This window comes from Schistocerca gregaria, chromosome X, assembly GCF_023897955.1.
Source record: "Schistocerca gregaria isolate iqSchGreg1 chromosome X, iqSchGreg1.2, whole genome shotgun sequence".
Taxonomy (NCBI): Eukaryota; Metazoa; Arthropoda; class Insecta; order Orthoptera; family Acrididae; genus Schistocerca; species Schistocerca gregaria.
The window spans coordinates 206,745,200-206,817,288 of record NC_064931.1 but is presented as its reverse complement, the minus strand read 5'-3'; the positions used below and the strand labels follow the sequence as shown (position 1 = coordinate 206,817,288).

The window sequence follows — 72,089 nt, the reverse complement described above, 5'->3', positions numbered from 1 at the left end:
TACTAGATTCCTATTCACATGTCGCTAAACTCTCACAAATTGCGGGACGGTATTTTTGTGGACACGCGGCTGGCGCCCAATATGTATTCTAGTCAGTACAGATGAGGGCACATGAGTTCACAATCATGCTCCACAAATCTCGAAGTATGATTCTGGCCTTGTCTCGCGGAGAGTTATCTTGATGGGAGACGTCATCACCATCGGAGAACACTGCAAACATGAAGGGATGCAGGTGGTCCACAGTAATGTTGACGTAGTTCACTGCTCAAATGGTGTCTTCGAGTAATATCACAGGTTCCATAGAATCCCAGCTCAATGTACCCCATAACATAATTCTACTCTCACCAGCCTGCATCTGTGACGCGTTGCACATTTCAAGCAGCCATTCGCCTAGATGACGGCCTGTAAGGACCCAACCATCGAAATCCGATTCATTCGGCAGGCGATACGTTTCTATTGATCCACGGAGAAAACGCATTGATGCTGTGCCCACTGCAATCATAACTGACGATGTCGTCAGGCCAACATAGGATCAAGTAGCGGTCATGTGATGTGGAGCTCTCTGTTCAACAATAGCTTTTGAACGGTGTGCTCGGAAACAGTTTTGCCTACACCAGCACTGTACTCTGACGTCAGATATGCCACAGATCACTGCCTATCCTGGATTACACAGTGGGGGATCCTCAGAGCCGTACGTTTTGTGGTGAGACATGGTCGTCGTATAACATACAGCCTTCTCAGTATTTCACCATCCTTCAACCACTTTCCATAGGTGCTCACTACAGTAGTGCACAAACATCAGACCAGCTTCACCGTTTCAGACATACTCGTTTCCAGATGCCGCGCCACGACAATGTGCGCTTTGACAAAACCACTTATATGAGTGGACTTTCCCATCTGCGGCCCATATCTTTCCTGTAATGACTGACTATTCGTCTCTCTTCCGCTTACATTCATTCCGTACTGTGTCACGTCCCCGCAGCTCCACCGGGAGGCATACAGTGCCGCGGTGGCAGTGGTCATAATGTTTTGGCTGATCTGTGTGTGGAGTGTGGAAGCAGCACCAAGCGGCCACGAAGCTTAACGTCCCCTGACAGACGGATCACAATCAACAAGGCAGATGGCCTCAATTAATGAGAGACTGTGGAAAGGTTTAGTATCGAAGCCGAAACATTGCCACAAAGTCTTGTGGTCAGTAACTTTAGCCCACTACCTCTCCTTCCCCTGCCAGCCAGATAATAGGTGCGAAAATTTTTCCCACCGGGTTACCCTGCGGTGGAGCGCCACCGTGCAAGTTTGCGTTCCCTCAACATCATTTCGTCCGTTATTGTTCGTCGAATTTGGTCTGGGGTATATAGCATGACACCCATACAAGTTCATCATTGATTCCTTCTCTCATTTTTTTTTGTTACAGAAAGCAGCCAGCCAGCCCTTATGACTGAACACGCTGAGCTACCATGCTGGCAACGACATCGGCCATGGAGGTGGAGGGGGGGGGGGGGTGTTCAGATATACGCAGTTAGGGTCACGACGACCTGTACAGCCCGTTTTAACGCAGATTCTCGACGAATCTCAGTACACATATTCGTTAGAAAATTACTTACTTCCCCCAAATCTTGTCAGATGATATTGGAGAACGTATAACCGAGCTACACTGTCTATGGACGAAACTAGTTTGGTATATATCTCGGATACAGACTGTAGTAACATAAAAGGGATTATTGTCTGAACGGAAGTATACATTCACAGTTTTTTAATTTATTTGTAGGATTTCAGAACGTGCCAGTGAAGCCATCTCAAGATTGAAAATGTTGTACTGCAGTTTGTTTTTGGAAATTCAGAGTATACATTACTTTCATTCGTTTCCTGGCAGTAAGTATCACTCTTTGTTCTCTCGCACCATAAGCCAACAGAACATCGGTGGACAAGAATGCGGATAGCAAGCCTTGCCCTGGCCCATGTGCTATAGTGCTCATGAGAACATGATAAGTGCCACCACCCAATTTTCCAGAAACTTCTCTCAGTGGAAGAGTGGTCAAAATAAGTGAACACGAGAGTCGGCTTATCCTTAGATACTCCATCATTTCTGTAATAACGGTAGTAAAAGTTTTTAAAATATTTTGCAGGTACCTTAATGCCTTTTGTTGGAACACTTTTATTACTTTCATTTTTGTTTTTCATTCGTATACCAATTACTACATGAATATTTTCCAATGTATACTGATATAATATTGCCCTTAATTGTCAACTATATTTATGTCAAATGAACGAATTTTTAAAAAATCTGAAAATTACTTGAAATTTTTTTCGGTGAAATCTCTGTAGCGTATCTTGATTCATAATCAACTACAAGCACCACTATTCAGAAAAGTGAGCTGTTACGCATGAATATCTGTGAAATTATTGCCGACACACGAAACATTCTATGGGCATGAGTAGATAAATGAAAACAGTGAAAATAAATTAAAATAAATAAAAACAACCATGGGATTTCGAACATGCGGCGAAAAAATTGTTCAAATGGCTCTGAGCACTATGGGACTTAACTTCTGTGGTCATCAGTCCCGTAGAACTTAGAACTACTTAAACATAACTAACCTAAGGACATCACACACATCCATGCCCGAGGCAGGATTCGAACCTGCGACCGTAGCGGTCACGCGGTTCCAGACTGAAGCGCCTAGAACCGCACGGCCACACCGATCGGCGCGGCGAAAAATTAAAAGGCCGCGATGCTAAGCACTGATCCACCATTGCTGCTGACGATAGTACGCTGTAGAAGAATCTAGAAAATACCTCAAAAACTTTAACCGTCGTTTTCTAAGAAATGGTCGAGTATCCAAGTGTATGCTAAGACACATGTTCGCTTATTTTGACTCCTCTTCTAACGAGCGAAGTCCCTGGGAAAGCGGGAAAGCGGGTGGTGGCATTTGCTGTGTTCTCCCTGTGAGCCATACTGCTCATCCAGCCTACTCTCCCATTCCCCCCCCCCCCCCCCCCCCCCCCCCCCCCGCCATGACCCAAGCTGTCTAGACGGAAAGAGGAGGAAGAGGGGTAGTCGGTGAACACGCCATATTGAAATGGCAATGCAGTCGAACTGCATATGACTTGGTTTCACTTTTGTCAACAACATCGATCAGAAACGAAGCAGATATTCAATATTCCTTAATTATTTTTGGTACGCTGACGACATAATGTAATTTGAATCTGGTAAAAATTGTCGGAATACAGGAGGAGTCAATTTCGCAGATTTTAGCTTACAGGTTCCCACGTAATGTGGCTTATTTAATTTCACAATCGAAAGAAAACCTTTCACACACTTATTCCGATCGAAAAACATTACTGTTTGTGAAAATTGCAACATACAGAAGTAATGGTTGGAAACGCTACAAGACTAGAGTGGGATCATAATAAGTGGAAATGACTGCAGAAAGATTATTTGCACATAGGCCAATCAGTGCCCTCTTTGTGCGTCAGTCGACACACTCATTATATTTTAGCTCATCGGTGTACATATAATATTACAAATATAGTAATGGAGGATACTGTATTTAAATAATAAAAACAGAGCTGCGCTGACGTACTCTGGAAGACTCTAAACAACGAAGAGAAGGTTTCCATTCGTTACGATTATCTCTTGTTGTCCGCCCCACGTAACTGAGTGGTCAGCGTGACAGAATGTCGATCCTAGGGGCCAGGGTTCGATTCCCCGGTGGGTCGGAGATTTTCTCTGCTCAGGGACTGGAAGTTGTGTTGTCCTAATCATCATCATTTCATCCCCATCAACGCGCAAGTCGCTGAAGTGACGTCAAATCGAAAGAAATGCACCCGGCGAACGGTCCACCCGACGGGACGCCCTAGCCACACATCTCCTGTTGATTCCATGTGTTCATTAAATTACCATCGTTCGGTAGCATCATTACTAGCTGCTTAAGTAATGTAGCAGAATGCAAAAATTCACCAGTGTCCTTGTAACCTGATAGTATCAGGCTAATTGACCTATTTATCGGTGCAAAGAGTATGTAAGCTCATGGAACAAAATTGTTAGTAAAACACACAACCCTTTGAGTACCTGTGGTTTCGGTCTAAAACCACCATTATTTATGTATTTGCTTATTTATTTATTTGGAGTACCACTCCCGTTTGTGTGAAACCACCTATGTCATTGTAAGAAAGTAGGGGCAGAGCATCGAGTAACATTATACTGAGTGCACTATCCGAAAATTACCTCGAGCAATTAAACAGAGAACCGACTCGTGGAGATAACATCTTGGACATACTGATAAACAGACCCGAACTTTTCGATTCTGTAAGTGCAGAACAGGGAATCAGTGATCATAAGGCCGTTGCAGCATCCATGAATATGGAAGTTAATAGGAATATAAAAAAAGGGAGGAAGGTTTATATGTTTAGCAAGAGTAATAGAAGGCAGATTTCAGACTACCTAACAGATCAAAACGAAAATTTCTGTTCCGACACTGACAATGTTGAGTGTTTATGGAAAAAGTTTAAGGCAATCGTAAAATGCGTTTTAGACAGGTACGTGCCGAGTAAAACTGTGAGGGACGGGAAAAACCCACCGTGGTTCAACAACAAAGTTATAAAACTACTGCGAAAGCAAAGAGAGCTTCACTCCAAGTTTAAACGCAGCCAAAACTTCTCAGACAAACATAACCTAAACGATGTCAAAGTTAGCGTAAGGAGGGCTATGCGTGAAGCGTTCAGTGAATTCGAAAGTAAAATTCTATGTACCAACTTGACAGAAAATCCTAGGAAGTTCTGGTCTTACGTTAAATCAGTAAGTGGCTCGAAAAAGCATATCCAGACACTCCGGGATGATGATGGCATTGAAACAGAGGATGACTCGCGTAAAGCTGAAATACTAAACACCTTTTTCCAAAGCTGTTTCGCAGAGGAAGACCGCACTGCAGTTCCTTCTCTGAATCCTCGCACAAACGAGAAAATGGCTGACATCGAAATGTGTTCAAGGAATAGAAAAGCAACTGGAATCACTCAACAGAGGAAAGTCCACTGGACCTGACGGGATACCAATTCGATTCTACACAGAGTACGCGAAAGAACTTGCACCCCCTTCTAACAGCCGGGTACCGCAAGTCTCTAGAGGAATGGAAGGTTCCAAATGATTGGAAAAGAGCACAGGTAGTTGCAGTCTTCAAGAAGGGTCGTTGAGCAGATGCGCAAAACTATAGACCTATATCTCTGACGTCGACCTGCTGTAGAGTTTTAGAACATGTTTTTTGCTCGAGTATCGTGTCGTTTTTGGAAACCGAGAATCTACTCAGTAGGAATCAACATGGATTCCGGAAACAGCGATCGTGTGAGACCCAACTCGCTTTGTTTGTTCATGAGATCCAGAAAATATTAGATACAGGCTCCCAGGTAGATGCTATTTTCCTTGATTTCCGGAAGGCGTTCGATACAGTTCCGTACTGTCGCCTGATAAACAAAGTAAGAGCCTACGCAATATCAGACCAGCTGTGTGGCTGGATTGAAGAGTTTTTAGCAAACAGAACACAGCATGTTGTTATCAATGGAGAGACGTCTACAGACGTTAAAGTAACCTCTGGCGTGCCACAGGGGAGTGTTATGGGACCATTGATTTTCACAATATATATAAATCACCTAGTAGATAGTGTCGGAAGTTACAGGTGGCCTTTCGCGGATGATGCTGTAGTATACAGAGAAGTTGCAGCATTAGAAAATTGTAGCGAAATGCAGGAAGATCTGCAGCGGATAGGCACTTGGTGCAGGGAGTGGCAACTGACCCTTAACAGACAAATGTAATGTATTGCGAATACATAGAAAGAAGGATCCTTTATTGTATGATTATATGATAGCGGAACAAACACTGGTAGCAGTTAGTTCTGTAAAATATCTGGGAGTATGCGTGCGGAACGATTTGAAGTGGAATGACCATATAAAATTAATTGTTGGTAAGGCGGGTACCAGGTTGAAATTCATTGGGAGAGTCTTTAGAAAATGTAGTCCATCAACAAAGGACGTGGCTTACAAAACACTCGTTCAACCTATACTTGAGTATTGCTCATCAGTGTGGGATCCGTACCAGATCGGGTTGACGGAGGAGGTAGAGAAGATCCAAAGAAGAGCGGCGCGCTTCCTCACAGGGTTATTTGGTAACCGTGATAGTGTTACGGAGATGTTTAGTAAACTCAAGTGGCAGACTCTGCAAGAGAGGCGCTCTGCATCGCGGTGTAGCTTGCTCGCCAGGTTTCGAGAGGGGGCGTTTCTGGATGAGGTATCAAATATATTGCTTCCCCCTACTTATACCTCCCGAAGAAATCACGGATATAAAATTAGAGAGATTCGAGCGCGCACGGAGGCTTTCAGACAGTCGTTCTTCCCGCGAACCATACGCGACTGGAACAGAAAAGGGAGTTAATGACAGTGGCACGTAAAGTGCCCTCCGCCACACACCATTGGGTGGCTTGCGGAGTAATAATGTAGATGTAGAAAGTGACATCTGGTGGTACACTGAGATATTTGCACGAATGTAGTGCACTGTAGCAGTCAGTGACTTCCTTCGTTGAAAGTGTCGGCTCGGAGACTGTGTTTCGTGATTGCAGAAGATTGTGACACGTGGTGCTTCTTTATATTGATCGTACTTACGAGATCACTGATAGTGAAAGAATGTGTATCTAAAGTTATTGAAACGTAAATTTGAATCTGTACTACTGCTGTAAAGTGTAGATTCAAAATGAAGCCACTTGAGCAGTATCTACTTTTCATATAAATTTATTAAATTTATTAAATTTTGGGCCCATTTGTGCTTGTTATTTAGAATTATCTTGTTTCAAACATTATGAGTTCCTGACAATTTCGAGTTGTGGAATTGTGTCTAGGAAAAACGAGAAATTACATTCACATGTATCTCATAAGTGGATGGGTGGTTGAAAACTGTACATACCAGTGCTTCCAAATTGAAACAACTACTTTAAGGCAGGTAATGGTTCACTTATTGCCAGTTTCTCCCTTTTTTCGTTGCTTATTATGATAAGCGCTCTTAGACTGTTTGCAGATGATGCTGTCAATAGCCGTCTAGTAAGATCATAAAATCAAAACCAATTCCAAAATAATTTAGACCAGATATGAGTATGGTGCAAGAAGTTGGTTGGTTTGTGGTACTAAAGAGACCAGACTGCTACGGTCATCGGTCCCTGTGCAAGAAGTATCAGTTGTCTTAGATAAGAAAAAAGCGTGAGGTCATTCACAAAAGTACGAAAATAAATCCGTTAAATTTCCGTTACACGATAAATCACACAAATTTAAAGGCTGTCTATTCAACTAAATCAGTATTAATCAGAATTAAGAAAAACTTCAAACAGGAAGGTCGCGTAGATAATATTGTAGGGAAGGCCAAGACTGCGTTTTATAAGTAGGACACTTAAAAGATGCAACAGGAAAATACGTCAGGAAAAGTGGGAGATCATTCCCAAAAGTACCGAAACAGATCCGTTATACTTCTATTACATGAGAAGGGTAGGCAAAGAAAGAGTTAGTTTTATTGGCAGAACAACTGACAGATGCAACAGGTCTACAAAAGTGACTGCCTGCACCATATTTGTACTTCGTGCTGGACTATTGCCGCCAGGCATTGGTTTTTTAAGACATTTGAATGATGGAGACATCGAAAAAGTCCAAATAATGGCAGCTCGTTTTGCATTCGCCAAATTGGGGAGAAAATGTCAAGGATATGATTAGCGACATGGGGTGGGGATCGATAAAACAAATGGGTCTTGCGTTGTGGCGAGAACTTTCTACGACATTTCAATCACCAACCGTCTCCTCTAATAAGAAAATATTTTATAATCGCCAGTCTTCCTAGGGAGAAATGATTATCGCAATAACATAAGAGAAACTAGGGCTCGTACAAAAGATCTGAGTATTCGTTTTTCCCAAGCGCCGCTCGAGAGGGGAACTGTAGAGAAATCGTTTGAATCTGTTTCCAAGAGCCATCTGCCAGGCACTTACGTGTAAATTGCTGACTGGTGATGTAGATGTAATGAAGGGTAATACAGTGAAAAATTTTAAAATTATCTTCAAAAGTAGAACCATAACTGATTGTTTACTTTTTGCAAATTTTTCTAGCATTTGTTGCTTGCCATGATGATAAAGTCCAATTTTATGAAAAAAATTAAAATTAATTTTTTTATGTTGATTGGACTCAAATGATTAGCCCTTTCGTGGGCAAAATTATTGAGCAGTTTTTTTAATGAATGGAAAGCACATAATAGTTAACAGATAGGTATATTTATCATACAGAATATCAAATTTGCTCCAACTGTGAAAGTGAGGTCACACAACAAGGTGGGAAGTATTCCTCCCACTGCCCTTCCTTGGAGTCAAATGACAAAAACAACTTTTTCAATATATGTCATATTTATTTCATAAATTTACTTCTCTTGTTACAATGATTGCTCACAATTACTTGCCATGAAATTTTCTGAAACATGGGTCTATGCCAAGTGGTATTTGACAATATGTACAAACACAGCAAGTGCTCTTTTCCGCAGCTTTGGTACTACAATGACGGCACGTTCAGTAGGTTTCTCTTAAAATGGGTTGATGCTCCCCTACAGCCACATGATGAAAATCTTCAGGTACTTTACCTCTTTTTGCCAGAAAGACTGTTTTTGTCCACGCCTTTTTTTGGGATGAGAAGCCAGCGACCAATTGTGTGGCTAGATGGATCCTGTATGGCAGCTGAACAAATGTCCACTTTCTCTTTTACTTATTTTCCACAAGATAAAACTGTTCACGGCAGCAGCGTCCACCAGGAAATTAAATATTCTGTGCCACCATTTTACAGAACGTCTGCCAATAGCAAACCTTTCTCGTAATTGATCAAACTTATCGACACCACCTCTAGTTTTGTTGTATTCTGCCACAACTTCAGGACAAGAGATCTCTGAACTAGCACCATCTTTGTTTTTGTTTTTCCTTTTCACTGTGGCTGTTCCTCATGGGTCATGAATTGAGGACAGGAAAGTGACTGGACGATTATCCATCCATTTTACTGCAGAAATGGCTCCTTTTGTTTTAAGCTGGAATTCTCCTCTTTCCAATTTTACGTTTTTCTTCATAAATTTGGTTAAATACTATAGCATTGAGGAAAAAAAATCACAAAATGTCACGCAAACAGTACTGAAAGGCTCCTCTGCAGAGCAACACTCAGCTATACAATGCCTCTGCGCGAAGGTACAGCAAAAAACGGCGGGAACTTCACATTGGAAGTAGTGCCCTACACTGTTCAGTAGGTGGTAGCACCGTACAGAGGTGGAAACTGTGAATCCGATGGGACTAGGAGCGAGTTCATTGTAGTGGGAAGCACGTTTCCCCACGGCTTATGAAAGCGTTAAAGGAACACATTGATCGCTCGGATGCCTGTACGTTAATTACGGCTGGTAGCATATTGTCATGTGCCCTTCCACCAGAGACGGAAGTCACTGTAGTGAAGCAGTAAGTATGTGTCATTCAGGTAATCAGAGCACTGACATGGATCGACGTGGAAGAGAAAGAGGGTTAGAAACGAGACATCGTGTTTGGACGTGCCCGTGACCTCACCGTTAAGTAAGTTACCAGAACTGCTGTTGCATTAAAGTGGGCTGTCCAGTCTGTTTACAAGGAATGTTGTACAAGTCACAGTCATAAAACACGGCGTAAGAACAGTGGTCCCGAAAAGTCATGAATCGAAAAAAAATGGTGGCGATTTCCACGCCTTGTTAATGTCAATCACTTTCAAACCCTACAGGAATTGCGTATGTCTGTTCTTTAGGACTTCAAAAAATGTCAGAAAGAACAAACACCATTTTAATCCTGCAGCCGTTGTGAAGAAAGATATAAAGGAATTAAAGAAATTAGCTGCCAATGGGAGTTGATTTCAATCAATGGGAAAGTTGAAAATTTGTGCCAAACCAGTATTCGAAACAGAGTTTCTGCTTACTAGGCAGATGTGTTGACCACTGCGCCATCCGGACCCAGTGGTCACTGCAGCTTCATAGACTACCGTAGCACGCTCGCCGTCAGAGCCAATTTTTCAACTTCCCTAATAGACTTAAACCAAAGCACCATCGCAACTACCGTCTTTAATTCTTTTGTGTGCGACATGAATTTCTGATGTCAACGAATGCAGCACCGTCTCAGACAGTTCTCGAGCGAATATTCCCAAGAGAACTATATCTCTTAAGTTTTCTCGACATCTTTGATTGATGGTTAGCTCCAGGGTGACCTGGACTCAAACAGTCTTTTAGCTGTTGTTGGTATCGGATCACTACTTATAGTCAACATTTCTTCTGGCGGAGCTGATCCACCACGGCTGAACAACCGGAGGCACACTATTAATCAAGCACGCTGAGAAAGTCTGCGAGATCACAGGAGGAGAGGTCCAACAACGTACAGAAGTTGGATATTCTCCGCCAGAATAAAGGTGGACTACGAATAACATGGTCTTGCAAGAAATGATCAGCCGCCTTCTATTATTCCTAGTTTTTCACGTCGCTTTCTTTGTTCTGATACTGTGATATACATCTGCGTTTGTGAAAGCTGCAAGGGCATGAGTGACACAAATGAGCAAAATTAACTTTATATTCAAATTATGTGCTCTATAATCTACTCATCAGTGGGTATACAGAACTGCACATCATCCCTGACTTTGAGAAGTCAGCATTGCGTAAATACCCCACATGCTGCACTAGCCTTTAAATGAGGGATGTAGAATCAGAGAGGGCCTAGGCAAGAGCTATTTTTCGGAAATGTCAGTTGGCGACATCTCAGGTGATCATTCAGGCCAGGGAAGCTGGGCTACGCGTCAATTCTCGAAGGAGGTTTACAAAATCAGCACAACATGAGGCTAGTTATTTTCCCGCCAAAACAGGACACGTGAAATTTCCAGAGGGTATATGAACTGAATTTTATGGGGAGGAAATTGAGTTTTTGGACAAATATACAATATAAATGTTTCGAATATTCCCTTTATAATGTTGTCTATAACACGAAGACAAAATGAAGGCAAGTAATCTAAATTGTCTTTGCAAAACAGGATGCCGTGATGTTGCTTATAGCATTTATGAAACAAGAAAGAGTCGTCAAGTACGCAGCCTTAATAGTGAAACTTTTGAGCACAAGAGCTATTGATTGTTGACTGCACTGCAACATGGCTCGCATTGAATTTGCCACCGTTTGAATTGTTTTCTTTATGATGCACGTGTTTCGTACCAGAGTGACATTCGGTGAAGTCTTCGTGTTTTCCTAGGTACAACATGAGTAGACCTCAGAATGTGAAGGTACAGTACATAAAAATCCTGCAAATTGACGCAAGAATGCATGTGGTACACGATACATGTATTTTGTTGTTTGTTGTAGTGTACACGGAAAACGGCGCGAAAAAGTCAGATCCATTGAAAAAATACATACACATAGATAGTACTAGTGAATCAAAGTCTGCCTATAATAATTGTAAACACTGGGCTGCTTCCTTCTTCGTTTCTGACATGGAGCTCTTAATGCAGATACATATAGAATGTATTTTGCAAATGTTAGACTGATTAATGGTGAGAATTTACTCTGCTGTTCTTGATGCTGTGCCATAAGATATGAAAGATACTGGTGAGGAAGCAGTCGTTGAAAGTAATAATAACAGCGACTTGACCGTAGCTTTTGACAGCAGTTGATATGAGATGGGCAACAGGCGTCCATATGGTTATGTAACATTGTGGGCAGCGACAAAGGAGTTATGTGGCTGTACTTACCAACAATTGCAGATGCTAGTGTAGACTATCTAACATATACACTCCTGGAAATGGAAAAAAGAACACATTGACACCGGTGTGTCAGACCCACCATACTTGCTCCGGACACTGCGAGAGGGCTGTACAAGCAATGATCACACGCACGGCACAGCGGACACACCAGGAACCGCGCTGTTGGCCGTCGAATGGCGCTAGCTGCGCAGCATTTGTGCACCGCCACCGTCAGTGTCAGCCAGTTTGCCGTGGCATACGGAGCTCCATCGCAGTCTTTAACACTGGTAGCATGCCGCGACAGCGTGGACGTGAACCGTATGTGCAGTTGCCGAACTTTGAGCGAGGGCGTCTAGTGGGCATGCGGGAGGCTGGGTGGACGTACCGCCGAAGTGCTCAACACGTGGGGCGTGAGGTCTCCACAGTACATCGATGTTGTCGCCAGAAGTCGGCGGAAGGTGCACGTGCCCGTCGACCTGGGACCGGACCGCAGCGACGCACGGATGCACGCCAAGACCGTAGGATCCTACGCAGTGCCGTAGGGGACCGCACCGCCACTTCCCAGCAAATTAGGGACACTGTTGCTCCTGGGGTATCGGCGAGGACCATTCGCAACCGTCTCCATGAAGCTGGGCTACGGTCCCGCACACCGTTAGGCCGTCTTCCGCTCACGCGCCAACATCGTGCAGCCCGCCTCCAGTGGTGTCGCGACAGGCGTGAATGGAGACGTGTCGTCTTCAGCGATGAGAGTCGCTTCTGCCTTGGTGTCAATGATGGTCGTATTCGTGTTTGGCGCCGTGCAGGTGAGCGCCACAATCAGGACTGCATACGACCGAGGCACACAGGGCCAACACCCGTCATCATGGTGTTGGGAGCGATCTCCTACACTGGCCGTACACCTCTGGTGATCGTCGAGGGGACACTGAATAGTGCACGGTACATCCGAACCGTCATCGAACCCATCGTTCTACCATTCCTAGACCGGCAAGGGAACTTGCTGTTCCAACAGGACAATGCACATCCGCATGTATCCCGTGCCACCCAACGTGCTCTAGAAGGTGTAAGTGAACTACCCTGGCCAGCAAGGTCTCCGGATCTGTCCCCCATTGAGCATGTTTGGGACTGGATGAAGCGTCGTCTCACGCGGTCTGCACGTCCAGCACGAACGCTGGTCCAACTGAGGCGCCAGGTGGAAATGGCATGGCAAGCCGTTCCACAGGACTACATCCAGCATCTCTACGATCGTCTCCATGGGAGAATAGCAGCCTGCATTGCTGCGAAAGGTGGATATACACTGTACTAGTGCCGACATTGTGCATGCTCTGTTGCCTGTGTCTATGTGCCTGTGGTTCTGTCAGTGTGATCATGTGATGTATCTGACTCCAGGAATGTGTCAATAAAGTTTCCCCTTCCTGGGACAATGAATTCACGGTGTTCTTATTTGAATTTACAGGAGTGTAGTTTGGAAAAGAAGAGAATAGAAGCTTTCGAAATGTGGTGCTACAGAAGAATGCTGAACATGGGTACCATTCATAGCTTTTAGGAATTAATTGGAGTACTGCACAGTTGCACTATTCGTCGCTAAATAAGAGGCCACCAGCTGATAGACCAATGAATTTGTCTGACGCGTTTCAGACAGAACCCATCTTCAGATTTTCATGAACGAATTTGTGATCAGATACATGAAGATAATATCTAATATACAAAGCTGTCATGGCAGACAGTTTTATGTCTTTAGGTAACAATTACAGGTTATAACGTTTGCGGTTATCACTGAAATACGGACTGTAGTCAATTTAGCCCAAAAGTGCAACATTTAGCGATTATGCGCCAAAAACGATGAAGTTCTAACTGCGGCGGTTATGTCTCTGGGCAAGGGAAGCAGGTGAAATGGTATGCACGCCACACCCATCCCGCAGCAAACCGAATCCAACCATGGGCGCAAGAGGATGCACTGCAGAACTCCAGCGCCGATACAAGTCTGTAACCGGAACTGTAAGGTCCATTGTGCCGGTGGGGACAAGATGAAACGTGTCCCAGGCGACGATATGATGACGGATTACGTGGTTCAACATTCGCACGTCATTGTGAAAGACCATTTGCTGCCCACTGCTTCCGCACATGACCACTGGAATAGTAGCATGCCCTGCCAGAGCGCTAAGAAGAACTACGCAAAACACGCCCTCCAACTGACGACGATGATATAACCATCGTAACCAGTAGTGGATGAAGCAACGAAACTGTGACTGACACAGAATTATACATTTTTCAAACAATATGGAAGATATATGTGGAACTAAAAATAAAAAATCTTGTTGCACACAATAGTGTTACTGACAGTTTCTTCGTCGTTATCGATAACTGCAGTCTTCCTCTCGTTCTTGGTGTAATATCGAACCTAGATCTCAGATTTATGCATTGGTCAGCTAACATCTGAAATGTTACTCATATACTTAGGAAGAGTAGTGCAAACTATTAATAATAAAGTATCTTATCTCCTGCATTCAAACTTCGGAGAAGTTCTCTTTCATCACTTGCGGGACTAACAGTCCTGGAGGAAATGATTTTGCCATGACATCGCTTAGCTACAGCCTAGAGGCTTGTTTCCAGAATAAAACTCAAGGAAGTGAAGTCGTGAGGGTGGGTCGTGAGACGTACATCAACAGTTCAGACTTTGGAGTATTTTCCTGCGAAAGATAAAGGTCCGAAGATCCAGTCCCTATCCAGCACATAGGTTTAATGTGCGAGGAAGTTTCAAATCAGCTTACAGAGTGAAAATTCATTCTGGAAAGACAGTGAATTCACAATTACCTACCGCAACTGTGAAGATATCGATACCAGCAGCTATCACCATGCTATGCACATGGGCTCCATTATCTAAGGAGGTCATAGAAAGCTCCAGTCCCATTGTCTTTAGTACAAAATATATTTATTCTCCCATATAGTGTTCTGCTAATGTATGTGCCAAATGTAATTCAGCCGAAGGTGTGCTCTAAATGCACAGCAAAAATTCTGAAATTACCTAACGGTCCACAAAGAAAGCTTGTGGCTGTCTCTCATTCACATATCTTTACCGTCAGTTTATTACACGGGTCAACTGTCCACTGGATATAGTTTTTATCGACGGTGGTAATGTTTCTTGAAATCACTTGATTTTTCTGTACTGTTGCTTGTGACGAGAAAATTTAGATTAGCTAGCTTATCTCTCAGCATTATAAAAGAATGGTACAAGAAGAAACTCGCCACTTTCATGATTGATGATGAAATGATGAGGACAACACAAACACAGAGTCTTCTCGAGGCAGGTGAAACCCCTGACCCCGCCGGGAATCGAAACCGGGACCTCGTGCTCGGGAAGCGAGAACGCGAGACCACGAGCTGAGGACAGTATTCTGGAGTTTCGCCTGATCGTATGACCAAGATGATATTTATCAATTGAGAGGCCGTCTCCCTAAGCCAGGAGCAAAGGTTGAGATGCTTGTTAATTAAGTGTTTAACCCTGGGACAATGACAGACCAACAAAACGTCAACAACACTACAATACTGAAGAATTTCCAAGCACGATGTCACAGAACATATATGTTGGTCTTAAAATATGCGGTCATTGTAAACGGAACTACAAGGAACAAAAAGATATCGGATTAACCCCACTATTTGATCTACTAGAGTGATGCCATCCTCAGTATTGGTGGTTGTCTAAGACTTCATACGGTTGCATCCCTGTAAGTTATTTGAATAAGAACAACCATTTACAAAAGAAAAACAACAATCTGAAGATTAAAGAAAATCAATAATTACGTTTGTTTATGTTACACTTTATCTACTATAGTACTGATAGGAGCACAAGTCATAGATCTATGTACATGTAGGCGACAGAACTTAGGTACACAAAGACCGGAATTTAAAATTTCCTTACGTTCTGCTAATCTGAGTGTGTTGAAGCTTAGCCACATTATTGAAACAAAGTTCTTAAGCATTTATTTTATGTTTATGTTACTAAAGCTGCCCACTGAGATATGTTGCTAACACACAAAAAAGTACTTTAATTGTGTGAGAATTCGTAAGGGACCAAACTGCTGAGGACATCGCTCCTTAGACTTACATACTACTTACGCTGATTTAAACTAATTTATGCTAGGAGCAACACACACCCACGCAAAATACTGAAACAGTAATTCACAAGACAGATTTCAACACTCCAAATATCACACATACCAGATGTCACAAAGAAAAAGAAACCATTGGAAAGAGTAACATGGGGCATTTCACAGACCTAACAATCCTCCATCAAAATATGCAATCAACAAAAAATAAAACTTAACTATTACAAGTTGAGCGCCAAACCTTGAACTGCACAGTAGTTTGTGTTACTGAGAACTGGTGCAGAGACTCTTAAGTCCTACATGTTGTATTATCATTGTATGAAAGGGAAAACTCTTACTGCAGAACTGCTCCAAGGGGTGGAGGATCATGCATTTGTCAGAAAGTGAACACATTTCAAATCAAGACATGACTTCAGTAAGTGAAGACCAACACTTTGAAATATCAGCTATTGAATTAACTGGGCTTGATATTGCCAAGTAATTGATCAGTGTGTGTGTGTGTGTGTGTGTGTGTGTGTGTGTGTGTGTGTGTGTGTGTGTGTGTGTGTGTGTGTGTGTATCTCCAATGTTTGTCAAATAACAGCAAAATCTTCCCTAAACTATAAGCCTTCAAACGACATCAGAAATGAAAATAGAAGATTTTTCAAAAGAACTAGCAAAACAAAGCTGGGATGAAGTGTATAAGGAAACCAATATAAATATGAAATTCTCCACGTTATTTAGATTTACCTTTGAATAGGCGTTTCCAAAAGTACGCATGTCTGTACCAATATCTCACAAAAACAGATGGATAACAGGAAGGATTAAAATGTCCCCCCAACACTTAAATACCACAGTTACATGGGGCCGACTGGAGTGGCCGTGCGGTTCTAGGCGCTGCAGTCTGAACCTAGCGTCCGATACGGTCTCAGGTTAGTTAGGTTTAAGCAGTTCTAAGTTCTAGGCGACTGATGACCTCAGAAGTTAAGTCGCATAGTGCTCAGAGCAATTTGAACCATTTAGTTACATGACAAACTGTCGCAAAGATCCAGAATTCATAAATTTCTATCATAGATACAAAGAGATACATAGGAAGGTGCTGACTGCTGAAAAAAGTCATTTAATGAAAAAGTAATATATAATGCAGAGAACAAAAGCAAAGCTGTCTAGGATGTTATGTAAAACGAAACAGGAAGAGGCAAACAAACGCAGAAAACATACTGCTAATGGGTGGATAAGGCAATAAATGATCTACAATACTTAGGAACCTATGTGAACGAGCGTTTGTACTAAATTCTATGATGTTTCCTCTAGCCACTGAGAACGAAGTAAACGAAACTGTTCAAAAACTAAAAAAATGAAAAGTCAGTATGCTCAGATGAAGTACCAATGTGTGTAATGAGACAACTCATAGAGATTATACTAGGCCCCTTAACAAATACAATAAATGAATCCTTCATATCAGGGACATTTCCAGAGCTGCTAAAAGAGGCAAAAGTTGTACCTTTGCTTAAGAAAGGTAATGTAGAAGACCGAGAAAATTACAAATGCGTGCACAGGTTAGCATAATTCAAACAGATCTAAACAATTAGAAAAACACTTATCAGAACCAAAATTCCGCAAGGTAGCATATTAGGACCAATACTATTCCTGATATACACCAATGACTTTCCCAGTTGCATCACTAATGGTGCAGAAATTATCTTCGCTAATGACAGAAATTCTACAGTGACTTAGAAAACAAGAGAACTTCTTGAAGAGAAAGCAAATGAAACTCTCAAGGACGTTACGATTTGTCAATAAGCAACAAAGTGACACTGAACATAAAGAACACTAATGCCATGAATTTCCGTTGAAGAGGGAAAATGGCAATGTTATATTAAATGTATCTGGCATCTCTATACTCTGTAACAAATTCCACATTTCTAGGAATGAATATTGACTCTCAGTTGGAGTGGTGTGAACACACGAAGGTACTTGCTAACAGAATGTCATCAGCATGTTATGCCCTAAGAATGCTATCATCAGTGTGTAACATGCAGTGACTTTTAGTTACATACTATTCATATGTACACTCAGTTCTTAGCTATTGCATTCTTTTTTGGGGGTCAAATGCACAAAATATGAACACAGTTTTCAAACTCCAGATAAGACCCATAACATTAATAACCAAAAATAGTAGTCGAGCTCATTGTAAAGATCTGTTCAAAACACTGGGGATTTTAACTGCTCTGTGTGAATACATTTACCAGTCAGTTGTTCACATCAAAAATAACATTGGTAATTACTGCACAAACAGCTCTGGCCATGACCAGGGAACAAGAGTTAGACTCAACTTACATTTACCAAGAAAAAATAAGCATAAATCTGAAAAAAGGAATTTTGTGCCAAAGAATAAAACTTTACAATAAGTTACCAAAACAGATTATAGAAGCTGCAAAAAATACACTTATTTAAAATGGCAGCTAGAAAGTACCTGTAATGCAATACATTTTATACTCTCTAGGATTACGTAGATAAAACAGCAGGTGTTTGGTAAAAAATGTTATACAAGTAAATAATACTAATGTTATTTCACATGGTTATTTCACATGGTTATTGTGAAAATATTTAGTCACTGTAAACTAACTTCTGTAGTTTTGAACACAAAAATATTGTTGTGTAATTGGATGTGCCTGACTCTTCTGAGATCATACGTGTATTCAGACTTGCTATACTATGTAAATGTTGTTTATTTTCGAAGTTTTAAGAGCTGTAACGTAGCCATCTTTCAGATTGGCTCGGTGCATTCCGCATAGCGAGCACCTACCGTCCAGTCTGCCTTCTGGGCTCTTCCCCTTCTCTGGCCACGCTGCACGTCTTCATACCCTGCTGGCTGGTACCAGTCTCCTAAATGGACCGCTTGCGGAATTCACCCGGGCCTGGTGCTGTATAGCTTCACAACCAAATTCGCCTCATAATAATTCAACTTGGCCTATTATCTCGCTTAAGTATGTGTAGCGCACAGGCAGTTATTAAAATGTCTGAATAATGGTTGTATTAGGGTTTTTGGGGTCAGTAATGCATTCCACAGTACAAATTGCAACATTCGTTTGCAAAAATGAACCCAGTGGCTTTCAAGGTACACTGAGTAAGCTGGACATTTCATATTTACGTGAGACTGTACTGTTATGTTGGATGTTCGAAGTTACTTTATGAACATCTTTTGAGTGGTGACCAGTTGCTCGAAGTGTGTTAACGTTTAATAATCAGACTGTTCTGACTGCTATTAAGTATCACCTTCTGTCTCACAGTGAAACCAGAAAGAATGCTTTGTGCTGATCCACCCACTACAATCAACTCTGATAAATATATTAAATTTCCACAAAAAAAAATCAAGAAATAAAATGCAACTTAGAAAAACCTGCAGCTTCACTTCTGAGGAAGGCAGGATACATAGTTAACAACATTGATCAACGAAGTAAAGGAAAAATATACACAAATATTCGAAATTCTTTAGTGGGCATAGTAATCACTGCTGACTGGAAATCATTTTGCTACCCAAATTTTTTACGTCATTTGCTGTATGTTTAATTCCGGGTTAAAGCATTAGGAATTTCGCTTGTTTTGGACATAACAATACACTGACATACAAGATAACTGCTTTGGTAATCCCAAACTAATACAACTGAATAGAAAACTACGATAGACACATAATCAGTTACTGAACTAACCTCATTTGGGCTCCTATTTAAAACATTTGCAGTCCTACGATACAGTTACTTTTTGTTGTAAATAAGAAGTCACTCTGGTAACAATGTTATCCAGTTTAGTACTACGGAACACAATAACTTCCACCCTACCACACGCAAAACGAAATTATGGAAGTATAAGAAATTGCTGCTTCTTGCGATACCATATTGCAGTACCTGTGTTATTCTGAATCACAATGCAAAGTTCCTGTGGACATGCGGGCATATTTGTAATTTCAAACTGCAGACAATATTTACAACGACACTGCTGCTCTGACTTCATGTACATATTAAGGATTAAGTAAAAGACTGAGAACTTCAGGAATGGCTAAGCACAATTTGAAAACATCTAGAAAACTTTCCAGCATATTTACAGGACTTCTTGTGGTTGTTCGTTTTAGAGAAAGATTCTTATCTATCTAGAAGGAAGATTGCAGTTCCATTCCCGTCAGCGAAGAGGTTATTGGATTGTTCTTTTGTGGTTTGAGGGCGCACAACTACAGTGGTCATTAGCGCCCAGAATAAATTATGAATTCACTGCGAGGCACAATGTTAAAACAGCAACTAAGAAGGACAACACTATAAAAGGCACATTAACAGGCAAGATTAAAAGAAAACAGCAAAATCAAATATCCTTAGACACGTTTGTTAAGTGGATAAAACGAAGAACGCGAGCAGCTGCTCCTGGGTCATCCGCTAAAATTTCATCAAGAGTACATGGCAGGCCAAGATCAATGCGCAGTGTATTAAAATTCGGACAGGACGTTAAAATGTGGCGTACCGTCAGCAATTGCCCACATGGGCAGAACGACGCAGCCGTCAGCAGATGACAGTTGGTGAACCGGCACTGTCCAATCCGTAACCGGGCCGAAACGACCTCCTCCCGCCGAGAAGGGCGTGAAGAGGTGGACTAACCAAACTAAACTACTGTTTGTCTCTGGACACAAGAAGAAGTCAGCCATTCTTGTGGTGAAGCTGAGTCATCTCGGCTGAACAACCAGCACACTGGAAATCAATGGGACACCTGAGAGATCGCACACCTCTACAGAGAGATGTTTGTGCAACGTATGCATCTTTGTCGCGGTCCGCCAAAGAAAGGTCGATTATAAATACTGATATTACAATAATTGATCAGCTACCTGTTTTTTATGCCGGTATGTTTCTTATGTATGATACAAACCTACAATTCAAATTATGCATGTGAGCAAAGTGAGCTTTGCACTACACAGTAAGTGCGTTATAACTGAAGTACTTTTACACTATGTACGATAGCAGCTTTCGAAAAATTCTGTTTTTTCATAAAGACCCCACACGCAGCACTAGCCTCAAAATGGGGGATGTCGAGCCTGAGAGGACCTGGGCATGTTCCTAGGGATTCCCTTTCGTTTCCATGTGAGTTCGAAAGGTAGCAACCCATTTGCTGGATGACAATATCGACAAAGTCACCGAAATTCCATGTCCATCTGACGTATCAGGAGTTCTTGCAGTCCTTGGAATCTATGGTATACGTCCCTTTTTCAGGAAAGCTTTCCACAATTAGCAAAATATGTGGCCAGTCATTGTGCCAGAATATGGAAACAAGCCGCCGAACGGTATATGGCCCGAGTTGACTCGACGAAAAAATACAAATATTTTACATTCTCTTCGAAAACCTGTAGAAAGGAGAGGTGCTCCCAGGCTTGTGAAACGCTTCGGAGTCGTCCAATAGTCAGCATCAATAGGGAATTATTTAGCATAGAATGTTTACCCTTGAATTTGGTTAGTGTAAGGCTCTACGGGTTGCGAGCAGCTGTGGGATACGTTAACATTTGCTCGCCAGCCGGCCTATGTGGAATGCTGACGATTTGCTTGGTCAGCAGACACGTGTCCGGCCGCACTGCGACGGGGGTACACCACTGGCCGCCGTCGGCAGCGGGCAGTATTAACTAGCGCGACCTCGGACGCGAATATATCTCTTTTCTTAGCTCACTATGGAGCCTTGCGATACGACCGTAATTAGCCGGTGTTAAGATGTCAGACACGGTGATGACGGTTTCGCTTAGAATGCGTGTTTAATAATCCATCTTTGATAATAAACTGTTTAAACTTCTCGTGTTCGCGTATTGCCGTACCTCAGGGACCCACCGCTTAAAAATCATGTAATCATCATCCGGAGCAACAACACAGACTAAACCCCTTACAGAAATGGTGTCAGCATGGGGATAATTATGGAAAATCTAGTCCTGAAGAGTCGCAGTACAACGTGAACTTCGAGGAGGAGCAGCAGCATGGTCATCATCTGACTATGCGGGGGACATCCAACGCTGGAATCCAGGTTGGTTTACTCCAGTTTGGCTAGAATACGAAAGACAGTGATGGCTTTTTATTTTACATTTGAGTGACTCATTAGACGAAACCTCGCAATCTAGTCAGAGTAATAATGTCGATCTACAAACTGTTAGTAATGAACTGCAAGAAGAGATTCGGCAGTTAAAAACAAAGAAGCGAGCGTAACATTCCGAGAGGCTTGTCAAATTATAGTTCATGAAGTACAACTACAATAAAGAGCTTTCCATTATTGCCATCAGTACCAGTGTGTAGTGGGAAGCCCGAAGTGTAATTTTTTGGTAAACTTGTAGGTGCGGCCCTCTTAGGATGCTGGACAGATTCCAATAAGCTAGTGGTTGCCAAATTAAGAATTCAGGCAGCAGCACAAGATTTCATTAGCGCAGAGCCTACTTGCGTGAAAACAGAAGACAACAATGAGTTTAGAAGGATTGTTGTCCAGAGATTTAAATGTAAAAACGCTATCAGACTTTACAGAGAGCAGCTTCACAGTTTGCAAATGCGACGAGACTAATCTACCGAGCAGTTTGCCAACAGAATTCAACGCTCAAACGGATGAGTTAGAAGATAAAATGGAAATCTCCTTCAGTTGTTCGAAGCCGACTAGAGAGCCTTTGACAAATTCATTCATGGGTTGGATGGGGAGGAAGTAAGGATTGGTGCGATGTAATACGTTTCTGGAAGCAGTAGAATCAGCTGTCGGTTTTCTTGAAGCATTAAGACGATAGAATGAGACGCAAACACAAGAGTGTAGAGTTTTCAACACAACAATACAATGCTACAGATGCAATAAGCTGGGTCAAGTGTAAGGATTGTAAAGAGAATCGAATCTGCTATCATTGCGGGATGCAAGGTCATATTTCGAGAGACTGTCGCAAGAAGAATTGTAATGCGAACAACACAATCTGCCAGCTTTAAACGAGTACGGGGACGTATGGGCCACCACTCCGTACGCCCCTTGCCAGAGACAGTGATTCCTGTTAGTTCCAGCGAAAATAAGACAAAACGACTTCGTGATACGTGCTGTATATCGTGGGATAAACCTCAAGCTACTTGCTGACACAGGAGCACAGATCTTAATGTGGTGTTGCATAGATAAACGGGATAAATTGAAACCGCCGCTTTTAGAGGTGCGAGGTTTAAACCTAGGAAAGCTACGAAACTGAAGTTTACGTAGAATTAATTCTTGGCCAAGGCCAAGATGAAGGTGAAACTAAAGGTAAATACACAGCAAGGGTGCAAGTAGTTTCAAATGACAAATGCGTTACGACGGTGTACTTGGATTTGATTTCTTGTCCGCTAACGAAGCAGATATATTTGTCGCAGAAAGAAAGATCAGACTAGGCCGTAGTACCTACAACCTAGGAAATCGTTCTTCAGACGTTCTCAAAGGTGCAGCAGTACTGACGTCGTGGGAATGGACCGCCCAAACTATGCATCAGTTGAAACCGTCAGAGTCGATGTTCAAATTGACCAGCCTCAGCAAATTCCAAAGAGAGCAGGAAAGACAATCTACATTGAAGTCACCCCATTCAAGAACGGAATTTTGTTATTAACTGAGTGATCCGAGAAAAGTGAGTTATTGGATACAATGCATTGTTATGTTGCTAGACGTGTAGGTGTCGCTACAATGATGAAAATGTCGCAAACAGTCCCAGTTACAATTACGAATATGAGCAATGAGGTTTTTGCCACGAGGAACGAAAGTTGCTGAAGTGTCGAATGTAAGAAAAAATTACATAATGCAAATTCCAGATGGGGTAGCAAATGCTGCAGTTAAACAGTTTTGTAACAGTACTGCAAAATTGCAACGAGGAGACGAAGTTCATAATGAACTGAAGCGCAAGATTTGGGAAAGGATAACATTTGACAGTGGAACAAAAGATTTTAGCGCCTGTTTTGCTGGAGTATGCAGATTTATTCCGAGGATGTGAAAATTTACCTGTCACTCATTTAGTTCAGCATCGTATTCATACAGGGAATGCTGCCCAAATCACACAGAAACCTTACCGAATACCATTTAATCAGAGTTGGTAGAAGACATTTTTAAATAACAATTAGAAGCTGGAATTATGAAACCAAGAGATCCTTCTGACCCACCGTGGTGTTCACCTGTTGTAATTGTAGAGAACAATTTCAGGTGAACCACAGTTTCGTTTTTGTGATTATTACTGATCTCTGAATGCTGTGACTACACCCTTACCGAATTTAGTGGAAACCTTTGATTACTTGGGCAGATGTCAAATTTTTTTCAATATGTGATTTAACACATGGTTATCACCAGTTAACAGTGCATCCAGATGATCAAAAACTTCATTTGTAACAAACACGAGTATACAATTATCTTCGGCTGCCGTTTGGACTTCGTAATGCTCCAGCTACATTTCAACGCCTGATGGCACTGCGTAGGGTCCTACGGTCTTGGCGTGCATCCGTGCGTCGCTGCGGTCCGGTCCCAGGTCGACGGGCACGTGCACCTTCCACCGACCACTGGCGACAACATCGATGTACTGTGGAGACCTCACGTCCCACGTGTTGAGCAATTCGGCGGTACTTCCACCCGGCCTCCCGCATGTCCACTATACGCCCTCGCTCAAAGTCCGTCAACTGCACATACGGTTCACGTCCACGCTGTCGCGGCATGCTACCAGTGTTAAAGACTGCGATGGAGCTCCGTATGCCACGGCAAACTGGCTGACACTGACGGTGGCGGTGCACAAATGCTGCGCAGCTAGCGCCATTCGACGGCCAACAGCGCGGTTCCTGGTGTGTCCGCTGTGCCGTGCGTGTGATCATTGCTTGTACAGCCCTCTCGCAGTGTCCGGAGCAAGTATGGTGGGTCTGACACACCGGTGTCAATGTGTTCTTTTTTCATTTCCAGGAGTATATCTGAGCAATATGGTGTTAAAGAGTCAAGTCAAAAAGTTTAAGAAGTTTTGGAAAGGACCATATCTAATCTGAGATGTTGTCGCCAGTCACTCTTAAGCTCCAACTGCCCTTTCGTTCGATTGTCGTTCATGTCAATCTTACGAAACGATTTCTGGGTAGATTTCCTGTAGTATCACAATACTAGGACCGACCGAGAGGCAGACCTGCTGTTCTCAAATCCAGGAAGCTAGAGTCGCGAGGTCACAGTCCAGACTTCGATTTAGACTTACTCGACTAGTTCCATTGATTTATCAATGGGGACGCAGGGCTGTGAATATGATGGCCGTGAGCGAAATATGGGCGCAAGCGGTTCTCGACGGCTAAATAAAGTTTTCCATTGAGCAAGAATATTTTACACCTTTTCATGCTCCAGTCTCCCGTTAAATAATTTTTACTGACGTTGTGCACTGCACCAGAACATATTTTAGATGAAACTCATCAAATTCTGGATCTGTTCAGCTAAAAGTTTTGACTGGTTCAGAGTAAATACTACGGTATTGCTTGTCTGTAGCACACCTTGAGGACAAACTGATTTGTAACATATGCATTTCCAAAAACCTAAGTACGGGCTGAAATGCTGTATGTGGTAACTGAAGTAGATAAAGGAATTACAGTAAGATACTGAAATGAAGCTGTCCAATGCAAACCACCCGTGACAATTTTTTGATTGCAACAGATACAAAAAATTGTCACTTGCAGGGTGAAGTCATTTGTTTCTCCTCAAGTAGAAAATGATGAATTAGGGCTGCTAGTTTGTGCCTTAACCTTCCTCGTAGGTGTTCGAATGGCCGATTTTACCGTTGTACTTCCGCATTCCTAAGTGTTACACGGTGAACGAATCCAATATTTCATTTTATTTTACTGAACCTCAGTGATATACTCACGCGACGTTCTCCTGTTTCCATTTTATTTATTAGAAGTAGTTTGTTCAGTACAGCTCTTTCCAACGTAGGCCAAATTAATGATCCAACTCTACAGAAGTGATCGAAGTTTTGTGATGCATTGTAGGCCTACCAGACTACACTTTTGCTATCTATGAATATAATGGTATCCCCGTTTGGTGAACAGCCTACTGCCAAGCCGTAGAAATCCGAGCCTCCCACTGTCAGGCTGTGGCCTAGGAAACAGATCCTCGACAGGTTGTCATGCCATTTGAATTTGCTCACTCCTCGTTAGCCAACAAACTTGGGAATGTATCAGGCGATGAATGTGTTTGTCTATTGTAAGTAGCATTAAGTAGTAAGGATATTTAACCAATGTCCATAATGCCAGCACTGAAAACAGGACCCAGTCGCAGCTACAGAGCAGCTTCTCATTGTTTCCCTATTGTAAAACTAGGCTTATTTTGCAGAAGGGAACATATTTGGAGAATTTAACATCGAAGAAAATTTATACATAGAAGTTTTATTAGACTAAAAATTCATGTGGTTACGATAATATACATTGCCTGCAATGAATGTTTTGAAGCTTAATTTAAATCAACATGAAAGTAAAATACGAAAATAAATTACATAAGTCTCATTTTAAAAGGTATTTCCTGGCAATTTATCAAAATTATAACAATCGTTAAACATTTTCCACTTACGTTTGGTGCATCTTTACTATCAATACGAGAAAGTTATCAAATTATATGAAATCATTTAGAATTTAATTTTGCTTATGCTCTATATTGCTAATGCTCTATATTGGGTAGATGTGCTAGGAAGCTGTTGGGAAACCCATCTAGTTCCTTGGCGTTGATAGATGTCCAAGTAGTTGCAGCTCGACTACGCCAAGAGAATTACGACCCCCACACTGCAGAGCGCTGCCCACACGTAGAGCTGCAGGGCCTGTGGTGTTGCCAATGCTGCGAACAAGTACGTCCAGTCAGTGTTCAACCAAACAGTCGTCTGCACATATACCACTATGACTAAAAACTGAAATTTCGAAAGGTTGTTAGGATGTATTCATCACATTACAGTTCAAGCTCAATCACATACGATGATTTCCATTTATGTCTTCACACAGAACAATATGAAACGTTTTCGAAGAATTTATCCGTTACCACCTTGTTGTACCCTCTCAATCAGGGCCTTTGCTTTCTTCTTTGCCTTCCCTAAGGATTCTCCCATCTCCTTTTTTCAGGATTTTTTCACGTCTAGGTAATTAACTACGGCCATGTCACATGCCATTTATGTACTTCTGACATTTTTGTGATCCAGAGACTGGACAACTTTAACTACACGTTTACAGGAGTAATTGGACACTAGGAGATGCACAGGAATGGGACAGAATGCCATCCAGCCTAGACACATCCATTTAGGACTACGTAAACGCTTAACTGGTGTCCCCATCTTGTTTTAGATGCATGATACTCCATTTTGTGACGTCGTATCACACTTTCCCATGGAATTATATTGAGCGAGGGGGTGCAGAGAAAAACAAAAAGAAAAGAGGACAGTAAGAGAGGAAAACGGTAAAACAAAGAAAGGGAGGAAAACAGAAAAAGAGAGGAGAACAGTAAGAAAGATGGTTGGTTGTTTGAGGTTTAAGGGACCAAACAGCAAGGTCATCAGTCCCTTGTTTCAAATAGGGTCCATTCCACTAATGGGACATCTCAGGAAAGTCAGAACAATAATGGGGAAGAAGGTAAAAACGTAATAGGGCAGTCATGTTAACGGTAAAAAAATGAGGGAAGTCGGCAAGAGAACGAACCCAACGCTATGCTGAAGCAGCATAGGCAAGACCACCTGTGACTTAAAAGGTGCATCCGCTACAGTGTAGAAATACGTATGGGAAAAGGAGACTAACCAATACTTAAAAAAGGTAAAAACAGAGTAAAAGGGGAAGAAATGAGGATCTCAGTCAGGGAGGTGAATCAGGAATCTCCAAACACGGCTTACAGTGGGAGATACCAAACACTCACCGCCCTGCCCCAACACCAGAGATTGAAAACCTTAAAACTGAGAATAAAAACCACTTTCCCGGAGGAAACAGAACCAGAGAGACCATCCAGGAATCATCAGCCAACATCAAAAGTGTGGGGGAGACTGTACTTAGCACGCAGAGCCAAAATAAGCGGGCATTCAACCAAAATGTGGGCTACTGACTGGAAGGCTCCACAACCACGAAGTGGGGGTGGCTCATCATGCAAAAGAAAGCCATGTGTCAGCCTGGTATGGCCAATGCAGAGAGGACAATTTGGTCGAGTCCTTTCAGGAGAGGCGAAAGGAGGAACGCCACGGGCCTGGAGTCACCTTAATCGCACGAAGTTTATTAGACAGGGGATTAGCCTCCCAAGCGTTGGCCCATGACTGTGCGAAGTGGGATTTGATGTGAAGCCGTAAATCCGCTGCAGGAGGGGTTACAAAAAACGGGGTATGTGACTGTTCCCCCAGCCAAACGATCAGCGAGTTCATTACTCGGGATACCCACATGGCCAGGGACCCAAAGGAATTTAGTGGAACAAGCAGCATGGTGAATGTCAGTGAGATGGTCATGAATGGCAGAGACCAAGGGATGGCGCGAAACAATCAATAGCAAGAAGGCCACTCATCGAGTCGGTAGATAACAAAACACGGTTGTGTTGGGACTGTAAAGGCAAGGGCCTGGAAATTGCCATCAATTCCGTAGTAAACACCCCACTTGTAGGTGGCAGCAGATTTTCCGTTCCAACAGGACGTGAAGGCATACCCTACATGATTAGCAGGTTTAGTGCCACCAGTGAAAAAACAACAGCACCCCAAAACTCCCATAAAATTCGGCGGAAAAAGGAACGGAACATCGCCAGGGGGATGGACCTCTGCGGAGATCCATCCGAATTCGAGGCCGAGGAACTAACCAAGGGGAGGTGGAGGGGAGGGGAGGGGAGGGGAGGGAGCGAGGAAGACAGGACAAAGAAGGAAGCAGAAAATCACGGTATAAGAGACCCAAGGCCGAACCCAATCGGTAAACCTGCCTGTGGCCGGTAGTCGGGTGGGCAAGTCCATGGTCTGGGAACAGGGTAGAATAGGATCCAAGAGACTTAACAGGGCTAGTAGGGAAGGCACCAGTGGCCAAACGGATACCACGATGGTGGACAGGATCCAGCACATGCAGTGTGGAAGGAGCAGCTGAACCATAAACTTGACAACCATAGTCCAAGCGAGACAGAACTAGAGCATGATAAACATGGAGAAGGAGGAAACGGTCCGCACCCCAAGAGTGGGTAAGGAAGCGAAGGACATCGAGTTTACAGAAACATCCTACCTTCAGGAGTCTGATATGTGGCAGCCAAGTGAGCTTGTTGTCGAAAAGAAGACCCAGAAAAACCAAACTGTGGGACCACAGGCAATCGTTAAGCATCGAGATAAAGCTCTGGATCTTTTTTCTTGTGGTTTTAGGGAGCACAACTACAATGGTCATTAGCGCCCTGACTAATTTAGGAATGTACCGCGAGGCACAAGGTTAAAACAGCAACTAAAAGGGACAACACTAAAAGACGTATTAACAGACATAGGATTAAGAAACTACAGCGTAATCAAACATCCTTAGACAGGCGTGTCAAGTTGATAAAACGAAGAACGCGAGCAGCAGCTCCTGGGTCATCCGCTAAAATGGCATCCAGAGTACATGGCAGGCCAAGATCAAGACGCAGCGTAGTAAAATCCGGACAGGACGTTAAAATGTGGCGGACCGTCAGCAATTGCCCACATGGACAGAACGGCGCCGGCGCTGCCGTCAGTAGATGGCGATGGCTGAACTGGCAGTGTCCAATTCGTAGCCAGGCCAAAACGACCTCCTCCCGCCGAGAAGGACGTGAGGAGGACGTCCAAGCTATGGGAAGAGGTTTCAAGGCCCGAAGCTTGTTGTCCCTAAGTGCAGCCCAATCGGCATGCCACACTGATAAAATGCGCCGATAAATGATCGTTCTACAATCTGATGAAGGGACAAAAGAAGACGTCCGAGGCTGGATGACCGCAGCATTGGCCGTGGCATCTGCAGCTTCGTTCCCAGGGATACAGACATGGCCAGGAACCCACAGAAAGCTAACTGGAGACCCGTCGTCCACCAGCTGCTGAAGAGAGCGTTGGATCCGGTGCACGAAAGGGGAACCGGATACGGATCACTGAGGCAGTGGATGGCGCTCAGAGAATCGGAGCAGATGACATAAGCATAATGTCGGTGGCGGCAGACGTAAAGAACAGCCTGGAAAGGGGAAAGAGCTCAGCTGTGAAGACCGAACAATGGCCATGTAGCCGGTATTTGAAACTTTGTGCACCGACAATAAAAGAACACCCGACCCCGTCATTGGTCTTAGAGCCATCCGTATAAATGAAGGTCATATTAATGAACTTCGAACGAAGTTCGACAAAACGAGAGTGGTATACTGAACCGGGGGTAACCTCCTTTGGGAGCGAGGTGAGGTCAAGGTCAACGCGAACCTGAGCCTGGAGCCAAGGTGGCGTGTGGCTCTCACCCACTCTAAAGGTTGCAGGGAGTGAAAAATCAAGGTGTTGGAGGCGACGAAAGCGAACTCTAGGGGGTAGCAGGGCAGAGACATACAACCCGTATTGACGGTCGAGAGAATCGTCAAAAAAGGAACGATATGATTGGTGGTCGGGCATTGACAGAAGCCGACAGGCGTAACGACAAAGCAGCATATCGCGCCGGTAGGTGAGTGGCAATTCACCGGCTTCAGCATGAAGACTAAGGGAATAGTATAAAACGCTCCGATCGCAAGCCGTAAACCCCGATGTATGGAGTTTAGGCGGCGTAAGATGGACGGCTGTGCAGAGTATACGAAGCACCCATAATCCAGCTTGGAGCGGACGATCGACCGATATAGGTGAAGTAGGACGGTTCGATCCGCTCCCCACAACGTGCCACTGAACACGGAGGACATTTAGAGAACGGGTACAACGGGCAGCCAAATATGACATGTGGAGACCAACTAAGTTTCCTGTCAAATATAAGACCTAAAAATTTTGTTGTCTCCACGACTGGGAGAGCAACGGGGCCGAGTCGTAAAGACGGTGGGAGAAACACTTTGTAGCGCCAGAAGTTAATACAGACCGTTTTCTCGGCAGAAAAACTGAAGCCACTCACGACACTCCAAGAGTAAAGACGGTCGAGAGAACGCTGAAGAGAGTGCTCCAGGAAACATGTACGCTACGCGCTGCAATAGATGGTAAAATCGTCCAAAAAAAGGGAGCCTGATACATCATCTGGGAGGCAATCCATTATTGGATTGATCGCTATGGCGAAGAGAGCGACGCTCAAAACTGAGCCCTGTGGCACCCCGTTTTCCTGGCGAAAGGTGTGACAGGACAGAACCCACACGTACCCTGAACTGTCGATCCATTAAAAAGGAACGAATAAAAAGAGGGAGGCCTCCGCGAAAGCCCCATGTATGCATGGTGCGGAGAATGCCCGCCCTCCAACAGGTGTCTTAAGCCTTCTCCAAATCGAAGAACACAGTCGTGGTCGGTCGCTTCCGCAAGAAGTTATTCATAATGATGGTCGACAGGGTAACCAGATGGTCAACAGCAGAGCGGCGCCTACGAAATCCACATTGTACATTGGTAAGTAGGCGTCGAGATTCGAGCAGCCAAACCAACCGAGAGTTAACCATTCGCTCCATCACCTTACAGACACAGCTGGTAAGCGAGATGGGTCGATAACTGGAAGGCAAGTGCTTGTCCTTCCCCGGCTTAGGAATCGGTACAACAATAGACTCGCGCCAGCATGCAGGAACATGTCCCTCAATCCAGATGCGATAAGTACGAAGAAGGAAACCTTTACCCGCAGGAGAAAGGTTCTTCAGCATCTGAATATGAATAGAATCAGGCCCCGGAGCGGAGGACCGTGACCGGGCAAGTGCATTTTCGAGTTCCCACATGGTGAATGGGGCATTGTTTTCACAATTCGAGGAGTGGAAATTAGGTGGCCGAGCCGCCTCTGCCTGTTTTCGGGGGAGGAAGGCAGGGGGGTAATGTGTGGAGCTCGAAACCTCTGCGAAAAAGCGGCCGAAGGCATTGGAGACATCCTCAGGGGCCACAAGGACGTCATTCGCGACCGTCAAGCCAGAAACTGGTGAGTTGACCTTAGTGCCTGATAGCCGGCGCAGGCTACCCCATACAACAGGAGTAAAACTGTTGAAGGTGCTTGTGAAAGCAGCCCAGCTGGCTTTCTTGCTTTCTTTACAAATACGACACTGCGCACGTAATCGTTTGTAATTTATACAATTTGCCACTGTAGGGTGGCGTTTAAAGGTGCGTAAAGCACGTCGACGAGCACGTAAGGCGTCTCTACATGCTGCGGTCCACCAGGGTACCGGTACGCGGCGTGGAGAAGCAGTGTGAGGGATGGAGTATTCAGCAGCAGTGAGAATGACTTCCGTGAGGTGTGCGGCCTGACTATCGCAGCTTGTCAAGGTTTGATCCTGAAAGGTCGCCCTGGAAGTGAAGAGCCCCAGTCTGCTTTGGAGATGTTCCAACTAGTTGTGCACAGGGAGGGGGTATGCTGCAGGAGATGGATAACACACAGGAAGTGGTCGCTCGAATATGTATCAGAAAGTGCATACCACTCAAACCGGCGTGCAAGCTGGGTAGTACATACAGAGAGGTCTAAATGGGAAGAGGTGTGAGAGGTGTCTGAAAGGAAAGTAGGGGCGGCAGTATTGAGGCAGACAAGATTGAGCTGGTTGAAAACGTCTGCTAACAGGGAGCCCCTCGGACAGGATGCTGGAGAGCCCCAAATAGGATGGTGAGCATTGAAGTATCCAGTTTACAAAAATGGTGTAGGGAGCTGGGCAATAATTTGCAGCATGTCTGCCCTGGTAACGGCAGACGACGATGGAGTGTAAACTGTACAGATGGAAAATGTAAAATTGGGGAGAGTAATGCGGACGGCAACTGCCTGCAGGCCGGTGTGCAATATGATGGGATCATAGTAGATATCATCCCAGACCAGCAACATAACCCCTCCATGAGCCGGAGTACCTGCCACAGGGGGTAAGTCAAAACGCTCAGAGGTGTAGTGTGCCAAGGCAATTTGATTGCATGGACGTAACTTCGTTTCCTGGAGGGCTACGACGAGCGGACCGTGCGAGCGGAGCAGCAATTTCAAGTCCTCTCGGTTGGAACGAATGCTGCGAATATTCCAGTGAATAAGTGCCATCGTGAGAAGATGCAAGAAGGGGTCATCTAGAAGGCCACCGAGGGCCTGGCTTCGAGCGAGCACTGCCGTCGCTAGCAGGAGGCGGACAGTCATCGTTTATCTGTTCTATAGGTTCATCGGCCATCTTGTGAACGGCCAGATGTTCGGCTACCAGCGGTGCGGCCAGGCGAAACGGATGACGGCCTGGGGCGGCAACCGCTGGAGGAGAAATGCGCCGTGGCGGGGAAGGAGAACTGCCTCCTATGAGCCTTCTTGGAAGGCCGTTTTGTGGAAAGATTGGTCGATGGCTGAGGGTTCGAGGTACGTAGAAGGTCTGCACGAGACGGTTCTTTCTTGAAGGCCCGTGCTTCTGACTTCTGGGTCTTCGTCCTGGCAGAAGCTGATAAAAGTGCTTTTGTCGGGGGGCGACGGGAGGAAGAGAAGACGTCGACCTGGCGATCTTAGCACTGGCCGAACGGACGACCGTAGTGCTTAAGGTCAGATCGCATGTCTGCGTCGCCACCTCCCTGGTAGTCCGAGGACAGGCGAGTACAGTCCTGTACTTCCCCGCTGGGAGCAAAGTGGGCTTCCTGATAGCGAATAACTTGCGAGCAGCCGAGGTGGAGACTCTTTGACCCGAATTTCTTGGATACAGCTTTTTTCCTTGTAGACAGGACAGTCGCGGGAGGACGCGGCATGGTCACCGCGACAGTTCACACAACGAGGAGACAGAGGTGGACAGTCACCCTCATGGGCATCCCTGCCCCAAGTCACACATGTAGCCGCATTGGAACAAGAATGACGAGTGTGATTGAAACGCTGACACTGGTAGCAGCGCGTAGGTGTCGGGACATAGGGGCGAACAGAAATAACCTCGTAGCCCGCCTTGATGCGTGACGGCAGCTGAACACTGTCAAAGGTGTAGTAAAGTGTCCGGGTGGGTACAAGGTCTTTTTTGACCTTTTTCATGACCCTATGGACAGGGGTCACGCCCTGCTCAGCGAGAAAAGAATCTCCTCGTCAGTCAATCCGTCGAGTGATCTAGTATAGACCACTCCATGAGACGAATTCAAAGTGCGGTGAGCCTCCACCCGGACAGGAAACGTGTACAGGAGTGTGGCCCGAAGCAGTTTTTGTGCCTGAAAGGCGCTCTCAGTTTCTAGTAACAAGGTACCATTACGCAACCTGGTACAAGACTTGACAGATCCGGCTATGGCATCTACGCCCTTCTGGATAACGAAAGGGTTGACAGAGGAAAAATCCTTTCCGTCCTCAGATCGAGAAACTACGAGGAACTGTGGGGCAGGCGGTAGTACTTTTGTCACTGGTGGCTGGTCAAGTTTCCGTTTGTCGGCAGAAGTCGAGAGAGAAGAAGAGAAATCCATTGCGGAGGAATCCCCCATGATTGCCAGCGTCTCCGATGGCGCACTCCTTCCTTGTGGGGACCCTCGCAGAGGGCACTCCCACCTTAGGTGCTTGTTCACACCTCAGGTCACACTCCCGAGAAACGGACGGAGGGACCAATTGGCATGGTCGGAAGGTGTCAGCTCAGGCAATCACCCCTCCCTGGGCCTGGCCTTTACCAGGGGGTACGTGCGTGCCTTACTTGTCTACCCAGGGCGGGGAATTACGAGTTACCCCGTCACCGGCTACGTGTGCGAACGTGTGTGTCGGCCTTCAGGCACGCACAGGGAGGAAGGAAGAGGAAAAAGAAAGGAGAGAGGGAAAGAAAGGATATACTGTCTCAAACGCCGAACCGGAGACAAGGCAGGTAGAAGAAGGCAGGTAGAAGAGTAAATAAGACCGTGAGATGGAGAAGAACGAAGAAAGGAACCAACCAAAGGAAGGAAGAAACCAGAAGAAGTGAAAAACCAAAATGAACGCAAATATAGGTCGTGAAACCGTCCGTCTCCAGACGCAGGAATACCTTGGGCCTATTCTAACCCCACGACCCGCAGGGGGGGGGGGGGGGGGGGTCGATCAGGGTGGATAGTAGTACGCAACAAGTGGACCACCCGCGATTTTAGAGGAGAGAATTGAAACCTGTGTGAGAGGGTCCATACAGAGGAACGCAGTATAGCTCCCTGGAGCTGCCGTTCTGCAGATGCCATCGAGGAGGAACTAACCCAAATGCAGAAATCATCCACATACAGGGCAGAGGCGACCAAGGGACCGACAGGGGCCACAAGTCCATCGATAGCAATGAGGAAGAAAAAAGGGACACTCAAGACAGAACCCTGTGGGATGCCTGTCTCCTGGGTCCTTTGAGAACTAAAAACGGTACCAACCCGAAACCTGAATGACTGATGGAACAGGAACTGGGGGATAAAAATCGGGAGTGGGCTCCAAAGACCCCACTGATGAAGGGTAAGTAAGATGTGATGTCAACAGGCTGTGTCATAGGCCTTGCGAAGGTGAAACACTGCAACCAAATGACGGCTCTGGGAAAAAGCCTGCCGAACTGCTGATTCCAAGCGAAGTAAATGATCGATTGGAGACCATCCCTCTCGGAAGCCACACTGGTAATGGGACAATATATCCCAAGATTCGAGGACCCAATTGAGCTGACAGGCTCCCATCCGTTGAAGTAACTTACAAACAACATTGGTCAAACTAATTGGCCAATAGCTGTCAACAGAATGGGTTCTTACCTGGCTGAAGGACAGGAACCACGATGCTATCCCTCCACTGAGAAGGGAAGTCACCCTGGAGCAAGATACGGTTAAACACCTGAAGATGTTGCTGTTGTGGAGCAGTGAAATGTTTAAGCAGTTGCTTATGAATGGGGTCTGTGCCAGGGGCCGTATCATGAGAAGAACTGCAGAAAGAAATTACCGTTCAGTAAAAGGCTCGTAAGATTATTACTCACAAGTGGTAAAACATAAGGTGGAAGCTTCGGCCCACTGTTTCTGGTGAAGGAAAGCAGCCAAATAGGAGGCTGATGCTGATGCCATTGCAAAATGGGTCGCAAGATGTTCCACAAGAACTAATTGGTCCGTACAAAGGCCATCTGGGAGGTGAAGGCCTGGGAGGGTGGACTGCCGATGGCAACCTGGGAGAGAGCGAAGTTTAGCCCATACCTGTGGCAGAGCGACAGTGGAACCAAGGGAAGGAACAAATCATTCCCAACATATCCACTTGCTCTGATTTAATAACGGGCTTTAGCGCGGAGGTGTTTAAAGGTAATAGCCATGTGTACAGACCAACGTACAAACGCCATCAGAGGCCCGCAGGGGTCCGACCCGATTTCGACAGAACATGGAACCCACAGAGGGTTGGTAAGTGAGCATCAGTAAAATTAGATTCCTGGAGAACCACACAAGCTGCAGAGTAGGACGAAAGAAGGGATTCCAATTCCGGAAGGTGACGATAGTATCCATTACAATACCATTGGAGAACCACAGAACGATGGTTTAAAGGGGGCCTCAACACGCTGCATCCAGTCATACCGCCAGGTCCCCACCAGTCACCGACAAGGAAGGGGCGACATCCATGAACGACAGGTCAGAATCTGGTTGTGAAGTCTGAGAAGGGACCTCCGGTGACACCAGAGGCTCTTTGTCCTGGGACTTATGTTTCTTCTTTTCAGGCAGAGATCGAGGAGGGCTGTGTGGTATAATGTAGTCAGCTGCAGCAAGATCAAAACAGAAAGACCGGGCGACCTGGGGCTCGCGGTCGTCGCGCGGCAGCAGACCTTTGGCCTGGAAGGTGCTGGGAAGGGGCATCCTGGGGGAGGCGCCCTTGACTGGCAGATGTTGACAGAGTGGGACACTTTACCAACTGGGGAGGGGCAGCAGCGCCCAGAGGAGAAGGTGTGGGAGCCACAGGGGAGGGGTGGAGGAGAGGAGTCTGGGATGGGGGTAAGGAAGGGTGCGGAAAAAATGGCTCTGAGCACTATGGAACTTAACATTTGAGGTCATCAGGTCCCTAGAAGTTAGAACTACTTAAACCTAACTAACTTAAGGACATCACACACATCCATGACCGAGGCAGGATTCGAAACTTTGACCGTAGCAGTATCACAGTTCTGGACTGAGCGCCTGAACCACTAGACCAGTGGCCGGCGAAGGGTGAGGAAGGGGTGAAGATGTAACGAAGGCGTAACTAGATGTCTTGGACACAGGGTGAAGTCGTGTATATTTCTGACAGGCCTCTGTAGGTTAAACGATCGAGGCACTTTTACTCATCTTTTTTCCTTCTTATATACTGGGCTATCTGGTGAATGTGGAAAATGACTACCATGACAATTTGCATATGGGAGGGGAACACAGGAACTTCCTCATGGAGTGGACGTCCCATCACCACAGATGGGCCTGTGAACAGTGGGAAGACACCTGTCCAAAACGCAAGCACTTTGAACACCTCATAGGAGGTGGGATGAACAGCTTCACATCACATCGATAGACCATAATCAACTTTCTCAGGGGGGGGGGTATCCCCTTCAAAGGCCAGGATAAAGGCACCAGTATCCATATGATTGTCATTAGGACCATTCTGAACACGCCAAACAAAGTGAACACCCCACCGTCCGAGATTGTCCCGAAGTTCATCAGTTTGAAGGATGAGGTCCCTGTGAAAAATCACACCTTGTACCATATTTAGAGACTGGTGGGCGGTAATGGACACAGGAATTGTGCCAAAATGGTTACAGGCACGAAGGGCCGCAGATTGGGCAGCTGAAGCACTTTTGACCAGCAGTGAACCCCACCACATCTCGCTCAGGGAGTCGACTTCGCCAAACTTTTCTTCAGTGTGTTCCACAAAGAGTAAAGGTTTGGTAATGGTGGAAGTATCCCCATCAGTCCTGGTACAAACCAGATAACAGGGGAAAGGTTCTACCCCTAGCCGATGGGCCTGACCCTATTCCCAGGGGGTAGCCATGGAAAGGAAGGCTGAAGGGGCAAGAAGCATCACTAAGAATCAGTTCCACACAGATAAATGGCCGCAGGAGGACAGCCAGATTTCTGGACCCGTATGCATCTGCCCTGATACCACCCACTACGATCAGGGGCTTTCCTCACAGGCACCACCCAGCGACAGCAAGGGCCATCTGGCACAGCAGCCATTGCAGGGAGTTCCGATGCTCTAGGATGACGAGCAACCACTCGAAGGCTTGCACAAGGAGGTCACAGCTCAGGTATCAGAAGTGTGATCCCTGTGTGTTCATGGGGCGCAACCAAAAGGGTACATAGCGACCCCACCACACGGGCTGGCTACTGTGCTGGCTGTGCACCCTGTCATCAGACAACAATGTTAAAGAAAAGGTGGAATGTACTATGAGTTCACACGGAGACAAGCTAAGGTGCTCTTCTCCAAATGGCTCACACTACAGAAATTTAGTAATGGAGGTCAAACCGCAGAGGGGGACCAGGGAGTCCCGAAAGCAGGAGGTGATTACGCAACAAAGCCAAATTGTAAAACCAACAGTACCAGGAGGACAGCGGGGGGAGGTCAACATAATCAAGGACACCGAGAGGGAAAGGAGAGGGCGAGGGGAAAGTAGCAAGGATGGGAAGGCTAAGGAAATGCAGCCCTGCAAAGAAGGAAGGCTGCAATAGCTTGGGGTCCCATGCTGCCCATGCACGTATCCACAAAAGAGTTGTGGACCCCCTGGGGGCATATCTCTGGAAGAGGTTTCTCAGTGTCTAGACCCATTATCAGTGTCATGGCTCCAAGACCTGACATGTCTAATATTTCGCATATTAAGGCATTAAAGCAATAATTCAGCCTACAGTAACGTCCCATGTAGTAATTGTCATCGACAGACATATTTCCATTGTCCCAGAGTTACCACTTCAACGATGGCCACACCGAACAATTAACTACAGTCATGTTTTTAGCCCTGGTATTCAACAGCAGATATGTTTAACAAATGTGCAAGTAACATAACGTGCACGAAGCTGTGGATGACAATCTGGCACTAACCACCACCACCACCACCACCACCACCACCACCACAATTACCTGTAGAAATTTTTAACTGCTGCAGAAGTCACATCCACTGATGTGGACATATCTGTGATGACTGGACCCCAGAGATCATCCGGAACTCTGTTGTTGTAGTCGTCGTCGTAACTGTGTGCTGTGTCATCTGGTACTGAAAGCCCTGAGGAGCGTAGCATCCCACTGCCTGGGATTGGTTGCAAGGATTCTGCATCTGTTGTAGCGAGGTCTGTGGCGCCGCCTGTACTGTGATGGGTAGCCGTCTGGGGACGCACTGTGCGTGCTGTCCCCACGTCGAATCGCTGAACGAGGGCGATCTCCACGTCGAACCACAGGTTGAGGTCCGTGGTAAGACCTTGATGGGTAACCTCCTGGGAACGCAATGTGAGTGCGGTCTGCACGTTGAATCACCGAATGGGGGCGTCCTCAACGTCGATTCATTGAACGAGGGGCTGCACAGAAATGAATTCTTCATCGTTGATGACAATGGGCTGGAGGTTGCTAAATGCTGCATTTTAGATGACCCGTTGAGTAGATCCGATGGTGTCTCTTGGCGCTGTGAATTTGAAAAATGTCGCTTTGTAAAAGTATTACTCTAGTCACTTATCAGTAAATTAGTGAACAGTTACTTTATGTGCAATGGTTTTGAAGCGTATTGCTTGTTTGCCTGAACATGAACCATGAAGATGGCTTTGGAAGTAAGAAAATTTGTTTTCTTTTGACCCAAACGTATTTCAGTGTTTCTGCACCATTACACTCCGCCTCAGATCTATAATGAGCGCACGTTAAAGGTAACAGGAAAGTGAATAATGGTCCGTATGGAGACTTAGCAAGAGATCGTAATATAGCTTAAGGGAAACGCAGTTTAAGTAATTCGTATAGCCTCATTTGCTTCCTTGAATTTGGTCACAGAACGTATTAACAATAGTAAAACAATGTGTGACCACGGACATTCATTCGAATTTCTGACCATCTTCATGCCTCTTACGTGTTTTCAACATACACGTTAAAAATTAAGTGAACTGTAACCAACTTCAAGCATTCCTTGGCCAACATCCCAATACTGATCCAATTAACCGAATCTACGACAAAGTTTCTATCAGCATCAAGATAATTTATGACTACGTAAGCAAATATGCGTGAAAATTCAGTTGAATTTTTGACAAGTTTTCGTCTACGTCCACCTTTACAGCTGAACCCTTCAAGCCGCATTTTGTGTGGTGGAGTACTTAGTGTAGCAACATCAGTTTGCCTCTCCCAGTTTGAGTTGTGTAATGTTAGCGCGAAAAAAAAAATTGCTGGTAAGTCGCTTCAAGTGTCTCCCCAGCTTCAGGCCCTAGAGGCCCAACCCTTCCCCCCAAAATCCGTAAAATATTCGAAACTACAATTTCGATATCACCTGACAAAAACAAGTTTCACTTCAAGCTTTTTGTTAAAGAGTGGAATTAAAATTATCCAAGTTACTAGAGCCCTTCATTTCCCCCCTCATGGGACTGAACACATTAGCAGTATTGAGCATCCCACTGCAAGGGTGAAAAGGAGACCGTGTTGCTCTACAATGGGGAAAGGAAACTGCATTATTACACCAGAGATTAGGTTCTCATTAACTACGAGCACTGAAGACTGCTACCATACAGATGTAACGCAACAGGCCGGAACTTTACCAAAGGGAATACATATCAGGAAACGCAGCATGAACAGATTAAGTGGGCATTTAGATAATTGAGTCTTCTAGTTAGGGGCGTTTCGCTGGCTGTTGAGTTTTCTGGAATCCGTTATTTCGCAAGTTAACCATCCGTATACCCGATTCAACGAAGAAAATTTATAAGCAGTATTCGTGTAGTAGCAATCTGTACAGAGGCTATGGTGTTGGGGGTGGGGGGGCTTGTAGTGATGAACATACTGAAATTCTTCACCAATAGGGTGTGACGGTAGTTCAGGTTTTCCTTTAGTGTCTCGAAAAGTGTTGTCTGACCAATGTTTCGCGCTACAGATTTGAACTATATTACATTTCCTACAATAGACGTTCTATGCACTTTTCTTCAGAATTAAGTTTTCTCTTTGCTAATGGTTCAAATAGCTCTGAGCCCTATGAGACTTAACATCTGAGGTCAGTCCCGTAAAACGTAGAACTACTTAAACCCAACTAACCTAAGGACATCGAACCTGCGACCGTAGCGATCGCACGGTTCCAAGCTATAGCGCCTAGAATCGCTCGGCCACCCCGGGCCGGCTTCGCATGGCAAAGGATGACAAATCGCAGGTACCTTAACAGATAAAAAATTAGCATTGAATTACGTGTTAAGAAAAATAAGTCTTTATGCCACACTAAGTGCAGCGGAACCATATTAAGGAGTAAGGGGTGTTCTGGGGGTGGAACTGGCTGAGCACAGATGCAGTTGACGTACGTAGGTCGCCTTATTGTCTTTCACTGTCCACCTCCATAGGCCCTCAGAACTGCCAATCAAGAATGCAAACCATCCTCTACCGCAATACGTCACTATAAACTACAGGGCATTTCACGCAGCTATACGATCCCGTAAGCAGTTAGCTATATGAACCATTGGCGACTATGTACAGACGGGTCTTTGTCATTTGTTTCCAGAGAGTTGACACTGCATGGAATAGGGATGTATTGCCAATACTAACCCAAAAAACGCTTATGTTAAGAATTATTGTGAATCTTTGCACTTTTCTACATCCTGTCCAGTTCTCTTATGTGATTGAACATGACTTCATTGACCACCCGTTTATGTAGTGGAGTTTTCGGTTTATTAAGCGTAAACTTATTTGCTTTCAAGTGAGATTTGAAAATGCTTAACTGCTAGAGCTGTCTACCACACTGTTTAGCACACCACAAATATGTATTATGTTTAAACACTTTAATTTATGTACTGTACTTTGGTACCATGTTTTTCACAGTTTGAACGTATATAATTCCTCACCTCAGCCTCCGCACTGAACATCTGAACCAGAGAGGCTTAAATTTGCTGCCTGAAAGGTCACTTTGCTATGAAACTACAGATCCCTGAACATAATCATGCAATGCAATGCAGCAAATCACTAACTTTAAAATGCTCAGCCTTATTCCTTTAGACATTGTTACCCATCTTCCACTGTATACTGGAGATGTCATTTAAGCGGCTTAATTAAGGTCAGATCGCTGTAGCAGTACTACGAATTCCTGAATGTAAGGGAATTACGCATCCACTCCGTAAAAATTATGTGAAGTGCGATAACTTATTCAGTCAACGACAGGGCGGCGACTGCAGCGGCAGCAAGATGCCTCCTTTACCAATCCAACCTCTTTCCAATTAACTCGTCGAAGGTAAGTGAGGTTCAAATTAGGATCTTCTCAGCCTGTATTTATAGGATCGTATTTTATATAGAAGTTCACTAACAACTGTAAATAGAGTGAAAATACCTGGAATATCTTCAACACGAGCTGGGCGAAGTTCATTTTTCTACATACGTAACAGAGCTGGAGAGGAAATGCTGGAGAGCTAACCAACTGAAAAAGCCAGTATTGCTGGCGGTAGAAGTTTCCCTTCCTGCAAGAACGCCACTATTTAGCAGGATGTCTAAAAATTTCCTTGGAGCAGTAAAATAGTGTGAACGATTTACATTTAATCTGTCAAACATTCCTTCCCTGAATGTTGTTAGCAATTCTTATTTGTATCCAATGTAGCGTTAATACACTTTGTGCAAATTAAGCATCCAACTGGCGCGTCTGCGCACCCGGTCACCAGTGATTCGCAAGGAGAGTTGCTGAAGGGTCGGTTTATCTTTGTGACAAACCCAATAGTAGCTCTTTCTGACGTGGGGTAGAAGGAATGGATAGCTGCCTGCTCATTCTTCCTTTTGCAGACCTATGAAAAAAGTGTTGACCGCAATCCGGCAACCTACCTACTCAAGCTTCTTATCACCTCCTTTCCATGTCACATACCCAGGAAACCCTTCACCCGTTATTACCGTCGTCCTGCGTTTAGCTATGGTACAAACCCTTATTCCTCCTTAACCCACTTTATTCAATGACAAATTTTGTAACATTGTAACTATTTTTAATAAGCAATTTTCCGTCTTCTGCAACATAGTATTAGAGAGACTAGGACCGTTTTTGTAAGGAATTTGATGAAGCATAATTTTGTACTGGAGAAGGCTGCTACTAGAGCACGCGGTTTCCGAATTTTCAATAAGAACATGAATGAGCTTCAAACATCCAGCATACATTCGAAGGGCGGGGATTTTAGGATGTTTGCTCATGAGACTTCGTACCACTACAAAAACTTGCAATTTAACTCAGTCTTTCCCCAGTCGACATGTTTTTCGTCTTCGTTCTTAATACGATAAGAAATCCATAACATGGAAATAAGCTCCCTCAGTTTATTTCGATATAGCTCCATGTACAATTCACTATCCAGCAGAAGTTTCACTTGTCTGTAACGCCCACGACAGACATTTTTGAGAGACGTCTTACGACAGCCGGAAAGAAAGTTGCATTGGGGCTAAAGCTAACCGTCTCATTAAGTGACTTCCGGAGGGACATGACTGATTTAAGCATGAACAAACCAATGTAGTTAAGGATACACGAGAATGTATCACAAACATTCCATTTTATGTTACCATATCTTAGAGGAAATTAGGGAAGTTGTTCCAAAGTGATTTCTAAAGGGGTTGACACTTCAAACATTAATAAACGTGTGCCACTTAATATTTAGCAGGAAAGTGCTATGATAGATGGATTATGCTATTTTAAGATGAATCTTTGGAGTGTTCACTAGTTACTACTTATATGCCACTGTGTTTACGCCACTCTCGTTGCTTCCACGTAGCATGTTATCTCCTATCGCACCAACGAAGGAGGAATCTGTCTGCAGAAGATTACTGTGAAGCCTACAATGAGCAGAAGTATTCATAAAACCACTGTGATCTAACCGACACTTGCTCAGGGCAAGAAGCAGTGTCACAACTTAGCATGGGGTAACTTAAAATGTCCGTTAATGATCAAAATCACAGCAATTTTGCTTTCTTTGAATTTGAATTCATTGTGATACAAAATATCTAGGGTAGTTCTAAAATTAGGCATTACTCCAAATGAGAATGGTGCAACGATAGTGTTGTAGAGCTGATCGTTTCGGCACATTTTAGTAATGTAGTAGGCTCAATGCATCCACTTTTATTTTTGTTCAAGAAAAAGTAACTTTGACAAAAGTGTTCCCTGATTTAACATATGTGACAATAGTAACCTCCATTGCACGACGAGAGAACCAAATGAAATCTAACTGCCTCTTCCTTGTGAATTGATGTTGCCAGACGTCTAAGAAAATTTTTATTTCTGTTTCCCATTTCCATAAACAAATGGTGTTGCATATGGTTCACAATACATACGTTTATTATGCACGTTCCCAGCAATGAACAGTTTACTGCTCAGTGTTACTGCAAAAACTTATTTATGGAATATGCGCACTCACTAGAGCGCTCAGAAGAGTTAATATCTGCGCCCTTGCTGAACATGAACGACGTGCATTTAGTGAACTGAACGAAGCAGCACATGCGACTACACTACTGGAAATGGTTTAGTATAGCAAGCGACTGTAGCAAACTTTCTTTACTGCCAGAATATTGAGGACAGATACGAAAACTTCGTTCCCAAGTCATTCCCTCCCCTCTCCCCAGTAACTACCTAAACGCAAAGGCTAGAGATATGCACTACTGAAACGTGTATACTTATTTTCCTAACTCACATTAATCATACATTTAGATACTAGATTATATCTAGTCACCACGGTTTTAGCAATTAGATTTCAATTTGCGTTGTAGAAAAATGAGTTTACGTTCCAACAAGTGATTCGACAAATTCTTGTAGTGAGCGGATTTAATGTACCTCGAAGAAAAATCTGCCCGCCGCGGTGGTCTCGCGGTTCTAGGCGCGCAGTCCGGAACCGTGCGACTGCTACGGTCGCAGGTTCGAATCCTGCCTCGGGCATGGATGTGTGTGATGTCCTTACGTTAGTTAGGTTTAAGTAGTTCTAAGTTCTAGGGGACTCATGACCACAGCAGTTGAGTCCCATAGTGCTCAGAGCCATTTTTTGAAGAAAAATCTGTCACTAATGTGTATCGACCAAAGAAAGTATGTTAAGAGAAAAGTCATTTCAGGCTAGCGATCTTTTGGCATAATTAGAATATTTAGGCCTCTATTCTGGATGACGTGAGTGTTTGATTCTTTAAGTTTTCTGATACTGCGAAGATTAATTTCCATCGGATTTTTAAAAATGATACCTAGCTCTATACACTTATCTTTAAAACTAGTTAAATCCACTGCCGACCTCACCAATGATGGAATTAAATCTCGAAAATTTTATTTCCATGTATTTATTTCCATGTATTTATTTCAATGTGCAAGCCCTTTGGAAGTAACTAATTTCCCCTACTTTGTTACAAATTTCCACTATTTTATTTCACACCAGAATCCACTAACATCCATAAACGTAACACATAGTGCGTTCTTTCTCTGACAGTGTAAACTGGGATCATTTAAATGATTTTAAAAATTATTGGAAATCATTCTGATAAAGTGAATCTTTCACCTGCTTTAACCTCCCTATTAAAAAACATTCTAACTGCACGAACGCGAGTTAAACATTTACCTGTACTCAACGAATTTCTCTATGAAAAATTTCTCCGTATTAGCCATTAATTTCTTCCAAAAAATTATTCGAGGACATTTATGGCTTTCCTCAGCGCATTATATCCGTTATTTTCGTTACAGCTCACTGCACAGCGGAGTGACTTCCTCGTGGTGCTTGCTGACGGGTAACGCAAAGAAATTTTAAAATACACCGTACTAATTTAGCTAAGACTGCTACCGACCACAGCTTCTGCACCGTCGACACACTGCAGAGCACTTTTAACCGTCAGTTTGGTCAACATTTTTTAACTGTACTCTAATTAACCAAACCTGTTTTGAGCATGGCAACTAACGCTCACTGGAGGTGAACATGTAGCGAACCACACTTTGCCAGCCCTGATTTGGGGAAAGGAATCCTGAATTTGGTGTCTGGACAAACGTCTGAAGTCTGCCACCGAATCTTATCTTGATCGATGCGCTGATAGTATTACACAAATATTGTGCAAATATCGTTTCTCGAAGTCTTTAAGCTTTGTACAATCCGTCCACAGACCGCAGGAAGTTTTTTAATATTGTTATCCTCTACGATCGTTTCTATTCCTTGGCCATCTACGTAATTTTTCTGTTCCTACAATTCCATACATCGTCTTTCACTCTGGGGTACTCAGGGGACTAAATTTGACACAGACAAAGCGGAAACTAATTTCCATAATGGCCGCAAGAGTCTGGAAAGTGAGATCTATACATGAGGATGTTTAAATGAAAGAACTGGAATACCACCTCAAATTGTTCCATATGGTTTCAGTTCTATTAAAATTGTTTTTATAATGCATACGTCTATAATGTAGCAGCTTCATGTTGAACACGACGTGCACTGTTTCACTTAAGATACGCTATCGGTATTTAACGTTGAATGAAATATGACATGGTGTGGCCTGAGAGAACTTTGTTACCATGAAGTATTACGCGTTTTACAGGACAGCCCATTCGTTTAATGATTACCAAAATGAAATGAGAACCTATTTAATATCTGGGCACCTCTAAAAACCACGTTTGCCTATTTATTGTGGACTAGGTTCGCGCCAGTAATTACACAGCAAAGCTAACGATGGAAGCCGACGGTAAAACAGCGAAATCTATTCTGTAGCTATCCTTTGGTTTATAATGCCGGAAGTATACCCAGTTTTCCGGAATGTGGAAAGGGCTATATACCTCGCAGTAAATAACATAGCTCCAATATACGTCATCTTGAACCCAGGATAAAAACTTAACTCACCTTGCCGTGAGAATGAAATCTTAACGTGAAGAAGATTTTAGTAAAAATAAGCCAGTTACAAGGATACAGTAAACGCATTAAACTTAATGACAATATGGTATGTTTGTAAGTTTGTAAGTTTTACTTTGGGGCCGTCGAAATACAACATGCTAAATTTTTGTGCCACGTGTGTGTCGAATCCCGCCTCTTTGCAAGGCATCTTCAGCGGCCTAATACACGTACAAATTTTTTTGGTTTTATCTTTTAGTTTACATTTAGAACGTTGCATATATGGACTATGAAGAGTTCCGGCCATTTGTTTTTCTACGATGTAATAATTTGAAGTTATACGCGTGGTTAAGGTTCTTCTACATTTGTTTTGCTCCTCAGCTGGCACTTAACAAAAGCAAACGGCTTGGACTGTTTATAACCTACAATATATAAGGCATATGTAAATAGCATAAACAATATGTACACATTCCAGGAAATTTAAGGTGCCTTTCAAAGAATAAAGGCGACAAGTGTACAAAAATTGTTACAGTCCTAATTGGACAGTCCCGAAGAGAAAATGCAAGATACGGTAATACACGCAACTGAGGACGATATGACTATAAAAACGATGTAATCTCAATGAAATTAACAAGCACTAAGAAATGATTAGTACGTGAGGAAGTATAATAAAGTATATCTAACCTAACAATACAAGTTCGTAAAAGAAAGCTCCGCGTTCTGGGACCTATGGACCAATAGACACTGACTGCCCGCCGTATCACACTAGCACCATGTCATTGGATGGTGTTTGCAGCCAGCACACCGCTTTCTTAGCGTTGGCCTTAACCTTTGAGCCACTTCTCTATTTCCTTGCGCCTCAAATAGCACCACAAGGCTTAGTGCAAATCGTTCCAGTCCAAGTAATCCTTTGCAGTACCAGAAATCGAACCCAAATACTCCGTTAACAGCCAGACGTTGACCACTGAGCTATTAGGCGGTTGAAAGGTTGTGTGAAGTCAAAATTCTGTAGGTGATGAGCGAAAGGTAGAATAAATGGAAATAAATAGGCTCATCACTTTCCAGGAACGATCTGAGCTGCTTCGTGAAATTTGTGGGTTTTGCCGGAAAACACCTTTCAGTCAGACGTCGGGTTACGCTACAGCAGCCACCACAGCCTACATCCAAAATACATTGGTATAATCAATAGTCACTACCCAACAGCTGCTCCGTAAGGAGGATGTCTTTAGGTGTACTATTTGTGCTAGTTGCTAGTTTATCAGGACAAAGCGTTATCACTCTCCCTGTATCTCATTCCTCAGATCTTTTAACGCAGCATACGAGGAGAAAGAAATAAGCTCACTGTGCATGCACATGGGACACTTATTTTAACAGCGTCTTTTACACTACCTGTTCGTAATTAGTGACATTTCGATCGACAGTGCTGCACCACAAATTTGTTAAGGTAACTCACTCACTGGCATATAAAAGTCTTTTGGACTTCTGGAAAGCGGAGTACATCGCCGAATATGAGCGAGTGCAGCGTCGGTTCCACCCACATTGGGTGTTAGGGGCATTTGCATTTCCACATTATGAGGATTGAGCATACCATCTGTGCATTGCCAATCCGTCTAATGACATGTGGAACTGTTGTAAAAATGTAACAGGTAGAAGCGAGATGAGAGTTCGACCAACAATCTCAATGCCTGTAAATGGAACAGGCCCAAAGCTGTTCGTAATTAATGCTACTTTAGTGAAATTGGTACTTTCTCAGCCCTTCTAATAGGATTAAGCTACAAGACTTCCCCATGTCCCGAAGGGGCTAGGAATGCTGTTAAATTATCCAATCTGTTGAATTACCCACAAGTTGAAGATACACAGCAATTAGAAACAATTAACAGTAGTTTACCTATTTCAGTTATCACATTAATCCGCAACATTACCGTAACACTTCGGTTAGCGTTCCAGACGCAACAAATATGTACTATTTGATTTTATTGCTGTGTTATCTTTGAGAAGTATCAACATACGATTTTCGTTCTTTATGAAGACGCACAGCTTTCAGCGAACAGAACTGCTCTTTGAATGGGGCATTGCACTTTGCCTTTCCCACGCCCACTATCTTCCCTAGACGAAGAGGGTCAGGCTCTAACCTTACTAAAAATTTACGCCAGTTTACTACAATACATCGCAAGAAGAGAATTACTTAAAATTTTTTTAATGAAAATAGCTACTGACGAGGACAAGGAAAAAATTACCGGGGTTTTTCCGGATTTCCCAATTAAAAACACTCCCTCCCGAGTGAAAACACTTAAGTCAGTGTATTTTCCCTCTGAACTGCAAAACGTATCAATCCTTTGAATGGTTATGGTTTAATACACGAGCGCAGACTTTCCCGGCACTTTAGAAAACGAAACTCAGGGAAAGACGTTTTGGAGATCTGATGTGCAGCAACATGTACGCTGCGTATTTTCGTATTACGAAAGTATGCATTGGAATTCCATCAAACGCCGCGTGTTACTTTCTGAATCATTGAAATCTAGATGCGATGCGCTTTTGTAACCCAGTCATAGCTCATGTCACGTAATCTCGCCAGCCAATGACAGCGGATATTCAGGGCATAGGACACGTGATGTAGTCCGCCAACAGCAACATCACCTAAGTAGCACGAACACACAAACCGGGAAAGTTAATAGTTTAATATACATAGTGTTGCTACAAGAAAAACATCTTTCACATGTAATATTCGTCTTTGAGGTTAATAAGCTGCAAGAGAAGCTAAGCTTACGCAGATAACGTACCTTTTTGCGCGTGTTACACTTTAAGATGTATCACACAAATGCGCAAGTAAAATTTTTAATAATGACATTTATGTCTGATCTTCAGGGTTCGAAATTCTAAATGGCTTGTCATGAAAGTTGATTTTTCAATGAGTCAAACGCTCTGTGATTTAAGAAATTTATGGTACATTCTCGCACACAGTTCAGCTTACGAAAAAGGACATTTACTTTGAAATTAACGCTTTTCAAACCACCATTGGCAATATTTTCCCGCGACCTGTTATAAATAGGTTCGTTTAAGTAGCTGCCAGAGAGCGCAGTTAACAGGCGACGCCGCGCTTGCGCGTGTAAAACATTGGAAGATCATACATGTCGAAAGAAGCAAGACATCAGAGGATACTCAGAGCATCGGAATTTCGTGAACCATACTAAAATGTGCACATTTAAAGCGCACATTCGTATGTCCAGATTCCCAATGAAGTAGACATCGACATGATATTAAGCTTTTCAGTGTGGTTTTCGGGATGTAAATTTTCTTGGAGCACCAGCACTGTATTACATGTTTGGTTCTTTATTATGGAATAATGCCATACGTGCCAGAAGATGAAATCGTGCACTTTAAATGCAGCGAACAGTAAACTAGCCAGTACTGTGGAATTAAACATTTCGTTTCAAATACATGGACTGCCTCTGCGTAAAAGGCAAGCCAAATTTCTTTAGCAAACATACAAAAGTAACGTTCTGCAAGGCGATTAATGCTTGACAAAGGTGGAAATAAAATCGAACCAAAAACATCTTAACCTTCAGTAATTATGTGAATTTTAATTCACTTGATAGCTCCCGGCCACAGGTATCCGTTTGGTTTTCATTTGACGCGAGAGTAAGAAAAATCTCGCACTTAATAGCGGATGGGATTATTTGTAATCGGAAGAACAAGAACACTCTAGAAAATCAGCACTTTATTGCCTATTAGCTAATAACTTGCTGTTTTGTTTGACGAAATTAAATATAAGATACATAAAATAAGGACAAGAGACAAGCAAAAAGTACACATTTCTTCAATCCTTACATGGCGTGCTTTCCTTTCTGCGAAAGGAACCTATTACCCCAAAGTCTGTCAAACGTTTTGCTACATAAAAAATCAAAATGTTATACTGAAAAAGCTGTTAATGCAAATGAAGTATCCAATACTTGTGTGGTTTCTCGATCTCTACGTCTATTTTGTCACTGCTAGATAAAACAAAATAGGCCCTTCTAATATTACAGCAATTTTGTAACACCAAATAAACGAGACTTGACAGCCATTTTTATGACATTGTCAAAATTTGTTCGCCGATTAACTTCACTAACACTGCCAGAATCACAGTTTTAGTTATCTCGCGATTATTCTCCGGTTAGGCATTGTTACATGTTCGTACAACACGTTTTCCGCGTTACTTCCTGAATAGAATTTAAGAGGCTGCTAGTCAAATTGTACAACTGCTCCTTACCAGTGAAGCGATATGGCCAAAAATGTTCTGTCAAAATTTCAATTTCTTGGATACACTGAGAAGATGATACGTAATCTTTCTCACCCGTTAGTCGTTTATTTCCACTCTGGTAGTCTGAGTCTATGGATTTCGCTAGTAACTAGAACAACGCTGCTCATTCGCAAACCCAATCAACTACATAATCAGACAGCGATAGGCATTCATCCGTTCGCTTTACTCAGGTCAGCTCGTATAGCCCCGTCCCCTTTTGTCTGCGGAAAGTTTATTTCTAGATGCGACGAAGATTCCCCTGACATCACGTACACTATGCACGCATTCAAAAATCAACTATTCAGAAATAAAACGCGTTCAAGAATGTTTAAAAACCAACAGGGATGCGTTTCAAAATCATATGAATACTCGATAGACCTAAGTGCACTGGATGCTAGGCGCTCTGTGACTAGTTTTTTTTCTCAAGAATATGAATTTGGCGCCCCCTTTTCCCGGTAGCATCTAGCTGCTTGTTGCGACTGCTTGCCTAGGCAACAGCCACACTCCTGTAGCCAGAAGCTACATATCTACTACTGAAACCCGACCAAGACAGGCCGCGCTGCGTACGTCACGAAGGTACTCCTGCGCTTGCTCGATCGCTCAAATCAGCAGACAAACTAAGTTTCTACACGTGTTTACTAGTAATATTGAGTGTCCGTACAAACGAAAACAAACTTCTACTGGAATCTTGCTATTATGGAATCATGGTGTTATTAGTCCAATGATGGGAAGTCCATTGGCCTGCTTATAATTTGTTACGGCTGTACAGATGTACAATAAAATCATGCTAAAATGGTTATCAGTTGCATAAGGCACCACTTCCAGTATGTAAACAGTACTGTTTGACAGAAGAGACTGAATACTGTAAAGAAGCCTTTGTACCATTTATAGCGAGTATATCTTAACTTAAATTTTGCAGTAGTACCGTTAATCAGTAAGACTTTAACAGCAGATTCCAGTCGAAGATGCAATTCTCGTTAGTACTTACAGGATCAGCTGCGAGGTAGCAAGTGTAGAAATGCATTTTGTCTGCTGAGCTGAGCGAGCGAGTTCAGGACTACCTTCGTGACGTACGCGCCGCGGCCTGTCTTTCTCGTCGGCCTCGACCCTACTCAACTGCGCACGAGCCCGCTCGTAACTGCTAAACCGAACCTAATGTAAACAATTGTGATTTTATACTGATCTGAGGTAATTTGTCATGAAGCATTGCATAGTCTTCCTAAAGCCTTTGACATTTTACTGTTGGCAGACGTTTGCATGAGCACTGTATGTCTTTGTATAAGGAGCATTTCCTTTGCAATTAAAGTTATTTTCGTTTTTTTATCTCTTTACGTATTATTGTTAAAGTATTATTCTGCAGTAGCGGAATGCAGTAATACCCTTTGTTAGAGTATCGGTTCTTACCAGTCAAAACCACTAAAATTTAACAGAAAACCGAAACACTGAAAAATTCCCGGAATTCTAAAATATTCTCGGGTTTCTACCAGATCTCCCGGGTGGTATACACCCTGTTAAATTACCAGGCTCAGAAGGGAAAGCAATCCACATTACACTTTACTCGCTACTACGAATTCCTAACATTCCACAAAACTTTAAAATAACATTTGACGAATTTTTCGGCATTATATATTTAATTAAAAATTTAACGAAACTCCTTTGCCAAACCTACAGAACTTACCACAAAGAATCTTAAATTCCTCGTGAAGGCTGATGTGTCCTCGTCTCTCCTTTAACAGCTACTGCCAACGTTTCACTTGTTGACTGGAGAGAAGTTCTGCCAAAGATTACTAATACTATGCATTCATGTGGCAAAGATTGTATTTGGTCTCGATTAATTTAACTGTTTAGCTCATCTTTGTAAGGATGATGGACTCGTAATTAGAATCAACGTGGCCGCTCAAATACGCACGTAAATAAGCTGTTTATTTATTTAGGAAGCACGCAATATTTACAAGAGCAAACTTTTGTACCCACTTGCTATTAAAACTATTTTAAAACTTACTAGGAACCTCAGACACGGCTGTAAAGATTTTAAAATCACCAGTATCAGGGCATTCACCCCAACTGATTGACAGAAGACGTTGAAAACCATAAGGCGTGTGGCCGCATGCACATCTGAAGACCATTGATCACGAATGCGGGTGTAGTACCTTAACCACCGTCATGTCTCGTTGGAGAAAGATCATAAGGTAGAAGGAATACTCCGTTTTGAGAGTCGAGGAATGTGAAGCCGAAAGATGGACCTGCATTTACATAGACAACTTCTTTATAGACCAATATAAGTTTAACCAGGTAAATGCTCAGCCTGTAGAGAATGGTCTTTCTGATCATGGTGCACAGTTAGTTACAACATATGACATAGCTCCATTCAGCAATACTAAACAGTCCTCTAAAGTAATACGTTCAGTCAACGATTTAACAATTGCAAGTTTCAAGGAAAGCCTACAGCAGTTAGACTGGGATGAGGTGCACGGTGAACCTGATGCCAATTTAAAATATAATTTATTTCATGACATTTTTGTAAATGCATTTGAAAACTGCTTCCCCAAGAAATAGTTGCATATACTCGTAAGAAACTTTGTAACAAATCATGGTTTACTAAGGGTATAAAAATATCTTGTAACCGGAAAAGGGAAATGTATCTGACAGCAAGAAAGAGTAGTGACCCAGAAACTATCAAACATTATAAAAACTACTGTGTTATATTAAGAAAAGTTATTAAAAAATCCAGAAGTATGTGCATCATGTCTGAAATCAGCAACTCTGATAATAAAATTAAAACAATTTGGAATATAATTAAAAGAGAAACAGGTCAACAAAGAGCACAGGAAGACAGTATTACCATCAAATTGAATGAAAACTTCATGAACAAAAAGTCAGAAGTTGAAAATATTTTTAATAATCATTTTCTAAAAGTTTTGGATATAGTAGGATCCAGGTGTTAATTAGAAGATGTTAGGCTGTTAATGGAAGAGGCCATACCTATGCAATTTGATACAACTGAAATCTTACCCACATCTCCCTCTGAAATTAGGAAAAATCATAAACTTGCTTAAAAGCAAAAACTCACATAGAACTGATGGCATTTCCAGCAAAATACTAAAAGCTTGTTCTCAACAGATAAGTAAGATTCTCAGCCACCTGTGTAATAGCTCTCTGGAACAGGGCATTTTCCCTGATAGACTGAAATGTGCTATTGTTATACCTTTGCATAAAAAGGGGGATAGATCTAATGTCAACAATTACCATCCAATCTCCCTTCTAACAGCTTTATTAAAATTTTTGAGAAAGTAATGTATTCAATAGTAGCTTCACATGTCTGTAAAAATGAAGTACTAACAAAATGTCAGTTTGGTTTCCAGAAAGGCTTTTCAACAGAAAATGCTATATATACTTTCACCAATCACATTTGGAATGATCTGAATAACCGAACACCGCCCATTGGGATTTTTTGTGATCTCTCAAAGGCTTTTGATTGTGTAAATCATGAAATTCTGCTAGACAAGCTCAAGTATTGTGGCATGAGTGGGACAGTACACAAATGGTTTAATTCGTACCTAACTGGAAGAGTGCAGAAAGTTGAAATAAGCAGTTCTCATAATATGCAAAGATCAGCACATTCCTCAAACTGGGGAACTATCAAGAATGGGGTTCAACCAGGGTAAGTCTTGGGTCCTTTGTTGTTCTTAATATATGTTAATGACTTTCCATTCCATATTCATGAAGAGGCAAAGTTAGTTCTCTTTGCTGATGATACAAGTATAGTAATCACACCTGACAAACAAGAATTAACTGATGAAATTGTCAATACTGTCTTTCAGAAAATTACTAAGTGGTTGCTTGTAAACGGACTCTCACTGAACTTTGATAAGACACAGTACATACAGTTCCGTATTAATAAATATAGACCTTAATCAGAAGCATATAGCTAAGGCAGAATATTCCAAATTTTTAGGTGTGTCCATTGATGAGAGATTAAATTGGAAGAAACACATTGATGATCTGCTGAAACGTTTGAGTTCAGCTACTTATGCAATAAGGGTCATTGGAAATTTTGGTCATAAACATCTCACTAATTAGCTTACTACGCCTATTTTCACGCATTGATTTCATATGGCATCATATTTTGGGGTAATTCATCACTGAGGAATAAAGTATTTATTGCACAAAAGCGTGTAATCAGAATAATAGCTGGAGTCCGCCCAAGATCATCCTGCAGACATTTATTTAAGGATCTAGGGATATTCACAGTAGCTTCTCAGTATATATACTCTCTAATGAAATTTGTTACTAACAACCAAACCTAATACAAAAGTAATAGTAGTGTGCATAACTACAATACTAGGAGGAAGGATGATCTTCACTATTCAAGATTAACTCTGACTTTGGCACAGAAAGGGGTGAATTACAATGCCACTAAAGTCTTTGGTCACTTACCAAATAGTATCAAAAGTCTGACAGATAACCAACAAGTATTTAAGAAGAAATTAAAAGAATTTCTGAATGACAACTCCTTCTACTCCACAGAGGAATTTTTAGATATTAATTTAGAAAAAAAGAAATAAAAACAAGCAAAAAATTATAAAAAAATAAAAAAGTAAAAAAAACACAAAAATAAAGTAGTTGTTATATTAACTTAAGTATGTTGTTAAATTAACTTAATTATGTCATGTATTGGAAAATTTGACTCGTTCCACATCATTACGAAATATCGTATTCATGATCCATGGAACTAGTATTAGTCTAATCTAATCTAATCTAATCTAATGTTACACACACAACAGGTCACTGTTCAGTGCATGGCGGAGGGCACGTCACAGCAATATTAGACACGCTATGTCCTTTCTGTTCTGTTTGATTTTAGTGAGAGAGAACAACTGCAGACTATAATCTGCACTAATCTCTGCTGCCGTATCGTTCACTATATCACAGATATAAGATTGAGGTAGTGGAATGCCTGCACCGTGTTGCTCGATTACTGGTTCTCTGTTGATCTGTCAGGTTTAGAGTGAGCCATGCCGCGTTTCTAACAAATACTGTGAATTAAGATTTCCGAGAATCTCAGTTAGAACTTCGTTGGAGGCCGTACGGATCTGTTGCCATACTAACAGCGAGTCTCTGAATTCCTTCACACCTTCATGAGGCTTCGAAACATCGGAACATCTTTAAGGATTCATTCGGTCTCTTTCACATTTGTTTTGCGTGTTTGTTTCATCTGACATCGATCCGTAGGATAACCAGTTGAGTCTTGATGCGAGCCTCTGAGGTTACTAATAACTTGATCATTGTGCACTATTGGACATGTTATATTTTTTATCGGCATTGTCTTGTATTTATCTTCATTTAAGGAGCTCTGTCATTTAGCGCACGATATTTAAACGGTTCCCGGGTTCGATTCCCGGCGGGGTCAGGGATATTCTCTGCCTCGTGATGACTGATTGTTGCGTGATGTCCTTAGGTTAGTTAGGTTTAAGTAGTTCTAAGTTCTAGATGACTGATAACCATAGTTGTTAAGTCCCATAGTACTCAGAGACATTTGAATCATTTGATATTTCAACACTATCTAAGTCGTTTTGCATATTCCTACAATAATGAAGCGATGATACTTTCATGTGTGGACCAAAACATACAAGAGAATAACCTTCCAGTACTACTGACCTTTATCTAATTAATCGTTTATACTGAACGTAAAGACTTACTTACTCGAAATTTAGAGATTTTAGAAGAGATATGAAAATACTTTCTAAGTGAGAAACAAGTCATAGATGCACCGGTTCCCCACTAATAATGTTCGTAGACTTTGTTTTGACTGCTGTGTGATGAATACGGTTCTAATACGTTTCCGTCCTTCTACGGATTCCCGTTTGTAGGCGGAGATGAAATGTTTTCAGTAGGAGACACAAACAGACACTCCATCATAGCTGGTTCCCCTTTTGGCTCAAGCTGCAGCCACCATTCGTTAAACTCCTCGTTGTTTTGAGTGTGTTAAACAACCACTAGCACCCATATGGTAATTGTGCATTAATGTTACAGGAGGATATTTTCATTAACAAGTTTAAAACAATATTAACCACGTAGCAGTTTCTACACCATCCCGTAACATCATTAACAAGAAAACCTTTATGGATCCCTAACAGGCAAATATGATTAGTGGATGAAAGCCGACACTGGTGCACTTGGGAGACCATCTACGATACTATATTACGGATTTCAACATAACATTGTAACTACACCCCCAACCCACACTGCGCTCATCCTTCCCTCTACCCTCTCACCCACTATGTTATCGTTACCTCCACTCCTCCCCTTTTCCCCACTCCCATTGCGAGATGGCAAATGTTGGTCACTTACCCTAGGCAGTGCAAGCGGAAGGTTCTTGGTTTGAATCCCGTCATGTGTAACTTTCTTAAATTTTACATGTTTTCCACGAATTTCAGGACACTTAATGTGCAATGCATGTTAAACACTCGCGATCATTTACCGAAAGAGCACAATTGAGCTCCCAGTGTCGCAGATGGTACCAATCAGCATCATTTAAACTATTTAGAGAACACCGCTATGTCATTTTTAATAGCGAGAGTGGGCAGCTAGTCCGTACTGTGTACCACTACATATAAGCTGTCTTCTGATGGATGGAACTGTGTTAATGATGTAGGTATAGTACCTCGGAGGGCATGTGAAGTAATAAAAGAAGTAGAAAATGCTGAACAGAGTGACGTCTACTGAGAAGGAGTGCGGTCGTCTGTCACTCAACAACCTGTCCAATGTGGCAACAGAAGACAGAAGTGAAACGTGAAGTTTTAAATTTCGTCTTTAAAAAAGTCATTTACGTGGGAGGATCATAGAATGAAAAAAGCCCTATTCTTTCTTAAATTTTTATTACTCCTCTTGACTCTTACTCATATTGTTAGACATTATTTTATGGGACATTACTTGCGCCATATATTAAGAAATTATTTAGAGTTTTGCAGCGTCTGCAAAGGTGGGAAATAGCATTTATGTACTACAGCCCCACGGTGAACAATATCATGTGAAGTCTCAATGAAACTTTAGTTTATTGACCCAGTAAATTAACTGAACGCGCAGTGGAAATTAATATGGAGATTCCGGCGTGATCGTACAGGGAACAGGTTTCATTATACTTTTATCACACATTTAACAAGCAGAACGGAGATTTCACAGGGAAGATAGGAATTCGACGGAATAAGTATGGAGAAAAGAAGAAAAATGAACCATATTCTATGAAACAGGCTTTTATTAGAAGGCAAGTGTTTATCTCTCTTATCACTATTGTTCTTTCAGATGAAATGGGGGTTTTCACTAAGCAGTCTTTGTATTTAGCATCAGTACAGGTTCTTTGAGAGATATGAATAATTTAGTAAAAGTCATAAGCTCTCGGTCTCCCATCACACAATCATTTGCACAGCTGAAAACTACAGGAGGAAATTACATACTATTTACGTACCAGCATGCACTTCGATTGGAGGAGGGTTTCAGAAGGGCAAAGATCTAAGTGCACCATATTTAATAAAGGTTAAATAACTTCAAGAAATCCCAACATATTATAACCATTTCCAGCCCATGGGCCTTCATTTATACATTCCACTCACAACAGAACATTAGCGGGTATAAATAAACATTGATGAAACTTTGCGGGCGTGTATCGTAGGCACGTCAATATGATGCAACACTTTTTTTTGTTTTTGCCCAGTTTCACTTTTAATGCGTAAAAGGCAATTTGATATATTAGGTATAGAGGGAATATCTTCGAAACCATGATGCATATAAAATCTACATCTACATCCATACTCCGCAAGCCACCTGACGGCGTGTGGCGGAGGGTACCCTGAGTACCTCTATCGGTTTTCCCTTCTATTCCAGTCTCGTATTGTTCGTGGAAGGAAGGATTGTCGGTATGATTCTGTGTGGGCTCTAATCTCTCTGATTTTATCCTCATGGTCTCTTCGCGAGATATTCGTAGGAGGGAGCAATATACTGCTTGACTCTTCGGTGAAGGTATGTTCTCGAAACTTTAACAAAAGCCCGTACCGAGCTACTGACTGTCTCTCCCGCAGAGTATTCCACTGGAGTTTATCTATCATCTCCGTAACGCTTTCGCGATTACTAAATGATCCCGTAACGAAGCGCGCTGCTCTCCGTTGGATCTTCTCTATCTCTTCTATCAACCCTATCTGGTGCGGATCCCACACTGCTGAGCTGTATTCAAGCAGTGGGCGAAGAAGCGTACTGTAACCTTTGTTTACGGATTGCATTTGATTAGGATTGTTCCAATGAATCTCAGTTTGGCATCTGCTTTACCGACGATCATTCAATTTTAAATCACTCCTAATGCGTACTCCCAGATAATTTATGGAATTAACTGCTTCCAGTTGCTGACCTGCTATTTTGTAGCTAAATGATAAGGGATCTATCTTTCTATGTATTCGCAGCACATTACACTTGTCTACATTGAGATTCAATTGCCATTCCGTGCACCATGCGTCAATTCGCTGCAGATCCTCCTGCATTTCATTACAATTTTCCATTGTTGCAACCTCTCGATACACCACAGCATCATCTGCAAAAATCCTCAGTGAACTTCCGATGTCATCCACCAGGTCATTTATGTGTATTGTGAATAGCAACGGTCTTATGACACTCCCCTGCGGCACACCTGAAATCACTCTTACTTCGGAAGAGTTCTCTCCATTGAGAATGACATGCTGCGTTCTGTTATCTAGGAACTCCTCAATCCAATCACACAATTGGTCTGATAGTCCGTATGCTCTTACTTTGCTCATTAAACGACTGTGGGGAACTGTGTCAAACGCCTTGCGGAAGTCAAGAAACACAGCATCTACCTGTGAACCCGTGTCTATGGCCCTCTGAGTCTCGTGGACGAATAGCGCGAGCTGGGGTTCACACGACCGTCTTTTTCGAAACCCATGCTGATTCCTACAGAATAGATTTCTAGTCTCCAGAAAAGACATTATACTCGAACATAATACGTGTTCCAAAATTTTACAACTGATCGACGTTAGAGATATAGGTCTATAGTTCTGCACATCTGTTCGATGTCCCTTCTTGAAAACGGGGATGACCTGTGCCCTTTTCCAATCCTTTGGAACGCTTCGCTCTTCTAGAGACCTACGGTACACCGCTGCAAGTAGGGGCGCAAGTTCCTTCGCGTACTCTGTGTAAAATCGAACTGGTATCCCATCAGGACCAGCGGCCTTTCCTCTTTTGAGCGATTTTAATTGTTTCTCTATCCCTATGTCGTCTGTTTCGATATCTACCATTTTGTCAACTGTGCGACAGTCTAGAGAAGGAAGTACAGTGCAGTCTTCCTGTGTGAAACTGCTTTGGAAGAAGACATTTAGTATTTCGGCCTTTAGTCTGTCATCCTCTGTTTCAGTACCATTTTGGTCACAGAGTGTCTGGACATTTTGTTTTGATCCGCCTACCGCTTTGACATAGGACCAAAATTTCTTACGATTTTCTGCCAAGTCAGTACATAGAACTTTACTTTCGAATTCATTGAACGCCTTTCGCATAGCCCTCTTCACACTACATTTCGCTTCGCGTAATTTTTGTTTCTCTACAAGGCTTTGGCTATGTTTATGTTTGCTGTGAGGTTCCCTTTGCTTTCGCAACAGTTTTCTAACTCGGTTGTTGTACCACGGTGTCTCTTTTCCATCTTTACGATCTTGCTTGGCACATACTCATCTAACGCATATTGTACGATGGTTTTGAACTTTGTCCACTGATCCTCAACACTATCTGTACTTGAGACAAAACTTGTATGTTGAGCCGTCAAGTACTTTGTAATCTTCTTTTTGTCACTTTTGCTAAACAGAAAAATCTTCCTACCTATTTTAATATTTCTATTTACGGCTGAAATCATCGATGCAGTAACCGCTTTATGATCGCTGATTCCCTGTTCTGCATTAACTGATTCAAATAGTTCGGGTCTGTTTGTCACCAGAAGGTCTAATATGTTTTTGCCACGAGTCGGTTCTCTGTTTAACTGCTCAAGGTAGTTTTCAGATAAAGCACTTAAAAATATTTCACTGGATTCTTTTTCCCTGCCACCCGTTATGAACGTTTGAGTCTCCCAGTCTATATCAGGCAAATTAAAATCTCCACCCAGAACTATAACATGGTGGGGAAATATACTCGAAATATTTTCCAAATTATTCTTCAGGTGCTGAGCCACAACAGCTGCTGAGCCCGGGGTCCTATAGAGACATCCAATTACCATGTCTGAGCCTGCTTTAACCGTGACCTTCACCCAACTCATTTCGCAGTTCGGATCTCCGTCAATTTCCTTCGATACTATTGCACTTCTTATCGCTATAAACACGCCTCCCCCTTCACTGTCCAGCCTGTCTCTGCGGTATACATTCCAATCTGAGTTAAGGATTTCATTACTGTTTACTTCGGGTTTCAGCCAACTTTCTGTCGTTAGTACTATATGGGCGTTGTGACCGTTTATTAATGAGAGCATTTCTGGGGCCTTTCTATAGACGCTCCTGCAGTTTGCTATTAGCACATTAATATTGTTATTCCCTGTTGCATTTTGCCTACTCCTACCTTGCCGCCTCTCAGGAGGCGTCTTGTCGGGGCTAGTGAGGGAATTCTCTAACCTAAAAAACCCCCATGTGCACTCCACACGTACTCCGCTACACTTGCAGCCGCTTCCGGTGTGTAGTGCACGCCTGACCTATTCAGGGGAACCCTACATTTCTCCACCCGATAGCGGAGGTCGAGAAATTTGCACCCCAGTTCTCCGCAGAATCGTCTGAGCCTCTGGTTTAAGCTTTCCACTCGGCTCCAAACCAGAGGACCGCGATCGGTTCTGGGAACGATCCTACAAATAGTTAGCTCTGATTCCACCCCGCGATTGAGGCTTTCCGCCTTCACCAATTCCGCCAACCGCCTGTACGAACTGAGGATGAATTCTGAACCCAGACGGCAGGAGTCATTGGTGCCGACATGAGCAACAATTTGCAGTCGGGTGCACCCAGTGCTCTCTATCGCCGCCGGTAGGGCCTCCTCCACATCTCGGATGGGACCCCCCGGCAAGCAGACAGAGTGAACACTGGCCTTCTTCCCGACCTTTCCGCTATTTCCCTAAGGGGCTCCATTACCCGCCTAATGTTGGAGTTCCCAATAACTAATAAACCCCTCCCTCCGTGTGCCTGCTCGGACCTTGCTGAAGCAGCAGCCACATTTCCACTCACAAGCAGAGCGGGCGATGCCACACGGCCTGCCTCCACATTTACTCTCCGCCTCTTGCGCCGCGAACGCCGCTGAACCCGCCACTCCCCTTGGGGAGAGGGTGGCCCAACCGCGCCCGGTACCCGCGAAGATGTCTCGACAGCAGGGACAGTGGGTGAAGCATGTAACATCTGGGGTGTACCTTGCGACGCACCAGACTCCCCACTGTTGCTACACTCCGAGGCAGCAGCCTGAAGACGGCTGACCGCTGCCATCAACACGCTCAGCTGTTCGCGAACAGTGGCCAGCTCCTGCTGCGTCCGTACACAGCAGTCACACATCCTATCCATCCTAAGAAATCAATTTACTGAAGAGACTTAATCAACTTTTAACCAGACTGCTAATTCACTAAAGGCGGCTGATTATTGACGAAACTGTGATTGCTAACCACTTCTTGTAGAAAACAATGAAAATAGCACTACCTGTCTCTGGATTGTATTCAAAACAGACACTAGCACTACTGGCACTATGGTTGACTAAAGGGACTCTCTGACTGTATTCAAAACAAACACGAAATCTATGGAACACTATTAATAGCACTAGACAATTAAAGCTTCCTAAAAGCAAAAACACATGGAAGAAGAAGTTACAAGTAAGAAAAATACAGTTAATACTTAAATTAGCGTAGCTTGCTGCACAGCAGACGTGAAGTAGACGGTTGTTATGTGTTTCATATAAAAGCTGAAATGCAATTAACGTTACTGAAAACTATGTAATCAACTTTCATAAGAAACTGAAATTTTGTAAAGTACCTAACACAGTTAATCAATCCTGAAAATTGAATACCTTTGTTAGTGCATAAATTAAAATAGCTTTCATGTCACACTCATCCATATGTAATGGAGTTGGTTTCATAAATACCATTTTTGGTTAAGTATGCTGTACGCAGTGTGTTGTTGGAATATTACATACTCAAAACATCTAAATTTTCATTGTTATTCTAATTAACTATTTTGTTTTATGTTTTAAATTGTTATTTTACGGTTTACATTCATGGTTTATTCTTTTTTAGTTTACCATTTCACATAAGTGTATTTCATGAATTAAAAGTAATAAGTTACACAAAATAATTGCAATACCGATATTTTGTAAACAAGTGCTAAAAACATAACTTGTTATACCTGGTAAATAAAAAGAAAAAAATTTTTTCATATAATACATACGACTGACAACATAATGGGAAACACAATTCAGCAGCACTCTCAGATTGTAGTGACGATCCTCTAAATATCCTTATTTGGATCAGGCATATTTCGGTATATTGTCAATGCTTAGCGAAAAGAATTGATTACATACTAGAGACTGGAGCTTGATTATATAGTTTCTCAGGTAGAGATTGTCATAATTATGATTGAGCAGAAATAGATCTGAAGATTTTTCTCATCTTCCACACCGGGAAAAGAAAACTTGTATCAATATGTTTTGACGTGGTCAGGTATCAGACAATACTGTATCAAGAACATTCCGGGTTTCAAAATGAGATTCTTCAATTCGCGGTCCAAACTCTCCATTATTTTTTTTAGAACTATGGAAAGAGAGGAGGTCAATGTGTGAAAACGATTCAGAGCGTCGCATCTGAGCAGAACGAGGTTGTTCACCTGATGATACCAAAAGGCTCGATGGAAGACATAAAGCCATAGGACACAGTGTTGGAAGAACTTTGTGAGGAGATTTACAACACTAGCTCTGCTGAGTCATTATGGTGTCATTCTCCACTCCCGAAACAATATAACCAAGTTGCGGCCACTAATACATAATCCATTCTCTTTGCAGGGATTTTCCACTGTACTGAAATATGCTTGGGACAAATTTAGATATTTAAAGGATCACCTGCACAATTTCGAATCCTACTACATTTTATGCTGTGTTGCCTATCGTGCGTTTTATGTGAAGAAATTTCGTTCATTTTATGTGCAGGGTGTGTAAAAAACGTTACGTTTTAAGTGCTTCTTTACAGCTTATTATTATTGCAATGATTTTGTATGATAATAAGTTACTCATTATTTTAAGTTAAACTATGTGAAATTGTAAAATCAAAAAAACTGGAGTGCAAAACATAAAATCACAATTTAAAACATAAAACGAAAATAAGTGTAATAAACTATTAGAATAATAATGAAACCTTAGACATTTTAATTAGGAATGTTGAAAATAGTACAACAGCACACTGAATACAGCTTATTTAACCAAAATCTTTATTTCTGAAACTATTTTTATGACACATGAATGGATGTGAAGGGAAAGCTTCTTTAATCCATGTTGTAACAAAAGTTTTTAGTTTCCAGTATAAACTGACGGTGATTGTTTACTTTCCTACATTTTCACTTATTACGACAGTTCATTATACAGTTTTCAAAAATGTTAAATTAATTTCAAAATTTATATGAAACAAATCCTGATATATATGATGGTTTCGAACATAATTCCTGTAAACCAAATTATCTTTTCGAATGTGTTTTACCCCTTAAAAGGGAGAATTGGGCAAAACCGAAAAAATTATGTATTGCAGTATTCTGACCCTTCATACCCACCAAGCTTAACGTAGAGTATTTATTTGCACTTGGAACTCTTCCCTTGTCAGTGAAATGGAAATTTATCGAGCAGTCAGTCTTCTAAGGGGAAGCAGAATCTACTCATGGCCCAGGTGATGGTTGATACTACACATATGTGCACATCCAACCTGAATCATCAAACACGAAACATATGTAGAATTAAAATGATCAAAATGGAAAACAGAATTTATCGAAAGTTTGCTGGAAACGATTAATAGATATAAAGGCCTGAGGACTTTATATCGTGATAATTTAGTACAAGTCTAACATGTGTGGGACTGGTCCTGCTCCATCTTCCTACCACAGTTGCGCAAGGACGCTCTGTGAGTGTTTTGGGGAATTATAGTTGATCCTGCGCCTGCTAGGTAGAAAGATACCATCTCACGCATGCAGAGCTCAGAGGAGTTCAAATGGTTTAAATGGCTCTGAGAACTATACGACTTAACTTCTGAGGTCATCAGTCGCCTAGAACTTAGACCTAATTAAACCTAACTAACCTAACGACATCACACACATCCATGCCCGAGTCAGGATTCGAACCTGCGACCATATCGGTGGGTCGGCTCCATATTGTAGCGCCTAGAACCGCACGGCCACTCCGGCTGGCTCAGAAGAGTGCAGCAGTATGGACAGTGATGTAATCAGACCATGATCTGAATGCCAGTTCCACTACACTCCCTGTAAAGGAAATCTTATGGCTAGCAGAAATTAGGGTACGGGTTCAGGCGTAACTGTACGTTTACAAAAATTAAAATCTTAGATTTTCATTATTAAGTTTTTTTTTACTCTAAGCCTAACGTTATGACATAGTAATCATCACTATGATATGTACAGGATGGTAAAATATTGATATTGGGTGTTCACAACTGTGAAGCGAAATTCCTAACTATTCTAAGGTTCTTTAATAGTAAGATGTTTGATGACCACGTCTGGAGTCGATAAAATACAAACAAATTAAATATAATTGAGGCCAGAGATTAGTGTCAAGGTCCGGTGTGCTGGCCAGCCTGTGGATGGTTTTTAAGGCGGTTTTCCATCTGCCTCGGCGAAAGCGGGCTGGTACCCCTTATTCCGTCTCAGTTACATTATGTCGGCGATTGCTGCGCAAACACTGTCTCCGCATACGCGTGCACCATATTTACTGTACCACGCAAACGCCGGCCACTGAGACCGAGCTGTGGTAGGTGCTCTAGTCTGGAACTGCGCTGCTGCTACAGTCGCAGGTTCGAATCCTGTCTTTGGCATGGATGTGTGTGTGTCCTTAGGTTAGTTAGTTTTAAGTAGTTCTAAGTCTAGGGGACGTAGGACGTAGGACGTTGTGGTCTCCTGACCTTCATTGCTTACATATTACGCCCTCACAGTTATATTCTGCTCATCAAGACGCTTCATTCGAATCCATACTCGATAAGATAAAGTCAATGTTGTATGAATTCATGTAAACGATAAGCAAATAACTAATAAATCGCAAGTGCGCACCGTGGTTGAACTACTCGAGGGTGGCATACATCCCAGACACGACGGTCACAGGTGCTTTTAGATCGAGAGAGGCAACCACATGCCAGGAGGCCAGTCCCAACCCATCTACGTTGGTCGGTGGCCGCCCGTGGAGCGGACAGCGGTCGCCCGAGGGAAAGGAGGAACAACCCCATGTTCGGCTCAAAAGCAAATTCCACTACATTGTGTGGGAGCGGCCAGCCTACGCATTCTTTACACATAGCACGCAATTTCAGAGATTGTCACAGGGAGACAGCAAACGCCAAACGCCGATACTACAGATTTCCAGATTGGTCGTCTTAAACGAAACGTCAATCTCCCGTTTCAGAAGAGCAATGCTGATTGGCAGATGATATTTCTGACACCTTGAGCTGAAGGAGTAATGGAACAGCCAGAAAAATATACCCCTTCACGTCTGGAGTGGAGATGCAGCGTTCCGTTGTCGCTCTTGGAGCGAGGAACAAGTCTCTCCTCAGTACTTCACTGGGAGAGCACCTCAGTCGAGAGCGAATCGAAGTGCGACTCTATATTGAGTCCTTGCGATTAAGCGTTGTTCACTGTGTTGGCCGACACACTTATATTGCAGTGTGAACGGACAGAGATATAGTTAAAGCCGTGCGAGCGAATTTTTGAGTGGCATTGCGGTGGACTGGTTATCTGACCGGTGTACCACGTCAATAGTTAGACTAGGGGCGAATAACAATCCTTGACTTCATGAAGGCGAAGGGAGGATTTGATTGGCGAAGGTCAATCGAGACAGAACGAGAGTTATCTTATTTGTCAGCAGCGAGCGGCGAAGACAGCTTATGGTATTGTGCACTGCAGCTATTGCGAGTCACATATTTCCTCCACAACGGTACACTTCACTGCATTTCACACATGACAGCCTCGACCGTACCTAGCAACATTCTAAAGGATAATAGTTGAGTAGGTACGCCTCTCAGCCATTCTGCCAAGTCAACAACAATCTTAAACTTTGTATAGAAATTTAATTAGCGAATCCTATCCTTGGGAGGTACCTTCACATTCCGAAAAGAACCAGGATATATCTTGTTCAATTAATAACTAAAAGTGCCATTGTGATATCTCAGAATTTTTGCAAAATAAATAAAAATTTACGTTAGTTTCATGTTTTCCTACACCAACTAGCACTACTCCAGTACCCAAGTATCCCAATAGTTACGTAAGTAGACGACTCCAGAAGATATTTATTGCTGGACGTTTTTCAGGCATTTCTCTTTAGAACGTTAATAGCGTCTGACTTTTGTAGTAGTGTGGGGGTGGAAATTGCATCTTGTAGGGGCCACAGGGTAAGGGGTACATCTCAGATTAATCCATTGCGCAGAATAACAGAGTAGCAGATCAACCCCACACCATAGAATGTTAAGTCGCATAGTGCTTAGAACCACGACGCAAACATTTGAGGTTTCACTCGCTTGATATGAGACGTTCCTGGGAGGCGCTACGGCGAGACAAAGGCTCTCCATCGTTTCGAAGTAACCGGTTTAGTACACAATACACACAACACACAATATTATCTACACGAAAAATAAAGAAATTGTTAATCTGTCTGGATGCTGCAGTATAACTCCTCTGAGCTGACTAAGAAAGAATGAAAGTTAGCTGTTCTGCTGTAACTGAGAACCTGGTTCTGCTTTCCTAAATACAGTAAGGTATATCCAAACAGGAAATCACAGTTACACTTTACAATAACCCATTAAAGGAATCTTCGTCTCTAATTAGGATGGCAACCGTTCAGAAACAGCCTTTATCACATACTGATTCGAAACTTCCGACTAGAGGCCATGTATAGATGAGAGGGTTACGCATGTGTAGTTCTATACCTTGAAGCGCCAGAGAAACTGGTATAGGCATGCGTATTCAAATACAGAAATATGTAAAGAGGCAAAATACAACGCTGCAGTTTGCAACGCCTATATAAGACAAGTGTCTGGCGCTGTTGTTAGATCGGTAACTGCTGCTACAGTAACAGTTTATCAAGATTTGAGTTTAAACGTGTTGCTATAGTCGGGGCACGAGCGAAGGGACACAGCATCTCCGACGTAACGATGAAGTGGGGATCTTCCCGTACGACGAGTGAACCGTGAATATCAGGAATCCGGTAAAACATTAAATCTCCGACATCGCTGCGGCAGGAAAAAGGTCCTGTAAGAATGTCACCAACGATGACTGAAGAGAATCGTTCAGCATGACAGAAGTGAAACCCTTCAGCAAACTGCTGCAGATTCCAATGCTGGGCCATAAATAAGTATCAGGGAGTGAACCATTCAACAAAACATTATAGATATGGGCTTTTGGAGCCGAAGGCCCTGTCGTGTGCCCTTGGTGACTGCATGACACAGAGCTTCACGCCTCGCCTGGGCTATTGATGACATCTGGCTTGGTAGGATGTGTCTCTTTTTAAACTGTATCGAGCGACTGGAGGTGTACGGGTATGGAGACAACATCATGAGTCCATGGACCCTACCTGTCAGCAGGGGATTTTTCAAACTGATGGAGGTCATGTGACATGTACACAAGCATTCTGTCTGATCAGCTGCATTCATTCATGACCATTGTGGATTCCGACGGACTTGAGCAATTCCAGCAGGACAATGCGACACCCCACACGTCCGGAATTGCTGCAGAGTGGCTCTAGGAACACTCTTCTGATCTTAAACACTTCCGCTGGCCACCAAACGTCCCAGACATGAGCATTATTGAGCATATCTGGGATGCCTTGCAATGCGCTGTTCAGAAGACATCTCCACCTCCTCGTACTTTTACGGATTTATGTACAACCCTGCAGAATTCCCTGCACACTACTTCAGACATTGGGCAAGTCCATACCACGCCGTGTTGCTGCACTTCTGCGTGGTCGCGGAGGCCCTACACGATATTAGGCAGGTGTACCTGTTTCTTTGGCTCTTCAGTGTACGTTTCTCTGTGCGACAGGTCGTTTTAATGTTAAACATCGATTTTACGTGTGACAGTAGTAATAATATTACAGAAGAGTTATACGTTATAAGTGTACTGCATCAGAGCTGGCAATGATTCAAATCACTGTTTATGATGCCAAGTCATTTTGTACTAAATTCGACTGGAAAAGTAATGAAACTATTTATGATGCCATGGTCACTTATTGTTCACGAATTTGGCATTTCCACGAAAGAAATTTTACTGTACTGTTCCACAAAGTGTATATCTGTAAACATTTTTGCCTTTTTCGCAGATGTGCGATCTCTAATGACGGGTCCACACCCTATCTTCGCTAATTCTGGTCTCACCTTTCGTGTTTATTCAGCTTAACTCAGTCCTGTTCTTTCTCCTCCGGCCAACCAGAAGCTAGGAAGAGCCACCCTTCCTTATCGCATGAAGAAACTTGTCTGTCTCCATAGCATCAAATCTACCAGTTGGAGACAACGTAATGTTATAGTAATAGTAGTAGAGGGGTTTTTTGGGCGCACGACAGCAAGATCTTCAGCGCCCGTTCAGAAACATAGTGAGACGGGTGTTAAGAAAAATCCCAGTACAGGAATATAAAACGGAACATAAAACACGGGTAACAATCGTTGAAAAATATGTGCTCACCCACACCGAAGCGTGGGATGAAGCAGGGTGTCAGCAGTAAAACATGGACAACACAGGAAGAAAATGATAGAGGGAGCTAAAACAATGTAGCAGATGGAAGTGGCTGGCTGACCACAAGGAAAAAAGGGGAGGAGTCAGCCACTACAATACACTAAAACCTCCAGCCAAATAGTTTAGGCCAGAGTCCAGACACATCACAAAACCTAAAAACCCGAGACACACACGTCTCGTCATTAGCTAAAACAGAAGGCAGATCCCCATCAACTTGTGCTACTGCCCTTGCATCACGGTATAAAATGCAGTCTGTTAAAATGTGCCGGAAAGAGATGTGCACACCACAAGCATCACAAAACGGAGGATCCTCCCGCCGTAATAAAAAGCTATGTGTGAGAGGACGTTGCCCAATCCAAAGACGCGTGAGGGCCACCTCTTCCCGCCTGAGCAACCGACAGGAGGAACGCCACGGCCGAGTGGTTGACTTTACCGACCGCAGTTTATTGGCCGTCACCGCCAGCCATTCGTCCTCCCGCAACTCCATGCACTTCCTGTGGAGTGCAGCGACGACTGACTGCAAGGGAATAGGACACTGGACCACATGCTGCTCTCTGCAGGTCTCCTTGGCAGCCCGATCGGCCTGTTCATTGCCCCATATGCCGACATTACCCGGCACCCAGCAAAAGGATACCTCTTTACCCCGCCGTTGGAGCAAGTACAGTTGGTCATATATCAGCTGGACCATCTCCTCAGTCGGGTACAGGTTCTGCAGTGATTGTAAGGCACTAAGAGAATCAGAGCAGAGAAGAAATTGATCGCCCCGAACACGATTCATCTGCTCCAGTGCCTTCAGGATTGCGTGGAGCTCCGCTGCGGAAACGGTATATTCAGCAGGGAGGCGAATCCAGGTAACTTGATCAGGGAACACTACAGAACACCCAAGGAAATTCTCCTGTTTGGAACCATGAGTGTAAACGACAGTGAAACCGTGATGTACATCTAAAATGTTAAAAAACAGAGATTGGAATGTAAAATCTGGTGTGCTATCTTTCTGAAAATTAGTCAAGTCTAAAATAAGTTTGGGTCTCCGGAGGAGGCAAGGAGGAGATCTGCCCCAACCGCGACGTAAAACATGAAGACCAGCCATAGACATCGCAGCGAGGCAATCCTGTGCGCGAATCCCACAGGGCTGCGTGGCACGTTGCCCGTTATGAAATAACCATGCCAGAGGAGGCTGAGCAACGGTATGGTATGCAGGTGTGTATGGGGTGGACAAAGTTTTATACGCCTGGCGTACTGTAAGTAGCCGTCGCCGCATATGAAATGGCGGTTCACCAGCCTCTGTACAGAGGCTTGGTATGGGGCTAGTTCGGAATGTTCCAGTGGCCAACCGAAGCCCTTCATGGTGCACAACGTCCAACATCTTTAAGTAAGAAGGCCTCACAGACTCATACACCGTGCACCCATAATCGAGGCGAGATCGCACAAACGCCCTGTAAAACTGGAGCAGACAAGTCCTGTCAGCTCCCATGTACTGTGGCTAAGACATTTTAAAATACTTAAAGCCTGAAGCGACCGCCGTTTCAGGTCTTTAAGATGAGGTAACCACGTAAGCTTCGAGTCAAAAATGAGCTCCAGAAATCTCACTGTGTCTTTAAAAGTAAGAATAGTGTCCCTCATCCTCAACTGAGGAAAGGTTAAAATCGAACGAAAACGGTTAAAAAGAGCACATACAGACTTCTCGGTGGAAAACTTAAAACCACTCTTCTGCGCCCAGTCATCTAAACGTCTAATAGTAAGTTGCAACTGACGCGTTGTTGTTGCAAGGCTTGAAGACGAGCAAAACAAAGAGAAATCATCCACAAACAAGGAACACTGGACAGGACTTTTCACTATGGACGTAATGCTATTAATACTGATGGTAAAGAGTCACACTTAAAACGTTACCCTGAGGAACACCGTTCTCCTGCTCAAAGCGATCAGACAGGACGTCACCAATTCGGTATCTAAAATATCGTGGCGAGAGGAAAGTCTGAATAAAAAGAGGAAGAGAACCACGAAAACCCCATTCGTAAAGTTGCTCCAGGATGAGACGCCTCCAAG

The 72,089-nt window shown here is 43.1% G+C and overlaps 1 long non-coding RNA gene across 1 annotated transcript; it reads right to left on the bottom strand.

Moving 5' to 3' along the window:
* Positions 1-26,376: 26,376 nt before the first annotated feature.
* On the bottom strand, positions 26,377-52,868 carry LOC126298688 (uncharacterized). Its single transcript, XR_007552643.1, has 3 exons — positions 52,754-52,868; positions 38,926-39,460; positions 26,377-26,689 (listed from the first exon to the last, which is right to left on the bottom strand). It is a non-coding gene; the product is annotated as an uncharacterized LOC126298688 (long non-coding RNA).
* Between the last annotated feature and the right edge of the window lie 19,221 nt (positions 52,869-72,089).